Source organism: Dermacentor albipictus, chromosome 3 (genome assembly GCF_038994185.2).
Source record: "Dermacentor albipictus isolate Rhodes 1998 colony chromosome 3, USDA_Dalb.pri_finalv2, whole genome shotgun sequence".
In the NCBI taxonomy this organism is placed as follows: Eukaryota; Metazoa; Arthropoda; class Arachnida; order Ixodida; family Ixodidae; genus Dermacentor; species Dermacentor albipictus.
Genome location: NC_091823.1, coordinates 139,952,712 through 140,005,546, shown reverse-complemented (window position 1 = coordinate 140,005,546; position 52,835 = coordinate 139,952,712). Strand labels below are relative to the sequence as shown.

The window sequence follows — 52,835 nt, the reverse complement described above, 5'->3', positions numbered from 1 at the left end:
AAAAGCTGGGCCGGAAAAGTGGGAACCTCTAGGGCGCCGCCCTGTTGCTACTGGTCAATGTGGCCAGCGCAATTACTATTGAAAGAGCTGAGAACAAGTACAGTTCACCTTATGCTTTGTCATCTAAAAACGCATACCTGATGGCTTTATGAAGGTGGTACGTTAATATTAAGTTTACAGAAAGCGATCGCTAAGTCCGTGACTTATGTAAATCACGATGTACGCATTCATGCAATAAAGGATGACGCGAATTTCGGTTTCGAATCTGTTTTTTTGGATGCGTAGTAGTTTCGTTTAGGTTTGACAAGCGATCGCGCGTCGACATCGGACGCTATGGCACACTCGTGCCTCATGTGCCACCGAAGCCCTGAAGTGGTCTGGCATATACCTTCACATGTAAGTAAACGAATGTATCTCCTTGTTGAGAATATCACGCGAGTAGGCAGCTCTTGTAGTACATCACAATCGTTTGAGAAGCTTCACAGTGGAGCATTTTTCTGCATGCGGAGCGGTGTTTTTATTTGCAGGTTTCCCTTCAGTAGGAAATTGCTGGACAGGTGGACCAGCGCACCGGAATTGTACTGGCGAAGCCACAAGCAACTCAAAGAATCTGTTTAATTGTTGCACATTGAACAATCATGCTTCTACAAAGGCCACAGCAGAAAAACAGCCTGATGCCGAGTATTTCTGTGCCACGAAGTAATCAAGAGGCGAGTGCCTAATGCGGACGAAATCGAGTGCATCGAGACTTAGAACGATAGAAAGCCGAGCAAGTTCGTAAGGATCCATTATGCAAAAAAGAGGTGATGCGTGCAGACAGGACACAAGAGTAGAGAAGTTGGCGGCGCTCGTGTTGTTTGCTTGTAAATACTCTACTCTTGTGTCCTGTCTGCACGCCTCACCTCCGTTTTGCATAACGAGTGCATCAGCCCACATATTAATAGCGTAGGTGTTTTGTTAACTGTGCAATATTTTCAACACTTCCTTGCATGCCATTTCATGTGGAATATCTTTTCCGGTCACAAATTTGTGCAGCGAATCTATTTGCATGATCGACTCCGGGCCTGTGGTACCGTTCACTTGCACATAATGCTGAGTCATTTACATGTATCCATAAACTGCAGATGTGCACATCAGATCCCTGCGAGCATTTTCAAAATTCAATTATTTTCGACAACAGGCACATATGCAATACTGACATAATCCCGAATACCACTAAGCAGCTGGGACACATTTTTGTTGACCATACTCGCAGGTAAAGTAAGTACATCATGTGGACAGCTCCAGCTCATTTTCCTTAAGTCAGTGTGTACAAGGGTTATACAAAAATATTTTTTTTCTCGCGCACCGATTATTTTGCTGTATAAGCAAGAGAACCCACCACGTTAGTGTAACGTATCTTGTGCATCACACTAATATGTGCTTTCATTTACCAAGTGAGATGAGTTACCTTTATGGCTCATTCAGTCATATCACACTGCAAGCTGCATTCATCAATCTTCAATTGGATTTTGCAAATGTTTAATGAAACATGTTTCCCTTTTATGCAGATATGCAATGGCAAGCCCTTCCACGTGTTCCAAAAGTAAAATTTAAGCTCTAAATTAAAGAAGATATTTCTAGTCAGAAACAAACAAAAATGGTGACTGCAGAGTATCAGAAGCCCAAGGTACAGAAATTATTAGAAGTGTCGAATGATTTTAAGGAAAGAGTCGTATTTGAAAATGCAAGACTCTTTAGTGGAGGTCAAGCAAGTCAATATAGGTAGAATACTCTGCAAAATTATGCGAGTGAGGGGATGTCAAACAATGGGTCAGGAAATGCATTGTTTTTCTGCAAAACAAAAGCTGATTGCCATTACATAAGTCACTTTAGCATCATGATAAATTCAGATATAAACCAAAAACAAGACACGCATTAATAAAAAAACATTTAATGATATTCCACCAGAACTTTTTGTTGGGCTAGTTGGTGCATATTACTGAAGTACTATAGCGCCAAACAGACAACAAAAGAAGAAGAGACACGGACATAAGCGCTCGTCCGGGTCTCTTCTTCTTGTGTCGTCTGTTTGGCTCTATAGTACTTCAGCCATTTAATGATGCTCTCTCCACACTGGGATAAATAAAAACAAACACATCACATCCAATGTGGACATATCAGATGCCTTGTGAAACACTAAAGGAACAATTCAGTTTCGAGCTATGGCACTTGCCGCATAGATGTGGGGGGGGCCTTGCACCAATAGTGAAAGTTACCACTGCATTTAGAAATTGAAAGCATTCATGCAGACAAGGATGATTCTTTATATTTTTGGCTACCACTTCAAATGCCTCCACCAAGTGTTACAATGCTGCACGCAGCCATACTAAGGATCTCGCAGCAACACCTGCAGGTAAAAAGCAGCAGTCAAAGTGCTGGTGTGTTCTGGACACTATGTTTGAAAACATTTAGGCAAGAAGAGTGCAAGAAGCAGACATAACAACTGCATTTATTTCCATAATTCCCCATTTAAATGGCCTTTTCTTTTTGCTTAGACAATGCCTACGCCTAGCCACAGCAGCTCCCTCATACAGACTCTGCAAGCCAAGAGGCCGTGGAGACAAATGCAGGTAAGAGGCAATAAGCAATAGCACTGGTATCGACATTCATCTAATTTCTTTTTATTTCGTTTAGGCAGCCAGCACACCTCGAACAGCCACCTTGACTGTGGGTGTGTCACCCTAGTCGCCAAGGAAACATTTGAGGGAAAGTGACAGGCAATGTGAGCAGCCACTTCTCCATGTAAACAATACTCTTTCTCTCGGGTGACTCCTACGCCTCGCCACGCCAGCACACTTGTGCACAAAGATGCCGCAGAGGCACGTGCAGGTCAGAGGCAAGAAGCAGTGGCACTGGTGTCTACATTTACCCAATTCCTTTTTCTTACACTGAGGCAGCCAGCACACCTCGAACAGCCACCTTGACTGTGGGTGTGTTAGTAGATTCCTGTTGTACATATGCTCATAATAAACTTCAGTAAACTTGAACTTCATAATAAACTTGAAGGCAAATGGGACATTGATGCATTGTATTTTATGCGAAGCATATTACGAGAGCTCAACCCAGCTCCTCAGGCGCGGCGGTGTCGCCATGAAACCACGTGACACCGTGACGTCACGACAGAAGAGAAGTGGCTTTGGCTCAACTCTTGCAAGACGGGCTGGGTGGGAATCGAACCAGGGTCTCCGGAGTGTGGGATGGAGACGCTACCACTGAGCCACGAGTACGATGCTTCAAAGCGGTACAAAAGCGCCTCTAGTGAATGCGGTGTTGCCTTAGAAACGAGCTGTTTCTAAGGCGTGCGTCTCTTGCTCAGGCGCACATTTCGTTGCCGCACCGAACGCTGCTTTGCTCGACGCTCACCGCGTCCAATGCGGGGCGCGTAGTCGCTGCCCTGTAGCCCATTGTCTTACACCCCTTGGCGGGTCGACGGGAACGCTGTCGCGTTCCACTCTTGAAGGCGAAGCAGTAATGCATGAGTTGTTTCTTCGTCTAGCCGAACCAAATATAGCCAAGCAACAGCAGTTCACCAGGCTAAACAGTGGTTCAACAACTAAAATAAAGGCTACTGTGGTATAAACTTTTTTAAAACAGGGTTGAAGTGCCTCAGACAGGCTGGCCAACGTTTCGTTAGGTGGACCTATCTTCGTCAAAGGCGGCCTCGTCATCCTCGGCGTGTTAGTTTTAAAGGGTTAGTGTAGTGACGTCACGTGCGGGTGTTGTCGCTGGCGGCTGGTTTTAAAGAGAGAGATTACAAGAGGGAACAGGCGTTCTCGTCCGACGTCTGTGAGCCTCATTCTCAAGACGAAGGGACAAGAGTGTGAGAGTGGGCGCGCGGGGAGGAAAGAAAGGAAATAGAAGCGGACAAAAGGGGGGAAAAAGGAGAAAAAAAAAGCATGGGGAGCCAGGGCCGTGCCAAGACACAACAAAGGGGGGGGGGGGTGAAAGAAAAAGAAAGAGAAAAATGAAATCTTTAAGAAATACGGGGGCTTGGGAGCGTGTTGGGGATGCGAAGGGTTAGGAGGTATTCTGGGGAGTCGTTGGCGGCATGTTTTTGAGGCATTAGAACGGCCGGTCAAGCAATAGGTCGAGTAATTTTGAAATAGTTAAGGTGGCGACGCGGAGTCTGCGGTGCAATGTGCGGGGTGACTGAAAGGCAGCGGCATGGTCTTTCAAGGGGCACTGCCCCACGCGCTTAACGTAGGTGTCGTTACGGCTAAAGCCCCTACATCCACGCGCCACCGCCGACCAAGCTAAGTACCGCCAACCTACCCTCCTCCTCCACGCTCCTCTCCCGCTCACCCCCTCAGCTTCCGGCGTCAAGCGGAATTTACGTAGCTTCAGCTTCCTGTTCCGAGTGGAAGTGACGCTATGTTTTTAGCGTTGTTTACTTTCGCGTCTACGGAGAGGCTTTAATTGCACCAGCTGCGGTTGAAACTGTTAATGCGATTCCATCCAAGAACCACCGCCTATTGTAATCGGCTATCTGGTCGTGTTCGCTGCTTCGCGTCAACCTGCGACGGGTTGTGCCTCGAGAGACAACGTACAGTGGAATGCAGTGCCTGGGTGCTTGGAGACCGCTCCCGTTTTTCGTGCATTTGGAAAACAGCGACCGCAAACTACTACTTCAGCGGAATACAACAACTTGTCCCCTTTGAATTCTTCTTGTTTTGAAGCATACATCCCCTTCAGCCAGCACGTATGGAGGGACTTTAGCGAAGGAGTTCGCGACGCCAATTTGTACGGCAGACGCATAGAGTTTATGCTGTTGATTCTGAGGTTGAACTTGTCTCGTACGGCAGATCGAAGGTAACGAACGTCCCAAGTGCGTGCACTGTGTGAAGAACTGCAATGACGTGAAGCTATGAAATATAACAAGTTCAAATTTGCGTCGAAGGCATTCAGTGACACGGTGAAAGCAAGTGTGCTTTTCTTGTGCGATATGCGCGGAGGTGTGCAGTGAATTGGTGCGTGCGCGCGTGTTGGAACGCGTGCAAAGGTGTACGGCGAATTGTGTTAGTGTTGTGACGCGAGCAGATGTGTACGGCGAATTATGTTCATGTGTTGTGCCCCAGCCCATGGCTCTCCGCACTTTGTCAGAGAAAGGGGACGACAGGCAAAGCGTGCGGGCGCAGCGTACGCAAACAAGCACGTAGATGCACACGAATGACGCTTGGTGGAATGGCTAGAGCGAGCTACTCAAATTAGCACCGGTTCCTAAGCACCGGCGTCTCACCATCGTCTGCAATCACAGTGGAAATTCTCGCAGCGCAACTCCGGGAAGCGTAAACGCCGGAACCGGAAATCTTAAAACCGGACATGCCGGAACCGGAAACGCCGGAAGCGGAAATGCCGGAACCGGATTTGGTGTGAGGGGAAAAGGCAGTTGGCGGTACTTAAGAGAGCGGCGGTGGCGCGCGGATGGAGGGGCTTTAGTTACGGCGGCATCCAGAAGGCGATACTCCGGGTTGAGGCGCCGAAAAAGGCATATTGACTTCGGAATGTGTTGTCGAGGGGGTTTCAAAAAAAAAGGGACTAAAAAAAAAAGGGGGGCAGGGGGAAGGGGGGGGGGGCGAAATCGGTATAGGAAACAGGAGGGTGGCGCGTGCAGAAGCGGGCGCGGGCAAGTGTACATGGAAGAAGGGGATCGTTCACTTGGTGTAGACGTAAAATCCTGAAAGAGTACATTTAAATTGAGTAGTAGGCATTCCTCCGAAATGAAAGAGTAGGTGAGGTTAAGAATTAAAGTTGGCTGGTGGCCTAATGTGTTTTGTGTATTGGTTGATGATATGAGAGTTTCAGATTTAAGTTACAGCTTTTAAAGATTCTAAGTTGCCGCGTGCCAAATTAATTCCTGTCGGGTGTAGGCAATTAAACTTGTGTATGAGGTATGATTCCGTGTACTTCCTTTCACGAGGGGAACGGGAATTTGTTTGTAGTATATAGAGCCTTGCTTTGTCAAACATATGTCCATGTTCATTAAAGTGGCTGGCTACTGCTTTGGGTAAATTGTGTTTTGTGTCCGCGCGGTGACCATTGAGTCTTGTATTGATTTGTTGTCCGGTCTCACCTATGTATTGTTTGCTACAAGCGGCGCATTCTAGACAGTAGACTACATTGCTTGATGTGCAGGTGAAAGCCGAAGTTACCTTGTGTGTGTAATTCGACGCTGTACTTTTTACTGTAGTAGTGGATTGAATGTGTTTGCATGTAGAGCACCTGGGGCGACCACAGGGATTGGTTCCCAACTTCTTTTTCTGTAGTTTGGCGTGCACAAGAACATCTTTAAAATTAGTGTTGCGTCTGTAGGCTACTCTGGGAGGGTCGGGGAAAATCTTCTTAAGTTTCTGGTTGCTGGTGAGAATCGGGTAGTATTTACTTAGGATGTTATTCACGTTTGGGAGTGCGTTTGAGAATTTAGTAGTAAGAAGAGGCGTTGTTGTTCTTGTGATCTTCGGGCGGGGCTTGAGGACCTCGGCTCGATCAAGTTTGGTTGCAGCGATGTAAGCTGTTTGAAGGTCACTGTTTGGGTGGTTCCTGTTTGATAGCGTTTCTTTAAGGTGATCGAGTCTATCTATGTAGTCTTGGTTTTCAACGCAAATGCGACGTAGTCGTGTGGCTTGGCCTTTAAAGATGCCTTGTTTGCAATGTCTGGGATGGTGGCTGGTATATTCTAGGTACTGTTGTTTGTCGAAAGGTTTCTTATACAGCGTTGTCTTTAGTTCACCATTGTCAATGTATATTGTTGTGTCCAGAAAGTTTATGCGCTCAGTTGAGGATTCTGATGTGAATTTTATTGTTGGGTGAACAGAATTTAGAAAGGATATATATTTATCTAGACTGTCTTGGCCATGTTCCCAGATTATGAGTATGTCGTCTATGTATCGTAGGTATGTGTGGGGCTTGGTAGTGTAGCGCGATAGGAAATCTGTTTCTAGAATCCCCATAAATATGTTCGCGTAGGTTGGTGCAAAAGGCGTACCCATGCTTGTACCATGTATTTGTAGGTAGTAACTCTCTTCAAATTCGAAGTAGTTATGTGTGAGAACTAATTCAAGGAGAGACAGGTAAACTTCAGTAGAGTGTTGTGCACTGTGTTTAGACAGCGTTTCTTTTATCGAAGATAAACCATCAGGGATTGGAATGTTGGTGTACAGCGCCGTGACGTCTAGTGTTGCGAGAATTGTGTTGTGGGGTAGTGTGCCTTTAGTATTAATGTCTTCTATAATTCTCAGCAGGTGGGGCGTATCTTGTACAAATGACGGAAGTGTTTTCGGCAAGTTACCAAGGTAGTGGTTAAGGAATGTGGAGATGCTCTCTGTCGGGGTGTTGTTGTTTGATACTATCGGACGGCCTGGGATACTAGCAGTGTATAGTTCAGCGGATGGAATTTTATGAATTTTCGGGAGGAGGTAAAAACGTCCGGCAGTTTTGTTGCTTGGTTTAAGAAATTTGTATTCTGATGGTGTTATCAATTCATCAGCCAAAAGTGATTTCAGCCTGTTGGTAATTGTCACTGTATAGGACAATGTCGGATCGTTATCTAGTTTGCGGTAATGTTCCGGGTTGTTTAGTTGTCTGTAAGCCTCGTGCTTGTATTTTTCTATTGGCCAAATAACTATACTTCCACCCTTATCTGCTTCCTTAATAACAATGTCATTCCGGCAGCTCAGATTTGAAATGATATGACTCTCCGACGCAGTTATGTTTTTAGGTCGCTTAGATGTCTTGGATTGGCTTATAATTTCTTTAGTGATAGTTTTAAGGTATATGTCAAGTTCTATGGCTTGTTCTGGTTCGGGAGTCCAAGTGGATTGGGCTCTAAGTGGTGTCGTCCCGGTGTCTGGTGTGTCTGCAAAAAAGTGTCGGATACGCATTCGTCGGGAGAATTCTGAGTTCGGGAGAATTATGAATTCGAGCTTCACAAGGACCTCTCAGAATTCTCCCGACGAATGCGTATACGACACTTTTTTGCAGACACACCAGACACCGGGACGACACCACTTAGAGCCCAATCCACTTGGACTCCCGAACCAGAACAAGCCATAGAACTTGACATATACCTTAAAACTATCACTAAAGAAATTATAAGCCAATCCAAGACATCTAAGCGACCTAAAAACATAACTGCGTCGGAGAGTCATATCATTTCAAATCTGAGCTGCCGGAATGACATTGTTATTAAGGAAGCAGATAAGGGTGGAAGTATAGTTATTTGGCCAATAGAAAAATACAAGCACGAGGCTTACAGACAACTAAACAACCCGGAACATTACCGCAAACTAGATAACGATCCGACATTGTCCTATACAGTGACAATTACCAACAGGCTGAAATCACTTTTGGCTGATGAATTGATAACACCATCAGAATACAAATTTCTTAAACCAAGCAACAAAACTGCCGGACGTTTTTACCTCCTTCCGAAAATTCATAAAATTCCATCCGCTGAACTATACACTGCTAGTATCCCAGGCCGTCCGATAGTATCAAACAACAACACCCCGACAGAGAGCATCTCCACATTCCTTAACCACTACCTTGGTAACTTGCCGAAAACACTTCCGTCATTTGTACAAGATACGCCCCACCTGCTGAGAATTATAGAAGACATTAATACTAAAGGCACACTACCCCACAACACAATTCTCGCAACACTAGACGTCACGGCGCTGTACACCAACATTCCAATCCCTGATGGTTTATCTTCGATAAAAGAAACGCTGTCTAAACACAGTGCACAACACTCTACTGAAGTTTACCTGTCTCTCCTTGAATTAGTTCTCACACATAACTACTTCGAATTTGAAGAGAGTTACTACCTACAGATACATGGTACAAGCATGGGTACGCCTTTTGCACCAACCTACGCGAACATATTTATGGGGATTCTAGAAACAGATTTCCTATCGCGCTACACTACCAAGCCCCACACATACCTACGATACATAGACGACATACTCATAATCTGGGGACATGGCCAAGACAGTCTAGATAAATATATATCCTTTCTAAATTCTGTTCACCCAACAATAAAATTCACATCAGAATCCTCAACTGAGCGCATAAACTTTCTGGACACAACAATATACATTGAGAATGGTGAACTAAAGACAACGCTGTATAAGAAACCTTTCGACAAACAACAGTACCTAGAATATACCAGCCACCATCCCAGACATTGCAAACAAGGCATCTTTAAAGGCCAAGCCACACGACTACGTCGCATTTGCGTTGAAAACCAAGACTACATAGATAGACTCGATCACCTTAAAGAAACGCTATCAAACAGGAACCACCCAAACAGTGACCTTCAAACAGCTTACATCGCTGCAACCAAACTTGATCGAGCCGAGGTCCTCAAGCCCCGCCCGAAGATCACAAGAACAACAACGCCTCTTCTTACTACTAAATTCTCAAACGCACTCCCAAACGTGAATAACATCCTAAGTAAATACTACCCGATTCTCACCAGCAACCAGAAACTTAAGAAGATTTTCCCCGACCCTCCCAGAGTAGCCTACAGACGCAACACTAATTTTAAAGATGTTCTTGTGCACGCCAAACTACAGAAAAAGAAGTTGGGAACCAATCCCTGTGGTCGCCCCAGGTGCTCTACATGCAAACACATTCAATCCACTACTACAGTAAAAAGTACAGCGTCGAATTACACACACAAGGTAACTTCGGCTTTCACCTGCACATCAAGCAATGTAGTCTACTGTCTAGAATGCGCCGCTTGTAGCAAACAATACATAGGTGAGACCGGACAACAAATCAATACAAGACTCAATGGTCACCGCGCGGACACAAAACACAATTTACCCAAAGCAGTAGCCAGCCACTTTAATGAACATGGACATATGTTTGACAAAGCAAGGCTCTATATACTACAAACAAATTTCCGTTCCCCTCGTGAAAGGAAGTACACGGAATCATACCTCATACACAAGTTTAATTGCCTACACCCGACAGGAATTAATTTGGCACGCGGCAACTTAGAATCTTTAAAAGCTGTAACTTAAATCTGAAACTCTCATATCATCAACCAATACACAAAACACATTAGGCCACCAGCCAACTTTAATTCTTAACCTCACCTACTCTTTCATTTCGGAGGAATGCCTACTACTCAATTTAAATGTACTCTTTCAGGATTTTACGTCTACACCAAGTGAACGATCCCCTTCTTCCATGTACACTTGCCCGCGCCCGCTTCTGCACGCGCCACCCTCCTGTTTCCTATACCGATTTCGCCCCCCCCTTCCCCCTGCCCCCCCCTTTTTTTTAGTCCCTTTTTTTTGAAACCCCCTCGACAACACATTCCGAAGTCAATATGCCTTTTTCGGCGCCTCAACCCGGAGTATCGCCTTCTGGATGCCGCCGTAACGACACCTACGTTAAGCGCGTGGGGCAGTGCCCCTTGAAAGACCATGCCGCTGCCTTTCAGTCACCCCGCACATTGCACCGCAGACTCCGCGTCGCCACCTTAACTATTTCAAAATTACTCGACCTATTGCTTGACCGGCCGTTCTAATGCCTCAAAAACATGCCGCCAACGACTCCCCAGAATACCTCCTAACCCTTCGCATCCCCAACACGCTCCCAAGCCCCCGTATTTCTTAAAGATTTCATTTTTCTCTTTCTTTTTCTTTCACCCCCCCCTTTGTTGTGTCTTGGCACGGCCCTGGCTCCCCCTGCTTTTTTTTTCTCCTTTTTTCCCCCCTTTTGTCCGCTTCTATTTCCTTTCTTTCCTCCCCGCGTGCCTACTCTCACACTCTTGTCCCTTCGTCTTGAGAATGAGGCTCACAGACGTCGGACGAGAACGCCTGTTCCCTCTTGTAATCTCTCTCTTTAAAACCAGCCGCCAGCGACAACACCCGCACGTGACGTCACTACACTAACCCTTTAAAACTAACACGCCGAGGATGACGAGGCCGCCTTTGACGAAGATAGGTCCACCTATCGAAACGTTGGCCAGCCTGTCTGAGGCACTTCAACCCTGTTTTAAAAAAGTTTATACCACAGTGTGCCATTCCATCTGCCAGCCCCTTTCTTGTTTTTGAAAATAAAGGCTAGTATGCTTCGCATCCTGGGCTTAACCTTACCTAAGCCACAGCCATTTTTTGAACATTTATTGTACACATACAATATATGTTATACTTTCCAGTGCTACAGAGCATATTTTGAAGCTTCCCCCTATATTTTGATCCTTTAATTACGTATGTGTCGTGTGGCCCTCAATGCAGTTCATGTTGTAGCAGCTGCTTTGTCTGTGTATCGCACATTGGCTTAAGCTCGTGATATCCACATACTTCCCTCACATATACAAAATAAAGTTCTATGTAGTCCTCAGTGTTACGACAAAAAATGAAAGTAAACAATCCGATCGTGGAATTGTGTTTATTACAGTGATTCCTACGACAGTTACTGACAAGTTGACAACTTGAACTGGGCAATCGGTCCATAGCCTCCTCTATTTTTCAGAAATAAAGGATGCTATGATCCGTCATGGCAAGGAATTGTATGTATGCATAAAAAAAGGGGGTATGTGTGTGTTCGTAGTGGGGGTATACGATTAGGGCGGTACGAAGAAATGCAGCAACACCGTCATCTAGACCCATTCCGTTAAGGTACCGTAACAAAGCGTATTATGCATAAAGTTCATACAACCAACTCTGATATTACTACAGACGCCAGGCGACGCGAGCTATATTTGCCATGATGCATTCGCGACTGCATCGGATGCCCTCCACATTATTCTCGTTAATCGTGCTCACTGCGCCGAGGCAAAAGAAAGATCATGGGCGCAGGTGCCTTTAAAGCATCTCGACCTTGCGAGGCACGGCTGCGCGTGCCAGGGGAGCTGTCCGTGCGAACACTCCCTGGCACACACCTGCTTCGGCAGCACCAACCTGCGTACCGTTCTGCTTAGAGCTTTGATCCCCCCACTGTCCTCGGGTGCCCTGGAGTTCCTGCGCCGCCTGCTCTACTATCATCTCAGGTGCGCTCCTGAGACTTCCGTTTGTCGGTTACATGTGCCCTAAAGCTGGATCATTACTTATAATAAAAAACCCGATCTATCGTCACGACGATAGATCGCGAAAGCGGCTTTTGCAACATACCGCGCCCGTGCGAAGAGAATTACGGAACGCCAACGAGGAATCTGACCACAGCTTCGAGCTCGCAACGTCGTTGAGTGACACTCCTGCAGCAGGCGTGACCGCTGAAAACCGCATACCGCCGGAAACTTGAACAGGATCATCCCTCGGTTGCATAACTGCCAGCTGTACGGCCAACATGGACCACACCCACACCATCCCGCAACATAGAATAAAGAACCGACTTATAAAGCCCAAACACACGGCTGCACGTACACATCACACTACAAGCGAGACGCCATGCTGCTACGCTGCTACTGTTGCCGGATTAAAACTGACTACTGTCACCAAGTCTAGCAAGCGTCTCAGGAGCTGGCAACCTCGGCGCGTAGCAACATGGCGGCGCTCTTGCGGTTCCCGATTTTAATGCATGGGCCCTATGGGTAGCTTGTCCTCTAGAGTCAGTATAGTAACTCTATGCAAGCAGCCGCCGGAGAAGAACGCACCTCCTCCTTCACTTGAGCGCCCTACCTCGTGCGCAACAGGAGAGGCCACGCTTTTCGGCCAGCGGGCCTCGTTCGCGCACGCGAGATTGAACTGCGTTCGCCGGCTCACTCTCGCGCGCTATCACTGGTATTACATGCAGCATACGGCGCACGACGGCGGTTTTATCGCCCTCGGACTTCATGCGGAACCTCACGGTGACGGCGACGCTGATGACAGGAATGCGCCTAGAGTGTCCATATAATTGCTATCACATAAAAATATAGGTGATGTAGTACCTACATTTCTGCCTTGATTACTGGAATATTATGCGAAGCATACTAGCCGCACAACCACGCTCTTCCTTGCTGCGCCGCGCGCGGCCGCGTAGCTACCATATGACGTCATAACAGCTGCAAAGCGGACGCTTAAGAGGAAGCTTTAGCTCGGGCCCAACGCCGACGCGGCCTATTCAAACACATGTAAAAACGCAAAAACGTTTTTCTGAGATAACCCCTGAACCGATTTTAGTTAAATTTGTTGCATTTGAGAGAGAAAGTTAAATTCTAGTGACTGTTGGAAGCGGAATTTTGATTTAGGGCTTGAATTTAGTAAAAAGGATTTTCAAAAATTGAGACATATGAAAAAAATAGAAGCAAAAAGTTTACAAACTAATAGCTCTGCATCAAGAACAGATATTGCGATTCTGTAAACGGCATCCATTAGATCATTGAAAGCGGACAAATTTGATATGTCAGTTTACATCTTACGTGAATTTGTTACGTTGTTTACGAGGGTTCTGCAAAAGTTGTAATTACACATTACTCCATTTTTTGAGATTCATGTGTAACACACTAATTTTGTCCGCTTTAGACGTGTTATCAGGTACAATTCACAGAATTGCGATATCGTTTTTTCTTGCTGAGTTACAGAGTTGTAAACTTGATAGTTTCGTTTTCTGAAAATTTGCGATTTTTGCCAATCTTTAATAAAAAATTGAAGCCGTAAATCGAAAATTCGAAACCAACAGTCACTAGATTTTAAGTTTTTCTTTTAAATGCAACAAACCTCGTGGAATCCAGGGGAATGCCTCCTCGGTGAGGCAAAACACCTTTCTTTGGCGCAGTCACGCTTCAGTAGCGCAGAACGCCGTGTCCGCTCCAACCCAAAGATTTAACCAAATTACAAGCACATAAGCCGGGAGTAAAAAAAAAAGATGAAGTCACCATTGTCAATGTTCGAAGTGTTCAGTTACAAGCACATTATGGTGCCTGCAAGGAGCAGACGAAAGCAACACGTATTAGTGCTGCTACTGCACCCAGTGCCTGCCAGAAGCAGAAGAAATGAACAAACACTAGTGCTGCTATTGCTACTACTGTCATTGATAGTACCAACAGGTGTTGATTTCTTCTGCTTGTGGCAGGCACCGAGTAGTGCACTTGTAAATTTGTTAACCGTTTGTGTCGGGTATCCACATGCTCAACTCATGCTTTTACTTGGGATTCACCTCTGACGCCTGCTGTAGATTTCCTAAGTTTACAACTTACCTCTCGTCAGAGGAGTACTCAAAGTACTATTTCCATCTTCGTGCAGGTGACAGTGGCTACCCCTTGGAGCCGTGGCTCCTGACCCCAGTTCCTGGCCATCCTCCAGCGCAGACAGCCGAGGGGCAGTACAACACAGCACATGGCGCCATGCGTTCCGTAGTGGAGAGGTGCATTGGGCTCTTAAAGAGCCATTTCCGCTGTCTTCAGTGATATCGCACCCTCCTCTACGAGCCGGAACGTGCAGCCAACATTGTCAGGGCATGTGCTGTGTTGCACAACCTTCGCCTTTCTGAGGGTGACACAGAATCGGGCGATGATGACAGCGATGATGACAGCAGCAGCAGCAGAAGTAGTGAGCTCTGCGGCAATGACGACCCCATTCCGCGAGGTCTGCCCCGAAACACAGGGTCGAGAATAAATTATTTGAGAGGCCGGTCTGTCCGTGACTCTGTGATTGGCATGTTTGGCACAACCCGTGCGCAGCACATACATTACCTGAGGAGTGTTCGGCGGTAGCTGCGACGTCAACAGCAGCGTCAGCATCGCTAGGTGCATGCACACAGTTGTAGCATATGCCAAATAATTCTATTGTGCATTTCATGCTGTGAAATTGCAGACAGATTTCCCGTGCTAAGTTGTGGTTGATGTTTATGTAATGCAAAGCATTCATGACTTGTCAAGAAATGTAAAAGTTGTGTATTGAAGCGTTATGTAAGGCCTGCATTTATGCTAAGTGAAACAGTATGTTTAGTGGTGTCATATAAGATTGAAAGCAAGCTAAAAATAAGTGTATTTTCAAAGTGTCTGCCATAATTTGCTTGCTTCTGCTGTCGTCACCTAGATGCCCTGCGTGCCACGCATGTAGCCTGCAGTTGTCATAATTATTTCTACTCGTATCGGTGAGAGTTCTGTGTTCCCTTACGCATTGACGGACATAAGCGCCTATCTCCTCGCTTTCTACTCGTGCAGAGAAGCTCACAAAAGCCAAAATGTTCAGTGTACGTCACACCTTCCGCTCTATTGAACGTGCTGTTACACGTGCACCTTCTAGTTCCTCCACCATTTTGTCTCGGAACGACCGCAAAGTTCCTTTGTAGTGACGAAAATGCCGTCCAACTGGTCATCCGACATGTCAAACGCTGTGGCTACCGTGAAGTGTGTGCACGCATGAGCAGTTGATAAATTTCAACAAGGTGCCCTCAATTGTAAATAGCTGAACTCGGTGAATGGAATATTGCAGAGTGTGTAATTACATTTCCACAGTGCAAGCTAGCACTGCAAATATAGCAGCGCCATGCAAATAAAAGCAACAGAGGAACACTGCACCTTTCTGTATTATTTCACCCTTCAACATACAGACATTTTTTATGGTAACACTTGTTTATGTACACATCACGTGCGACAGTCTCTACATTGAATAAGTGCGAGAATAGTGAGTACTGCAGCACTAAAGACATATGCAACATATCACAGACAAGTTGCAATAAATATTGCATCACATTGTTCTTGCATCTGAAAGATTCACAGGTAACTGCATCATAAAATATTACAGGTAACGGCAGGCATCGTTTAAAGAAAGGTTTGTACGCTGCACAAATATGCAGAAATAGCAACTGGCTTAAACTGCACCAGAAAAAAAAAAAGGTGCAGGTGCTTAAATCGCGCATCAAGAGAATAATATTTATCACTGTGAAACGTGTAGGTACATAACTAGGTGTGAAAGGAACATTCTGTCATGGAGTTCCATACTAGAAAAGAAAGCCATAAAATCTTTCTTTGATATTGAGTAAGAGAAACTGCATAAATATTGCACATGAGGGGTATACGTACAATGAATCAGAACCATGAAAGAACACTGAATGACAACAAAACGTGGTAATGAAAAACAAGAAAAGAAGACATTAAGCCCCGTATGTCACGACAAAAATAAATAGCAACCATGAAAGATCAGTGAATGGCAACAAAACGTGACAATGAAAAACAAGAAAAGAAGACATTAAGCCCCGTATGTCACGACAAAAAAAAAATATCGACCATGAAAGATCACTAAATGGAAACAAAATGTTATAACGACAAACAAGAAAAGAAGACATTCCAGCCCTGAATGCCAAAAAAACATGTATAATATGTACATAAATATGTAGAAAAATACGCATTACAAATGAGATGAAGGCGCATAGGCAAGGAATTTTCATAACTTTTTCTTTTTGCTGTGCATATTCAGAGGTTCCATTCGACATTACATTAAGGCGCGAAACTGCCACCATTTGATGACACAGGATTAAATTGTAGAACATTTGCAGTGTTGCTTCGTGCTTAACTTGACATGACAACAACTAGGCACCTCATAATTGCAATGCCGCAGTCAGACTAATGTACCACTAGGATTGCTGGCACTTGTGCAGGTGAGCGTGACAGTGTGGGCACTCTTATTGCTGAAGTACAACTTCAAGCAAAAAAATCATGCTGCAACGGCTATGCTACTTGTGGTTGCATGAAAGGGTGACTTGAGCAATTATTTCTTGCAAACTAGCAACATCTGGCATTCATATCATCATTACTACAACAGCAAAATTTAAGCTAATAAAAAATGGTGTAAAATTCCTTGCCTATGCTAGTACTTCACTTATTTAAATATGTGGGTCCTGAGAGGAGGGAGGGACTTGGCTGCCACCATGGGCGGTGCAGCCAGCAGCAGCTGCAGGAGACGCTGGTTTGTCTCCTGTGAGCGCCGTTCCACTGCCAGCCACTGCTGATAAACGTCGCGCACGCTGCCAACCACCTCCCTCAGCTGTTGTAGTCCCGCCATGCGGACAGCATGTTACTGCCGCAGGACCTCCATATGGACGGTATGCTGCTGGCGCAGGACGTCCATATGGGCCTCGTGGTGCTGTTAGCGAATAAAATGTGTAATTAGTTTAATTATAGAAGCTCAGTAACAAGGCCTTGGTGTATTGCATTCATCCGCATTTGCAGGCTATTGTCACTGTATATTGAAACACTGAATATATCTTTCTGGCCCATGAAATTTGTGCAGTCCCATTCCATTAAGATGTCTTACATGGTTATACCGGCTTCCCTGAACTTAATGCCACTTCTTTCTATTTGCCACATAATTGCGTAAATATTGACAAATATTATTCCACGCAAATGTGTACAAGATATGATCACCATAGCACTGCATGCATACATTATGCTTGTTTACTGATTAATTTTTGGAGGTCATATGCTCGTCAATTTCATACGCAGAAAAATATACGTCTGTGGCCTTACACATACCCGCTGGTTTTGTTCCAGCATTTGTCGGCGGAAGCGGGCCTCCTCCTGTGCCCTGGCTTCCGCCGACTGACCCTGCCGAACGTATTCGGCAGTAGCCATCTGGACGGCGCCCGAGGTCCTGCTGCCTCGACTGCCAAAGGGGGGGGGGGAGTGCCTGCGACTCTCGTGGGGTAGGCTGGAGGGTCTGCTGGGAGGGTGGCTGCTGGAGGGTAGGCGGTTTCTCTTCATGCAAGACAAAAACAAAACTGCTCATCCACTGTTATCCGACCCACACAGCTTGATTGTCCAAACCAGTCACTTCGAAATGTCATTGTAGCTGCATAGCTACAATTATGATACACAAGGCAGTCGCATAGTTGCAGCAAAAGATGCCACAGAAAGTTGCTGGTTAGAGTAACCTATAAGAAGCACAAGGAATCTCTATTACAACATCATGTCATTTGTAGGCTTGTATTTCTGCTCTATGAATAAAAGCTAATGCTGGACACAAAGGTAGTAACAGTACAGTGGGCTACTTCATAGCAAGGTCATACAGCAACTGCAAACAATGCTACAACAAAAGCTGGATCGTGTAAGGCCACTTAGCCCAGCAACAGCTGCAGGACCCGACACCACAAACGCAGTTGTTGCTGGTGCACTGCGGGAGGGCCCTGCAGTATCCTCCGAATTTGTGTTCTGCAGTCATAGTAATGTTCAGACATCGCGAGCAGTGTGTGCAATGCGCATCATTTACACAAGTTGCTGCTCAGAGTACATAACCTATATTGCAACTTGCAGAAAAAACGAAAAAAAATATGGCTGAAGAGATTTTGCAATATTGTATTACAATGTAATGCTGAAAATTTGTGAGACTACAGCAGCACAAACAACACTTTTTAAACCCAATGTACGCGCCTCGCTATCGGCGAAGAACTGGGGTGGGGGAAACAAGGAGGCCGCCTGTCCTCCCAAGAGTGTCCAGGACGCGGCCGCCCACTCCACCTACTCTGCCGCCTCCAGTGGCCCTGCAAACACAACAACGACAACAACTACCTGAAACGACGTTACTGTCAGCATCATTAGAAAGCTCACCTCTTCTCGCTCGCAGCCCTGGTCGCTTCTTTCTTGGCCTTATGAGCCATTTTGGCCCAGTGGTTCCGTAAACGGCTCGTTGATTTCACCGCTGGGCCCTGTCCGTTTAAGACTGCCGCCACCTCTTCCCATAGCTCGTTCTTTCGAGCAGCAGTCATACGTGGCGAAAACTCTGTAGAAGCTCTCGCCAGGTATGGGTGCTGCTCGATGAACTGCACCAAAATATCGGTTTGTTCTTTCGAAACTCTGGGCCCTTTTGCTGGCGCCATTTTCGACTTTCAAACTTGGGAATTTCAGCCGGCCCGCAACACAGTAAGAAATTTACAGGCAAACATTCTGTCTAAGCTAAGCGCCTGCATAAAGTGCTCACTACGAATTGATTATTTTTTGCCTTTTTATACCACTAATATAAAAAAGGTAAAGTCGCTACTCACATTTACTGTTGTAGCAGCTTTTTTCTCGGAGTGTAACCGTCAGTGCAGAGGTGCCAGGCCCAGGAAGTATTACCGTTGCTGCGATCACATTGACGAGGCTATTGTTCTTTATGCAAAATCGAAGTGAGGCGTGCAGACAGGACACAAGGTAATGAATCCTTACCAACTAGCTCAGCTTTCTGTCGTTCTAAGCTATTGTTCTGTCGTGGCGGTGCTGTATTGAAAGGTGCTGAGTGCCTTGACAGTTCTCGATCCACTATGTTGCAAAGTTTGCCCTCGAGTGTTACGGTTAATTCTTGTTGGCCTTTCGTAAAGAAGAAATTATCACACGTCAGACATGATGCACCAAAAACCACACGACAACGTAAGCACTACACGAGCAATATTTACTCACCTCACTCTGCTGTATCTCACGGCTCCTGCAAGCAGCGCAGATTCTTCTCAGATGCAAGTATACCACTGTGGGCCGCAATTAGTTGCGCTGCGTTACGGACACGCTAGCGGCTGTAAGCTGTTGGGTAAACAGAGGCTGCCATTTTGCGTGCGCTCAACGGCATGGCTTGGATGCATATCCGACCAATATGTGGCTATGGCTTCAAAAATAGGAGTACTTGCGTTTGCATTTGTTTAAGCTGCTGCAGCTTTTACGTTGTAAGGTTACAAAATGGATTTGCTTTGCGCAGCATGGAAGTCCGCTTTTAATAAGTGTTGTTTTACAAGACAAATTTGCTATACAGTCCAGGAAAAAGAGAAGAGAACACGAAAAAAACATCCGGCCAATGAAGGGAGCTTCTGATTGGACTATCCAAAAAACATCGCGCGTACGCAACCACCATTTCCAAAATCGGTGACGTCAGGCGAAAAGGCATTGGCATAAAGAAAGGCATTCCTACGAAACAGCACCCATGTTTGACCTTTTGCTATAAGCGGCTACTGCAAACATAGCCAGACCTTCCTGTTGACCTTGTCAAGGTGAGGTTTAGCATGCCTTCGCATTCGTCGAGCAGGCCGGACGTCATCAGCACGCAGTGTCCTGCGAACGCATTTCTTAGATTTCTTAGAAGGCATCGGAAGGAGGAACAACATGGTTTTCACAACTTGCTTTGGCAATACTTGATTTACAAACTCACGCTTTCATTCGGTGTATATACCGCATGCAAAATAGTCAAGCGCCATTTGCAGGTATTAGGCGAATGATAGGCGCGATAGAAAAAGGAAACGATTAAAAGGAAGTGACGTCAGCCGAATGAACGGCTGCGCTTACGCTAGCGAAAATGTAAGGGGAAAGGAGAAGAAATGGCCGAGGGTGAACGTTGACAAAAGATGATCGCCTGAACAGCCATCTTTACCTGTCGGTCCGTTTTACGCTGCAACAAGGTGACCAGTCTTCAGAGAGCTCTAGGGGGAGATCAAATTCCTAACTTCTTGCCTCTGATATGTTTAGCACCGTCGTCTTAAGTATCTAAAAAAAGCTAAAATTTTAGTACGCTACTGAGAAATGCACACGTAGACAGAGGTCTTCCGATGGCGACGACCGAACGTACGTAGTGCCGCAAATTTGTGCGTCTTGGGTTTTCTAGCCGTTTGTTTGTCATAGGGTTTTTGCAAGTGCAGGCAAGAATGCCCTGAGAATTGAACTTAGGCATCCTTTCTGGTTTGATTATTTTTGACGCCTTTTCATCTAGGGCCTCCTCAGTCGATATATACGGCCTAACTTACCTCATTTCAAGCGTTCTAACATTTCGTGCATTATGAAAAGCCATTGAATGCATACAACTATTTAGGCGATGTTCATGTTCGTTCATTGTTCACCGACATCGATGAACCGGTCACTATCGTAGCGGTTAGATTTACTAAACGAAGAGCTGGACGACTACCTTCGTGTTGGTTTACACTTCTAATGAACAAGAAAGATTAATCCAAAGAAGTGATACGGGTAGATGTTATTTAATATGTTCTTTGTACACGCACTCACATCCCTTCGTCACGCATTCCTTAGGCCAAGCCATTGTTTAGGCCTTGGCAGCAGCGTGAGCCGGGTAAAATTCGGCGGCCTTCTGAGCGTCATCGTCTCCGAGGATGGGGGTGTCCTTGTCCTGAAAGAGGCGCTGGTTGAGGTAGTAGAAGTCCTTGGCGCTGTTGCACGGGATGGCCTCGTCGAGGAAGGCGCAGGTGAAGGAGGCCTGGTTGAAGACGGTCTGGTTGCCGCAGGCGAAGGCGTGGTGCTCGAACTCGACGGTGCCGTTCTCCTTGGTCACGCCGCGGCACACGTGGAACACCTGGCAGTTGGTCTCCAGGTCGGCGTAGTAGCCGTCACGCGTGCACTGGAAGGACGACTGCAGGGCGCGGCCCAGCAACAGCTCGCTGCCGTCGGGAAGCGGGGCCGCCTGGCGGCGAGCCTGCGTTCCGCAGGGAAGCACAACGTATTTACATCCTACTTTGGTTGCAGGTGACGTCCATTTCTTCACGTTGACGCCGCCCATACCGTTTGACTTGAATTGGCGTGATTGCCTGCAACCTAAATTTAACGATGCATGCTTCCATTTTTCTTTCGTACCTGTTTGAACTTTTCTTTTATCCAGTTATTCATGCAGCAATTCAGACTCGCGTTCCATGTTGCTGTTTAGAGGCAAAGGCGGCTAGGGATCTATATTTTTAGAATCCAACGCGATCATGATTTTTCATTCAGGGCTTCAATAAGGGCACTCTAAAATTGAAATCAAGGTTGCAATGGTTACTCTGTAAGTTGTAATTCGAGAGATGCCGTACGGAGTCAGTGGGCTACAATGTACAGAACATGGAGAAACGTGAGTAGCGAAAAGAATCGACTGAGCTCTTTCATCTGACAGGAGCAACGTCACTTCTTGCGTGCACTGCGAAGTGCCACAAATGTGCGCGTTGCCCGCGATCGCCGAGCTCCTGACTCAAGCATGGTACGCCTCAACACAGTGGCCTGCGCAAAAGCGTTGTTAAATGTGGCAAAATTTAGATTTTGAAGTCAGGGGTTTTACGAAAAAGCGTCTGGTCGGGAGGAGGCATGATAGGTAGTTGAAAACGGGACAAGGACCAAAATATGAAAAAAAAAGTATTGAGAGACGTTTCGGCTCCCGCATGAGAGCAGAAAGATATCTTATGTTACATTTTATGGTAGGCATCCCATTTTAAAGACTTCCCATTTGAAAGAGCATTTGCGCACGTCTCCTTTTCACGTTCAATTTCTGTCCGGTTAGGATTCCCGAAATATTAGCGAATACGGCTGCGCAGTGGCAAACAGCACTTTCGAAGAAAGATGTTCGGGAATTCGGCACCTCAGCCTCAGTGCTCGCAATGTAGCTTCCATTATTATTAATGGATAATGCATGCATTTTACGACAAACAGAACTACGTAGATAAGAGAAACGTTGCTCTTGAACCGCTTTCACCTCTGTGCTACTGAGCGACACAGAGATGGGCGGAGGAGAAGGCGGCGTTTTTGTAGGGCTGTAGTTGGCCTTAAAATTTTGCGACGGTTCTTTTATTGCAAATGCAGTTTCCTGCATGTTTCCTGCAAGGAATTCTCGTCGGCTTGTGTCAATACGGCAATGGTGTTGAACTGCCAAGCTGGCCAGAATAACAGGTTCCATTTGGGCCTAATGTACTGCAGCGCTAGTTTATCTCCAAAGTTCGCTTTCATCTTTTATGCATGCAAAAGAATGTTAGTTGTTTCCTTGATAAGTGATGAACAGTAAATGAATGCAGCAATAAAGTGCAAACATTTTCAAACAATAAGATTCTGCCCTTAAGAATTTTCCCGATGTGTGTCAACAAAATTTAGATCTTGTGGTTCTGATTTGCCTATGTACATAGCCTATTGATATCAGCGACGTGGAATCATAGCGGCGTTGCGTAAAACACACTCGCATCTTCAAATACCAGACACGAATATGAACAGTACATACCCGTGGAACAGCAGCGACCAGAGCGGCTGGAAAGATAATGAGTTAGAATTTAGTCATTGTATTACACAGGAACCACACAAAAAAAGTGATAAATAGCTGGAATTCATCGGCATGCACATTACGAAATGCATTCTCCACTGGTTCATTGTACACTCTAGACAGTTATATTGTATACTACATACTGATATATAATTATTGCGGTCAAATCGATTTATTGCACAATATTTCAGTGACAACTCACTCCAGTAAACAATGAATCAGTAAAACAACCTTCACCTAGCTAAGTGAAACCTGAATTGAAGTATTGTAAAAGCTTTCGCTGTCTTGGCACGGACTCTGCGTCAAGGAAATTTGCTCGTCTGTAAGCGGCGCGTACATGGCCGGCCAGCGTGAGTCTTGCTGTATTCTCAACGCTGTTGACACACGCTGTAGTCAGCGATAGGCCACGAGAGACGATTAATGACGTTGTCGTCTCGCTTCTTTTCGACTGCGTATTCTCGCTTGACGTAGGGTGACCACTAATAATAGCTAGCAGTGAAGGCCAAATGAATAGTCAGAAGCCCGAGCAGTGACCACCGGATGCATGGCCAAATTTCTCTGGAACCAGAGCCCGCAGTAGAACAGTAGAACCACACACCTAAGCGCACTGGTATCCCGTGGTAGACAAGTATCCTGGTAGACAAGTAGATCTAGGGCTATATCAAATACTGGCGGGCAGGTAGTGCATGGTCGCCTATGCTCGCAGTGCGCAGTTATGTCATGCCTAAATTCAGATTGCAGCAACGGGTCTTCCAGTCAGCTGAAGACTTGTTCGGTGCCAAGCAGAACATTTCAGCTGTCAGAACGCTATCGACTTATGCTGCTCATGCTGGGCAGTGTGCTGCGCCTCGATTGCGCTCAAGCTTGCCGTAGCATATAATTGTTATTTGCCCGTCTTCGGAGATGTATTCGTCTCAAGAAACCAAGACTCGCGATCAGCTTGCCTATGTTATTGTTTTTATACCTTCCTAACGCTGCATGCTAAAGAGTATGATGAAACTTACCCAGAAGGAGGACAGCGGCAGCCTTCATGATGCTGGTCCGCGGCGACATGAAAAAAAAAGTACAAGCACACCATTGATCAGGAATACTCACTCTCGCTTCCTCCATACACTTTTAGCAAGTGACCAAGAGCACTGGTAATAACATAAGCTAGGATTTAAAAAAAATCGCTGGCTCGAGAGCATGAAAACAAGCGCATATGCTGGAAAATACTAGTGGGGCGAGGTTTTCCGGTATACCGCTTGGAAACCTTACTGTGATGATGCGGAGTTAGGTATGCATTGATCGAGGCAACATGCGAAGGAACTGTGGACACTCCCAGTTTCTTGAGTAAAAAGAACGTTCCCAAAAATATATGCAGGCGGAAAAGAAATCACACCTTTGCGTTCAGTGCTGTGGTTGTGCCGTAGTACGGCTCACTAACAGTTAAAGAGAGAAGGCGACGCTTGAAATTCGTAGGATATGCCATCAGTAGTGCCACAGGTATTTGATCAGCTGGTGAATTCAGTCAGCGGCGCGGGACCATATGATTGAATGAAGCTAGAATCGAATGAGGCGACCGACGTTTGTGCTACCACTGAGCCATATCTACGAGCCAAAAAACCCTCGGCAGCTGCGTTTTTCTATTTGGTTACGTTGTCAGGGCTGCTCTTTTTAATGTTCTTTCTCGTTTCCTGCTTTCTTTTTGCTGTTCTACATTTCCTCGTACGATACCAGGCTCCTGCTTTTGCCTTGGACGCGAAACATGCGGGCTATATGATAAAAATGAAGATGGTCGTATGCAAAATAATTCTTACAAGATGTTCAGCCTATGTTGCCTAGAAAAGGCTTGACCTATGTTTAAATAAGCAAATTGCAAGGGCAGCTTCATTCTTTACTTTTTGTGGCTTAGCAATGGAATTTGCTGCTCTTGAAATAGAAGTATCCGGCATTTGGAGAAGCATAGTCGACAAAAAATCAAGGCCAGGTTCCTGGTCTATATATCGGCGCTTAATGCTATTTCATGCATTGTTCTTATCGCAGAATTCATTTATGCTTCCACGGGCCCACAATACCTAAATTATGCAAGAATTCCGACAACACGTGCTGGCGACTTCAGAATGCATTTTCCGAAATTTTGCTTCGGACTGCGTGGTTAGCGATTTGGGGAAACCGACCTTCATGTCCGTTTGGCATTCGTTGCCTCCGTAGGCACCGGTTGCTCGTTTCTAGTATTTCTGCGTATAGTATCCGTTATAACATAGTCTGATGTGGCTTTGGAAAAGAATCCTCCATTCTTTTTATAGTTTTGAGGTTTAGAGATATCTTACTAAAGATAAATGCAGTTGTGTTTTACAAAATTTTGGGCTGGAACCTAATAGAGTTTTGTCTTCTGTCGATTAGATGATCTAAAAATTGGCAGTCAGAAATTCAACCCCTGTTTTCCCATCAAGCTGTCACCTTTCAATCGCACATGGACTTTTGCTTCATGCGTAGCGATAATAAAGGTGAACTAAGGATTGCGACTCAGCATATTGAAGGTAACCGGACTATTTCAGTGTGGTTTAACAACATGTAAACCGGTGCCCGCTTCACTGCCCAAGTCACAAATAGCTTACAAGAAGAACGGTACTTTTAACATTCAGTTTTGCATCACGAAGCATCTCGTTGTCAGGGGTCGGGGAACACTTCCAGTCGAAGCTCGCGTGCCAAAATTTTGATCCCGACCACGTGAAGTTGGAAATAAAAGATCAAGAACAGCGGCCTCGTGGACACGTTCTATTTTACTTCACTGACCGGTACGGAAATATAGTGGGGTACTCTAGGCACCCCAATAACTTACGTCGCTTTACGAGGGTCCGCGAGAAGCTGCACTAAATACCCCGTCCTCCCTTCCCAAATAGACAATTATAGTATAAAAGATTGAGGGCCACCACAAACCGAACAAATCCACCACTACCAGGTGCCACAGTGGTGTTCGAAGTTTACAACGACGAACGACAATTGTATTCCAAGACGACGTCCCCAGAACAGCGCGCGCACTTTCGCACCTCTTTCAAGCTGGGTTCAGCGGGCACAGGCTGCTGTTAAAATCCCACTTCAGCGGACGACTCACCTGGTGATCGCGTTTCCGAAAGAACTCGCCAACGGAGTCCTAAGTGTGCAGTTGCTACTTATACCTGTCAGTTCACCCTCTCCTAGACTGCACTCTTTCTTTTTTTAACATCCAGTCTATGGTATCATTTTGAAGCCGTTAACCTCGTCCAGACTGTCCACCTTCCTTTCGCGGCATCATCTTGCACTGCACGATATGCGAGAATCCGTGTGCCACACATACCAACTGACCGATTAAGGAAAATCGAGGGTCATACGAAAGGCTGCAAGTGAAAGGAGCTGAGAGGACAAATTCATGGTCGAAAGAAAGCGATTGCGAAAGCAGCCTCACAAATATAAAGAAAAACTCTCAAGTAGCATCTCATAGTTGCCGACACGCTCTTCGGCAATTATACCGCGGCGTGCCGCATTACTTCGCGTGGTGCTACATTAATACATGTATCGAGACGTGTACAGCGCACCGGCCAAGTGTGGTCGCAACAAATCGTATCTTCTTTTCTGTTTTGTTTTTTTCTGACGTAAGCGATAATCCCGTTTCAGGAGGAACAAGTTGTCTGCTTGCAGTTGCGTGTGGTGCTTTAGTGTTGACACTCGAGGAGCAGTGTAGGCAAGTAGGCGCTTTGTAGAAACTGCTGCTTCGTGAAGCGACAGAACGAGGCGTTGCGTTAGATTTATCTGATCAGCTACTGTTCTCTTCAATTCATTTGAGAGCACAAGTGGCGCGTGTTCGCAAATCTTTATTTGTAATGGTTACGCAAAGCCTTGTCTGCAGCGTCCTTTGTAAGCTTACGGATTGGGACGATTACATTGTTAAGTGCTCCGCTGCAGATTCAGGTGCAGAAACAAGGTGTACTGTTACGGACATGGAAATCTGAAACCTTCAGCTAGAGAAAGACTACAGATCCAGCGCTGACTTTTTTTATCTATGGGACGCGAAGTTCTTATGAAGCGGTTGTAATAAAATGCTATAAATGGGCCCATTTCGTTTTTTTGTTTTTTGTCGTAAAGAAACTGGCGCCAGCATGTGCTCTCGCTCACCCGGACTGTGCAAAGCGACAAACATTATATTGCCTTGTATTAGCTCGCATATTCTTGTTTATTTCAAATGTGCAGGCCGCTTCTGGGCCCATCGCCCCTTTGTTGGTATGTGCCATTGTGTGACAATCATCACTAACATCGCCAGCAGGCGGATGCTCTTCATGCCCGATCCCTGTTGCGGGTGCCTTCTACAGAATGGGAATGATGATCATCATGAACATGCGGCGATGATCTCAAAGAGCTCGATGGTGGCGCGATATGTACCACCCGCTTCCAGGTCCTTCCCCCGCCGTGGTTATGCGGCATACTATGGAAATAATTATCATATTCAACACGCCGACACGCTTCTTGGCCGATGCCTCATTGCGGGTACATATCGTGGTATGAAAATGATAACGATCAAGACGCGGTGATCTTTTCAAGGAGGTAGGTGGCGTTGTCAAGATATGCACAATGCATTTCTTGGAAAATCTCCGCCAAACAGATCGTCAAGTCATTTCAATGCTGCGTTCCCTCATAGATGCCATTCGAGTGATTCTGTCGAACCTTGGAACCACGTCTGCTGAAAATGCACAGAAAGTACTGGACGCCTTAAGCCCAGTGCTTAAGTCTCTCGAATAGAGACATGGTCAACCATTGCCCATCCTTTCGAGAAGAAGTCAAGGAAGCGTCAATCATCCAGTGAAACGAAAGAGGACTAAAGTCACGCCTTTCAGACTTTCGTCAGTGTATATATACTAATTTGTTCCCAATTATTGTAATATGTGGGCCTAACGTGTCAAAACCAATCTGTTTATCGGGATGCAAAGCTGTTAAATCCGCAACAACTGAGGCATGCAGGAAAGTCGTTGTTTTTATTCGTCGAGAACTGACCTATGTTCGCCAGCCGATTCAGCCTCATGATAACAATCAATATGTTTGCCTAACAATGAAAAAGGGCAAACTCATCTTTACACTTGTAGGCGTTCATATATCGCCTTCAAGTAATTTTCATCCCAAAAGATTAACGAACATATTGTCGCTGTGCCCTGCTCCATATGTCATCATTAGTGATCTTTATGCGCACCATATGGCATGGAGAAGCACAAGGACAAATACAAGAGGGCAAAGACTTGCAAACTTCACCTGCAGCCATGGCCTTTCACTTCTTAATGACGGCAACCCAACGTTTACACGGGGCGTGAATTATGGCAGCCGTCTTGACCTAGCTTTCGCCTCCAGCAGTTTCACAAGATGCGTTAAATGGTTTTCGGATATTGAGACACACGGGAGTGATCATATTCCCACGTACCTTGTCATCAAATGGATGTCCAGGTCCTTCCCACGGAAAACCATTCGATTAATTGACTGGACTAATTTTGCTTCCACCATAGAAGATGCTTGTCAAGAGCGCTTGTCCTCTGGATTAGAGGAAACAATCAAGTATGCAATGCGAGACGACACGCGCATGGTCACGGAATTGGATATAGAGTTGGAGCGACTTCTTGCACTCCGTCGTCGAGCGGAGCGGCGTTACCGGCTTACAAAATCCATCGAAGACCTTAGGACAGCCAGACGACTACAAAAGAAAATTCAGCATCGCATGGATAGATTGGCATTTCGACGTTGGACAACGTTTTGCCAGACACTAGACCCCGAAAGCCACTTTCCCACATCTGGAGAACCATACGTGGTCTACGTTCTCTCCCTGAACAACGCTTCTCTTTCAAAGCGCTGGCGCTCTTCCAGGGGCGACCAGAGGCGGATGTTGCAGAAGACTTTTGTGCAAGGATCGCTGGCCAAGCAACTGGTCCAGTCTTTCCAGCCCCCATTCACATCCCTGTTTCTCATGACTGCCGCATGGATCTTCCTTTCATAATGGAGGAACTAGAAGCGGCTCTTGCTCTATGCAGGCGTTCTTTATCCCCTGGACTGGTGTTGCGACTTTGAAGTGGTCCCGTAGCGCTCGTCATTCGTTTCGTGACACAGCTTTGCCAGCTGTCTAGTCGGTAGCGAAGACTCCGAGTCAGGCGTCAGTGAGAATACCAAAAGGGACTTTATACACTATATACATGCCATTATACAGGACAAGATCGGATAGGCACGGGAGCTGAGAGCTAACAACAAACGCGACTGTTCCCGCACGGCGACGTCCGGCGAGACTCCAACGCGTAACACATCTAACTCCACTCAAGAGCGGCACTCGCCTCACGGTGGTTTGGTGGACCCTGTTCTCCATGCGCCGGCGTTGGGGATCATAAAGCCCCGAGAAACGATGATCACTCAAACGGTCCAATACAAAACCTGCACTCGACGGTCGTCCGAGAGGCCCAACCAGCGACCGCGCTGGCCACCTGCTTCAAGTTTGCCGCGCGCGGGGACCTCCAGGGGAAAAGAAATAAGGCGCCGGGATGTCAAGCACTTTGTTGCACGTGTGGGCATGTCGCTCGCCGATGCTCCTCCACAGGACGCCGCTGCCGGGCGCCGCAGCATCTTGACTTGTCAAGGGAGCGTTAGGGCGCTGTGCCTTTCGGCGCAGCCCCGGGTTTGTCCAAAGGGCGTTCGCAGGATAAATTCTGCGTCTTGTAGATTCGGAATCCGGGCTGGTTGTACGGGCACTACACCAGATGGAATATCCTACCATGCCTTGAACAACCTGAGTGATGGCTCACGGAGAGAACTGTTACATCTGTACATCTATACAACGTATCTTGGCAAGATTGCATGGTACCCGAAGAATGGAAGACAAGCGGCTTGGACCCTCTCCTGAAGCAAGGCAAATCCCCACTTGAACTCACCTCATGCCGCCCAATAGCGCTGGCCAGCTGTGTGGGAAAGCTAAGGGAAGATAATGGATAATGAAAGATAATGATCCTTGCTAGCTTGAAGTGGTACCAGGAACACTACAAGATGTTACCAAATTGCATGGCTGGTTTTCGTCGAGATCGATCATCACTAGACAGTGTTGCTGATCTCGCTACGTATGTCGAGCATCAAAAGTCACGGAAAAGATTATCTGCAGTTTTTGTTCTTGCATGTCAAGGGGGTATACGACAACGTATCCTCGATGCTCTTGAGATGGTTGGCTTGGGTGGTCGAGTTTTCCAATGGATTTCTCATTACCTTTTTATGAGATCTTTCTTTGTGCGTACCGGCGATGGTAAAACCGCACGACACTTCACCTTCCGAGGTGTTCCTCAAGGCAATGTATTAAGCCCTACCTTATTTAACCTCACACTCGTTGGTTTCGACATCATCTGCCAGCAGCGATCAAGATATCAATGTACGCAGACGACATATGTATATGGACTTCAGATATGACACGTCTGAAGTCCATATGGGAAAAAGCTGCTACTCTGACAGCTATATACCTCTGCAACCAAGGTATTGAAATCTCGTCAGAAAAATGGGCACTGATGGCATTCACTCGCAGACCAATGACACCCTACGCCATCTCAATAAATGGCCAGATAATTTCTTATGAGAAGGCTCACATATTTCTCGGCATAATCATTGATAGAGATCTCAGATGGAGCCCGCACGTGACCTACTTTAAACAGCGTCTGACAGCACTCACCCAGCTTTTCAAGTTTCTAGGCGGAAAGACTTGGGGAATATCAGTGCATGCAATGCTGGAATGGTACAGGGCCCTTTTTCTGGGTTTCTTGAGGTACAGTTTGCCCGCACTGACCAACACTTGCCAGACAAATCTTCGTGCTCTACAGGCTATTCAAGCTCGGGCTCTCAGGGTTTGTCTTGGTTTGCCAAAATGCAGATCGACAGTAGCGACTATTGCGATCGCCCGGGACCAACCCATTCAAACACACATTGCGGTGGAGGTGTTGAGAGTGCACATTAGGCACGTTGTCCGTGCCCGTTCCCACCATCAGGCAACACTACCGTCAGAAAGGCCGCAGGCATCATTTTGTGCTACGATATCTACTACGGTGAAGCCTGATGGAACTGTCTTCCATCAGGCTTCACCCCCGAACCTAAGCCTTCGATTCCTCCATAGTGTTTGGGTCGAGCTGCAGTGCAGCTCACCGTACCAGGAATCAGGAAAGAATCTGAGCTGTCATTACCTGCTATTAAACAACTAAGTCTGCTCCTTTTGCATGAGAGGTACGCCGACCACGTACATATTTATACCGATGGATCGGCAACTCTCCAGTGCTCCTCTGCAGCCGTGGTTTTTCCAGTGAAAGCCATCACAATCAGTTTCAAGACAAGTCACTCAAGGACACCGATGGTTGCTGAACGTGCAGCTCTTGCCGCTGCACTTCGTCTAGTCAGCCAAGAACAACCTCGAAGATGGTCAATATTCAGTGACTCGAAGGCAGCACTGCAGTCTTTGCTATCAGCTCTGCGGCGTGGACCACACGAACAACTTGTGTTCGAAATGAGAGAATTAATCCATATCTTGACTGAGAAAGCATACCAGGTGACGTTTCAGGGGCTTCCAAGTCACTGCGGTGTCACAGGGAACGAACACGCCGATAACGCTGCTCGGTCGGCTCTTCAAGGCGACGAAGAGAAGCCGATACCATTATGAAGGACAGAAGCCGCTAGAAAACTTCGAATGCTTAGCTGTGATATCACGTTCTCTTTGTGGAACGCAGGAAATTTTTACAACAACCGGCTGCACAACCTAGACTCTTCTCTACGCCTTTACATTCCAGCTAGACTCTGCCTCCGCGAAGTTACCCTGCTTTGTCGAATATGGCTAGGGGTGGCGTTCACCAAGTCTTTTGCTTTCTGAATCGGATGGGCCGACGAGGGCTCGTGTGGCGACATTGGTAACGAGGAGACTCTTCAGCCCCTTATTTGTAACTGCCTTCGCTATAATTTACAGAGACGATTGCTAGCAACCGCGATAGCGCACTTTGACTGAAGACCTCACACTGAGAAACTTATTTTAAGATGCCGTCATCACAAGTCATCGCAGCAGAGGGCGACGAAGGCACTGTTGCAATTTTTAAGGGCAACAGAATTGGACAAGCGGCTGTAGCCTGAACAGATGTTGATAGTGCTGCAAGTGTTACTGTGCTGTGCGGTGACAGTGACCAATTGTGATTGTGTGTCTATGCTCCTTTCTTTCTTTATGTCTACTTTGTTATCACTTTACCCCCTTCCCTCTTTCCCCAGCGTAGGGTAGCAAACTGGACCTTCCCCTTTGGTTAACCTCCCTGCCTTTCCCCTTTCCCCCCTCTCTCTCTCTTGGCCAACTTCCTGCTTCGGGCATGTGCGCTTGTACCACCCGCTTCTTAAGTAGGTGCCATTCTATCAATATCATCATCATCATTACCAAGACGTATGTCCGCGTCTTGGCCGATATTTCGCTGTGGGTATATGTCATATTAGGAAATCATTACCTTTATCAACCCAAGGCTACGAACTAAATGAGCTAGTTCGTGGTATGATGTCTTCCGCCCTGTTGTTGGTCAATTGCTCGCTGTAGGTTTAAACCATAATGTATACCTTTGTAGAACCATGGACCATGAAAATGTAGAACCATCAAACATATAAGTGGCAGGCGCCATCAAATAATTGTGATACACTGTCATCATTCTCACGCATTTCAAGCCTAGTAGGCTTGAAATCACTATGCCTACGCTAGCCTTCCTACATGAGGCCGATGGTGCTGCTCAACACAGCGATCACTGCGGTTGGTGAACCAGCATGATACACATATAAGCTCTGTGCATCGGCATTGTCTTTTTGCCCTGTAAAGCCATAATATATGAGAGCGATTGCATAATAAGAAAGCGATGGCTATTTTTGAGGGCAAAATTTCTGTAATACATTTTAGTGCGTCGTAGAGAATGAAACGAATACAACCGGAAAAAAAATTCGGTTATCATCCTTTTTCTCGAAAAATAAAGAAAAAAAACGGGCTAACGCCACAGTACGAGCTCGCATAGTCACGCCGGAGAGCGTTTATAGATCTATAAACATTGATGCCGCATGCTTGGAACATATGCTGTATAGAACAAAGTTATATGTACTCCGTAGCACCTACCACTGCTTAGGATGCTCGCACAGTGCGTAAACGGTCGCTTTGCTGGACAAGTATAGCTCCCACTGCAAGGTAGGCTGTTATTACTGTAACCAAACTACTTTATTCAGGGGTGGAAACCTCCTGCGCAGAACCAAGTAGTCACGCAATGCAATCTGCAGCTAACACTTTGAGCGCTTGTCAAGGTATGACAGCACAGCTCAGGATTATCATTGCAGAACATTTCCCACGCTGTTACGATCATCGCGTATGTTTCATTGCTCCTAAACCGCAGCATAATACTAGAGGATAATACGGAAATTAGGTCACGTTAGTAAATGAAACTATGTGAAATGCACGATTGATCTCCGAAGCTGATTGTAGGCTCAAACTTGCGCGCTGCATGCTCCGTCCGCCTCAACGCCAGCAGAAAGTCCGGTCATACCGGCTTAATCCATTTCAGTACGTATCACAAAACCGTTTTCAACGTAGAAGACGCCACGTAATATTAATCAGACCGCACGAGCGCGCAAACAAATGCCAGAAACTACCGGCGAGCGTATATCTGCCATGAAAGACGGAGCGCTCGCCTGAGCCAGCATTCCGACAGCCCGTAGATGGCGCCACTGCGTAGCAATATGGCTGCGCCCATGAAAAAACGGGGTTGGACATTATCATCGCAATCAACACGTGAACACTCTACTTGGTTGATACCCTGTTGTGGGCATGTGTTACATAGTGAAAAATTACAATAACTATCCACACGAGCTAGTTGGTGGTATGATATTGCCTACTCCTTCGCCAATGCCCCGCTGTGGGCAGGTGCCCATGGTATGGTAAATGATCATGATGACACTTGGCGACAATCTTATAGAGCCAGTTGGTGTCGGCCTTGGAAACGCATTCGTGTGGTTGTGGCCTGCAGTGCTTCCTTTTGCCTCCCTCTTTCCTCTCTTTCACGGATTGCATCATCCTTCTAGTCTATGCAGATTATGGCTGCTAAATGACTTGAAAGTTGCCTCCATTGGAGCACATCCTCCGTACCGTTAGTGTACATGCGTGACACTTGAGGATTTACGGTAAAACTAAGCGAGAGAAGCAAAAGCAACGTGAGAATCGTGATGGTCACGTTGTTTTAACATTGGCAGTGCTTGCACAGGTGGCTAAAGTTGCGCTTTGAGTGCGAATACAGCGCTAGAGGCTGAGATTCTGCTCTGACGTGGTGTGGAGCGGAGTGGTCTCCGCGAGCGTGTTCAGTTCAAATTCTGCTTGTGAACAATGAACAATATTGAGACTTGAAATGCCCTCCTAATAAGAGGCAATGAGCATTATCTAGGGCGGCTTGAAAACAGTCAGGACTGAGCGTCAACGCACTTATTACCGAACACATATCAGCGCATAAACATTCGTTACCAACGTAGAAGTCTGTTTAAATCATGTTCACATTTGGTCGTTCTCGCTTTAGCTAAAATTTGTTGTCATGTTCACCACAAGCCACTTTCGTGAGCCGGTAGCAACAGAGGACCACTCAATTAAAAATTCGTTATTATTCTGCTGATAGATGAGATAGATTTTTTGTCTTCGTGCGTGGCTCTGCGCAAAAAAAAAAACGAAGCAAAAACCCATCTGCCTTCTCAGACAGAACCTTGCGTGGGCCGGAGGTGTTGCGAATCTCGTTGCTTTTGTTACTACAGGTTGCTAATTCTTGCAGTTTCACAGAAAAAAAAAAGTTCACTTTTCTTAAGTGCGCTGGCAGTAGTTTCTTTCGGAGTGTTTTGTATGACATAAGCTTGCTGTAGGAGTGTGAAAATGCTGGTTTGTTAAGCAAGCAATGTCGCCATACTGTCGCATTATTTTGCTTTCGTAAGTTGAACTGAATTAGAACGATTTGTGCATGCAAAATGGCCTAAACATATAAATTGCGTTTAGGTGCGCTCAGTTGCATAAGTTATGGGACCATTACCTCAAGGTAATGCGACAAATATACAGTTGCAATACTCAGGTTTATCTTCTATATTGCGCGAATTTTGATTATTTGTTTGTGCATACCTTTTTCTTTATTTTCAGGCTGACTACTTGTCTTGTTCCACGAGCAAAAGGTTTAATTCTTAGAGATGCTCTGCAAAATGCGATATTATGGACGTACGTGCGTCTTCATGAGAAATTTTTAGCCCGAACTAAACGCGACGACTCGACGCAAATAAATATCTCATGGTCGGAAGCCGTAACTGGAAAAAGAAAGGTATACCCAAAGCTCACAACGGAAATTATCGTAAGTGTGCGAAGCTCGTGCTCGTCGGTAAGACTAGCCTACTGCCGTTTGTTGCGCGTCATTTTTACCTAGCGGCTTGGACGCCGGGCTCATGCATTCTCTACGGGCACGTCACTTTTATCTCCGCACAAATGACCTCTACACGTAGTATGGCCACAGTGTGCGCCTATCCCGCGACACCACTGACGCACGCGTAGCACCGTCATCTACTGCCATCGAGACTGTGGTCACAGCGCGATTTCGACGATGAGAGGGCAGGAGCCCCCGCCTATAGGTGACCCTGGGACCTTGAATTGCCGCTAAATGTACTTTGGAGCGCCAGGAACACTTACAGCATGCCTTCGCACCCGTATCTGACTCCTAGGTAATACGCTTCTCACCTGTTGCCCGGTTTCCGCTATAATGAGAAAATTAAGAAGGCCGCGTTGGAACGTGAAACTTGCTTTGCACTGTTCCTGACGTATAACTTCTATGAGGGCGAGTCAGAAAGTTCTTGACCCTATTTTGTTGAGCCAAACTATGGCTGTAAATGGGAAGTCAACATATCCATTCCCAGAGACGTGCCCTTCTGGGACAGTCCCTGCCTTATCTGCCGTTAGCTCCGTGGCACGGTGCAGCTGTTCGTTGTTGAAGATGGTGGTTGCGCTTCCCACGTCCATGGCCTACGAACAACCAAGTGTGATTCGCTTTGTATGGAGCAAGGGACGAACGCCCATCGAAACGCACGGGGAAATGCAGCTCACGTATGGGGAAAGGTGTCTCGCTTTGAGAAGTCTGAGGTGGTGGTGTTGTGAGTTTGCAAAAGGGCCGATGAAGCCAAGCCAGCAGTACGACGGTGGTTCTACAGCCAGCCGGATGAATTGTACCGCGGGGGCATCTCACATTTAGTGCTGCGATGGGACAGATGTCTGAACCGGTGTGGGGACTAAGTGACAAAATAGTGTAAGGCACGTAGAATAGTACGTTAAACTCGTAATTCCCTGTATGTACCTTATTTCGGGTAATAAAAAAATAGGGGCAAGTCTTTCTGATTCGCCTTCGTACATTAGGCAACCTTTAGTGAGTCAGGGCACGCAAAGTAGTCTTTTTGAGTACCACTTTAGCTCTTGGTAGAAAAGCGAGTAGTATAAATGGTCCAAATTTTTGTTCGGCTCATGTGGTCACGCCGACTCATGGAAGCATAGTCGTTTCTGCAGTGATGATCTGTTTCTGCAATGACGATCAGGGCAAGCCGGGTACTATAGAGATAACAATGTTGTTATGCAAAATGTAGCGGAAAGAGAAGTTAGACCGGACTACTATGAGCGCCTGTTTTACAAGGAAGAACGGGTAATGTGTACAACACAAAACGTTATTTCAATTTGCAATGCCTAATGAATATCTTCAAGATCACACTAAAAAAATTGAACACGAAGGGTCAGGTTACAGTGGCTAGTTGGGGAAGTGCGACGAGCGGCCCGCAGCGCCTACATTGAAGCCACCGGCAAGGAGCCGCGAGGGCGCGTGCGCTGACGTCTCCCGGTGTGAGTCGCGCAGGCACTGCTGTTTCAGTGACGCCACGCGTCCTGATATTTGGGAAGTAGCGATCGTTTCTTTTTCTTCTGCAGCAATTTCAAAGCGTAGAAGAGCGCACGCACAAGCCTCTCGTCGGCTGAAAGCCGAGCTGTCACTTTGCACTCGAACTATTGAGAAACTGAAGAGGCAAAGTGCAGAACTTGAAGATGGCGTCCTATCAGACCGGTTGGAAGCCTTTACACCAAAGGAAATACTTACTGTTATGCAATGCTTTCAAGCCGCTCGCCACAAATCAACGAAAGGTATGCAGTACAATCCGGATTGGTTGCTGGATTGTGTAATAATGCGAATGGAAAGCCCGAGGCTCTACGAGCACGTCCGGAGGGAAGGCATACTCATCCTCTCATGCAAAAGCTGTTTGAAGGTGCACGTGCGCAAATACAAGAGTGGGTTTGGCTTCGATCCTGCTATTATCACAGGGATTGCAAGAAAAACAAAATCCTTGGAGGAATCGAAACACCATGGCGGCCTGATTGTGGACGAAATGAATAGGTCAGAGTTCGTGAATGTTGGCGCAGGAAGGAAAGTGGAAGGCCTGGTGGACTTGGGAAAATTCATACTGGAAAGCGACAAACATCTTCCCTGCGATCATGGTGTCGTGATCATGTTTCAGCCTCTCAATGGCTCCTGGCGTGATTTACTCGCAGTTTTTGCTTCAAGAGGAAAGGAAAGGTTGCGCTTTCGTACAAGATCTCACTAGAAAACGTGTTGTTCGCAGAAAAGGCTGGGCTGAAGGTGGATTATATCATGGCGGATGGAGCTTCATGGAACCGTTCAATGTGGTGCCTTTTTCGGATGTTTTGCTCCTCGACGTCCACAAAGCCATCTGCACCACATCCTGTTGACACTGGAAGACGCCTCTTCTTCATTTCGGATTTTCCGCGCGTGCTAAAATGTGTTCGAAGTGGCCTTCTTAAAGCAAGTTATAGAACACCGGACAAACACCCTAGTCTGGTTCGATTACGGCACATTTTCTCCTCGCAATATCCGAGTGCTCTTAGCAAATTATGTCAAGAAAGTAGAGCGACGCTCTCACACATGTTGTCGGAGTGTCGTGTTACATCAGCTACAATGGCAGTAGCTCCGGAGGCTGTTGCGTCGAAGTGCGCCGCCGCTCTGCGCAGCTCCAATCTCATGACGCAAGAGTGGGCCGTACAGCAGGCCCGTGAGGCGGCGACGAGGTAAGGCCTTGAAGTCCCCTCATGGAACAACTGACCCTGGGTCGTCAAACTTTGCTGGATTTAAAATAAAGTTGTTTCCATCCATTTGGTTTAAAAGACATATACTATTGTCATATTGCGCCACCGTAAAGCATTTTGTGCAACAGTTCTTTTCGAACTTGGGTGACACGGCAGAACAAAACAAATCTTCACATTATGTAAGAGTGTCGTAATATAGTTGCTTCAGTAGAATTAACTGAACTAATTGAATACGCATTACACTGATATCAATCTATTAAGATATCAACATATCTCAATCGAGCTTCAGTGAGTACGAGCAGCCAGAAAACGAAGAAGAGTTTACGCATAATGATCACCTTGCCGCTTGGTAGAAGAACGTCGTAAAGTGAACCGATTTGACTTGAGATAATGGTGAGCTGTAGTTGCTTCTTAAAAGACGCTCCCAATTTAGGGTCGTGACATCTGTTCACCCGCTACCGAAGAAAAGTGCTAATGGCACCATTTTACGGACATCCTTCTGAAAAGTGAGTCGAAATTCAAATGCTTGAACTAATGACGTAACAGAGACTAAATGGGCGTTTGCGGAAGCTTTAGCGCCTAATGCAATTTTAACTGCATAGTAAAATCTATAGAGGCAGACTGCAGAGGTGACATCCTTAGATCTCGTGCCACGTCGGTTGTGATTGGAGAACTGTCATCAGATGTTCACTACATGTAAAGAGATTTCTACTGAGGTGCGTATGGCCTTTTCAAGACCAATAAAGCACGTGTTAAAGTCAGCTTGCGTGTGTGTGTATGAAGTTGGCTATTTGTGCTTCGTAATCATATACACTGATTGATAGTGAAATATGCCGCGGTAAATACCGCCACCAGCACCAGCACTTTGTGGCGGGAGATATGAATTTTGAAAAAGGCATCCGGAGCCCTCAGATACAATTTTCTCGTCAACTAAGCTTTTTCTTTGCACGAAACAAGCGTTGCGAAGTTTCTGGAAAGGTACTTAAACAGTCCACGTCCACTTAGTGTCCCTTTAAGAATGAGTACCCTGCCCCCTCCCATGCCCCCACCGCCATTCGCGGAATTTCAACCAATCTTTAAATCTAACAGATTGGCAGGTATGACATGTATTTCGATAGTAATTGTAAGTACAGTTTTGTTCAGCGTGGTCCAAGAAGCCTGACTGCGTTGACAGTACTCCTGCAGTCCAATTTAATTATAAACCTGTATTTGCCAGGGATAACATTCACCCTCAAAATTCGCCAATTCTCATTACTCCTATCCTCATTATTTTGGTGAGAGCAATCATGGAGGCATTTAATATTAGAATGAAAGAGAGTGCTTGTATAAGCAATACCTCGGTTGTTTTGCGTAGCAAAGAAAAGCAGTTTTTAGAAATGACGCGGTAATCTGTATACTCTGTATTCTGTACGGTCTTTGATATGACGCATTTGTTGGCTTGATGGCAAATGTGCTTGCGCGGTAATGTTCTGCTGTGTATTTAGGTGGGCAACATCTTCGCAATAAAAATCATTTCCGAGTAGCACTTGTCCTGTGCGTCGGTGTTTTCTCTTGTCCCGTCTTGAAACTGTGCTTATCAGTACTCATTTATTAGCATCAATATATTCTTCTCGAAAGATTTTATGTGCAGATAAGAAGAGCTTTCGATTGACAGATCGAAAGTTCTCCGAAACGAAATCAAAGATTTGCGCGATTCTAGAACGGCAATGAAACCAGCCCGTGGTGCAGCCACACGCACAGGAAGGAATGTGGGGCATTGTCAGCTGTGAGCTTGTTTGTCATGAGGTGTACGTGCTGTGGTACACAAGAAAGGCGAAGACGATAATGACGACGATGAAGGTTCGAGATTGATCGTGTAATTGCAACCGTAAACGAAAAAAAAAGAAAAAAGAAAGATGAATTTCCGGAAATCCTCAAGGCAGACGCAAGGACGAAAAAGCAGAAGTAGAAGGCTGCCATTCCGGTTCTGCGCTTTGCGGTCCTGGCGGCGCCTTGCACGCGTCATCGTAGACGGTTGACGGTTTGGTTTGGTGTTCTACGCACGCTCTCTCCAGGTCTCGTGTTGCGGGTTATTGGTTAAGTATCGAGCAGTAAATTTTCTTTAGCTTTGTTTAGTATTTTCCTCCTATAATCTGGTTACTGCCATAGGGAGTTCTTAATGTCTCTTTCTTCTCCCGGCCAGTGGTATTTCCTCTGGACGGCTTACCTTCCCACTAGTGATATCTCTATATAGGCTTTCTTGCGTAGTGGTATTCACAGCGCTCCAGCTGCCCTAGTGCCGACCAGTGGGGGATTCATCCGCGTGAAGAATCTAACGACAATTCAAGAAGAGCGGCGGTGAGCTGCCTCGCACTTTCAGAGCATAACCGATGTCCGACAATTCGGCAGAGGGGGCATTCCACATATGTTGTTTGCCATACCAGACATGTCTTTCCGATCTTCTAAACTGTGGTATGTTGGCAAATCAAACGGTGGGCCCTTTTATTCCTGCTCATCTAGCTTCCGTCAAAGGGCTAGTTCGGAGAGTCGACGCGAGTCTGTGAGCTTCTGAAGTGCTGCAGGTATCTTAAACGGCAGGGGTAATATCAGTCTACCGATGTTCTCGAGTTTCAGAGAATCAAAGAATCCCCACAGAGTTAGTCATTGTCACTTTTACAGGCACAAGTAGGCCCTCAGAGTTCAAGGCATGACTTTTATTATACAGGGTTGAAGCACTTTCTCCTCGCCCACTGCTATGTTGGTGATATGGCGATAGCAATAAGGAATGTAGATCGGATGAATGCATTTGCGGAGAAGGCTGCAATGCGAAGACGGTCTCCTCTCAGAGTGAGCGCTGCTGCTGTCCACAGGGTTCCCACCCTGTGGACTGTTCAAAATGCCCTGCGAGAGACCAAGAGCTCCAAATTCTAGAAGTTACAGAACTGAAGCTATGTTCGCGTCGAGAGGCTAGGGCTATTGTATTAGAGAAATCATGTTGGTACGCTGAAGCTGCTGCACGTCACTCAAAAGCTACGGATGTATTTCTTGGTGATGTTGTAGCTGCTCATGCAGAAAAACCTATGGCAAAAGCCCTTGACAGTCTTGACCTTTTTGATACCATTGGGGAAGTTTTCACTTTTCAGATGTCGCAACTTTTGCAGGTTGCTGCGTGATAAAGTGGTGTTTTTGAGGTTATAGCTTCTCATGAGAACATAGACCAAGGCCTATCGGCAGAGGCCTTGCACTGCAGTGTAGGCGACACAGAACTTTCCGCATCTCATGTCGATCGCCAGGGTGATAACATTCGCGAGTCTGGTTCAGAAAACATTGGGAGCATCGATTTGGATGCTCTTACGTGTAAACGTCGCGCTTCTTCGTACTAGCATAGAACTACTAGCCTTCATAATGTAAAGGCCAAAAAGAGTAAAAATGACGACCTATCGAAGGATGAATTCCCAGAAGATAGTATTTTACAGACGCCAGTAAATACTGCCGGTATATCCTCAACACAGGGAGCTTAAACGTGCTGCAGTGGAACTATCGTTCCATTTTGCTGCAGCCACTAATTTGTCGTATCTTTGTGAAGGACTTTCCATTGATTTGATTATTTTGCAAGAAACATGATTATCTACAGAAAAGAGACTTCGTTTAAAGAATTATTGTAGTTTTCTCTGGATCACCCTTCTGGTAGAGGGGGTTTTGAATTTTTCAACTCATCGAAAATTTGTCATAGAGCTAAGATTAGTCGGCAGTTATCTTGTGCAGAAAGTGAGATGCTAGCATTGGACGTAATGCCGCCTGGTCGTGCCCCATTTTCAATAGTCACTGCTTAGTTTCCTGCTGGAATTATAAATACAGGTTCTCTTGATGCCTGGTTGCAGCATGCAGGCAGAATATAATCGTAGCTGGGGATTTCAATTCTTACCATGTATCACGGGGATATCGGTCCGATCCTTGTGGCAAAGGACTGTTGGATTTAACTTCATCAAATGACCTTAATTGTGTAAATTCGAGAACGCGCACTTATGTATCGGGGAAATCGCGCTCGGTGCTAGAGCTGACTTTTTCCAGTTCGGGTTGTGTCATTTTGTCCTGGTCTGCCATCGCCTTGGGCACTAACAGCGACCACCTTCCCGTAATTTTCGAAATCACGTGCCAAATTATTTTGGAATAAGCATGCCCGCACCTATAATAATTATGGGAAATTTCAAGATTCATTGCGATCAATTTAAATAAACAGGGAGGACTAAGCGATGAAGTAAAGACACGAAGTTTGTGTCACGTGATAAGTGACAGTTATACAATATACAGATTCAGTATGCAGTCAAACAAAGGTGGTACTTATTCCCCTTGGTGGAATGCTGACTGTGAACGCGAATATAGAAGAAGAAAAGCAGCGAGGAAAAAGTTACTGTATATCCAGTGTCAACGTAATTGGAATGACTAAAATTTGTTATAGTTACTTTCAGGCAGACAGTTGACAAGCGAAAGAAAATGATAAGGCAAAACATTACGCTGCGTATCACAGTCAAGTAATAAAAAAAAACGCTATTTAGGTCTCTACGGTCTAAAAGATTGTTTCAGCACCAACTAATGCAAAATCTGTTAGTTTAACTTCTACTGAATTGGTGCAGTCACTGGCGGAGATTGCTAAAGGCTTAGAGAGTCGATTTACATCTAAACTATCTTATGCCGGCGCCTGAACAAGCCGATAAATTCACAGCAGTTACATTAGAAGAATTAGTGGAAGTGGTAAAGTCACTGACAGCTTCAGCTGCACGTCCTGATGACATAACTACAGCAATGATAAAAATACTCTTCGCATTGTCTCCCGAGGATTTGCTTAAATTTATAAATTTTTCAATTCGGAATGCATCGATTTATCCAGATTGGAATGTTGCCAAAGTAATTCCGCTGCTTAAAAAGAAGGGCGAGTGATACACAATAGATAAGATTAGTCCTATTCCGCTGACATCAAATCTTGTAAAGTTTATCCAGAGAGTATTGAATGGTAATATATATAAAGGTGCAGAGCCGACAGCCTTATATTAAGTGACTTTTAAATGGAATTCAGGCCTAGGTGCTCAATTTGGTGTGCTCATGGTGACTTGGGGAGTCGAATTCAACTCGCTCACCGCAACAACCAATACGCGGCCTTAGTGAAATTAGACACTGACGGTATTTATTCTCAATGTTACAAACATACAAGGAGTGTTCCTCAAGGCGCAGTACTCTCCCCCATTTTGTTTAATATTTTTCTAAGGCATATTCATACACACTGTGATGTGCAGGTATACGTATACGCTAACGATATCGCGTTTTTTTCGGCATCAAGCCATATACAGAGCCATTATAAAGCATTAGAGCCGTATTTGAATAAGATTTAAATGTGGACTAAGGAAATACAAATGTCGCTATATGTCAACAAAAGTGCCATCATAGTTTCCCCTTTAACTTTTCCCGTCCAGATAACGTTAACGTTTCATCAGGAGGTAATTCCACAGGTACAATCATTAAAATATCTGGGAATGATTTATACAGAAAAGCTTAAGTGGTCAAGACACATAAAACATATCGCATGTAAAGGAGCGCAGGCTGTTGGTTCATCACCAAGAGTCCGCAACAGAAATCTTTCTCTAGGTCCTGTAGGTCCAACAGAAATCTTTTTTTTGTAGGTCCTTATTATAAGTACGCCCTCTCGTTTTTTAAGACGCGAATCATTACGTCTATGTATTGGCCTTCCGAAATTTGTAGCGAATAATATTTTTTATCATGAAACTCACTTGCCTTCTCTTCAAACTTGATTTCGGATAATGACAGTCCAGAAATTACTGATTACCCATGCTTCTCCCCAGAGACGCTCCTCCTATGTGTTCATTTGAGAGCCGACTGCATTGTTTGTGAATGGATGGTCTTAACTGCATCGTCTCCAGGTAATTTTGGTGCAGAAGCTATTAGAACCATTGGAAGTATCAATTCGTGATGTGGTTTTTTTGAATTTACCGGCTTTATTCCCACAGCTCTAGAATTTTTATTCCAATAGATCTGGTTTGGCACCTTCCCTTCACTGCTTTTATTGCTACGAACCTGAAACTATGGAACATTTCCTTATAGAGCGTCGTGGGTTCGACGTGCACAGAAAGCGACTTCTAGAAGGTCCCCTTCGCCAACTTGGATTGCGCATTACGCTCCCTGTCATATTGTCTCTTGGGGCGTCGGCACTAGGGCGCTGCAATGGGAACGTATTTGGTGCCATACTTAATTTCGTAAGTGAAACAGAGGCTGCCGTGTTAACTTAATTGTTTTCTTTTCCTCAATATGAACACAAAAATTTAACTTCCAATTTTAAAATAAAACAGCCTGAAAACGGATAATAATGATTGGCATTCATTTCATATCACTTCTAAATTACAAAATTCTATTTAAGTATTCTGCCCTTCTAACCTACTGCGCCGCCCGATCCATGACCGATCCCCCGTAGTAGGTTGAGCCATATCCATAGGCAGCAAACCAAACCTCATGGCGAGAGCATTGAATGCTAGAACGACGCCAGTGTGAGGGAATAAGCCGAGAGAAGGATGCAACAGCGGCGGAAGAAGCAGTTGTAGGACGATGAGTCCAGGCTCCTGCCTATGCCTGGTTCTCCTGAGCCTACAGATCAACCATTGCCGCTCGTGCGCGTCTGCGGGGCGTCAAGCGCAGCACACAGACCACAGCCTTTGTGATCCGGGACTTGCCTCCAAGCCTACGTTCCCGAGCCGTCGTGACACCTCGTTTCAACGCTCGGCTCCAGCTGGATGCTTCAGCAGCAGACCTCGCGAAGCCGACACCATTCTGGCCGTGACCTCCTTCGACACCCCACACCGAATATTATGGTGAAGTGCAAGCGTCAGTGACCTATATCTGTAGTGTTAAGATTAGATGGAGACTCCATATATAGAAATGATTCATAGTAATGCTTGTATCAAGTTAAATGTTGTTGAACGATATAAACATGTCTGTGTTTATGCGACAGAGTAGAAGCTTCGTATTTTCTTTCCTAAATCACTCTGTATTGGCCACGTTCCCGAACCTACTACGGTCAAAAAATGTACACCACGACACTGCTGCACAACAATGTGTCACTCATTTTTCTCCCCTTGTCAATATTTGTTGTGTATCTCAACTGTATCCTGGCTGGATACATTTTCCCTGGCGTTCATTTCCAAACGCTATTTCGATACTCGTCCGTATACGTTGCTTTTACTCAATGGTGAATGTGCTTTTTGAGCTTTGATGGAAACCTCGGGATTGGTGTTGAAATTAATTTTTGTTTACTAGCTTCAAGACTACTTCCAGTGACGTGGTTTTACACATGTGAAATGTAAGAGCCTCGTTGGTAGTGAAAGATGCTTGTCGTCTTGCTATAAGCGGCTACTGCAAACACAGCCACCTCTTCCTGTTGACCTTGTCAAGGCCAGGTTGAATATGCCTTCGCATTCGTCGAGCAGCACGGACGTCATCAGCACGCAGCATCCTGCGAGTGCATTTGTTAGCTTTGCCGCGTAGGCGAAACCCAAGGCATCGGAAGGAAGACCAACATGGCTTTCACTACTTGCTTTGGCAAGACTTGATTTACCAACTAACGCCTTCGTTCGGTGTATATGTCGCACGTAAAAATAGGAAACTGCGATTTACAGATAATAGGCAAAAGAGAGGAGCGAGACAGAAAGGAAACGATTGGAAGGAAGTGACGTCAACTGAATGAACTGCTGTGCTTACATTAGAAAAATGTAAGGGGAAAGGAGGAGAAATGGCAGAGAGTGAACGGCGACAAAAGATGTGAATTGTCATCGCTTGAACAGCGATCTTTTTCTGTCGGTCTGTATCACGCTGCAGCGACATGAGCAGTCTTCCGAGTGCTCTAGGGGAGAGATTAAATTTCTAGCTTTCGGCCTGCAGCATGTTTAGCAACGTCGTTTTATGTGCCTAATAAAGAAAAAGAAGTTGAAATTTTAAAACGCTACTGAAAAATACACACGTAGACAGAGGTTTCGTGATGACAACGCCCGAACGTATGTAGTGTCATGTATAAGAGGCATGGGAGACAAAAAGAAGAGAAGAGGATGATGTGCGCCGACCAGTCCGAACGGCACGAGCCCTCGAGGCGTGTGACCCTAGGTGTTATCGGGGGAGGAGCGGCACCAAGCTGGGATGATCGACGTGGCTCTGGGCCTAGAAGGTTGGAGCGCCAGCTTCCCTCTGGCGACGAGAGCCATGGAGGTTCCGACAGTACCGTGACGCTGGCGACTGGGTGTGGCCGTCGACTGGGCGACGTTGAATCGAGGCTCCTTGGACCTGCTGCAGCCTCCCACGGCAGTTCCGGGCACTCAAGGAATTGGATCCCCCTTCTTCGGCAGACCAGCACGGATGGTAGTCCCCGGGGCGTCCCGCCGGCACTCGGAGAGGTAGCGGCGGAGCCCGGTGTTAGGCCTAACCAGGCAGCCTGGAGTGCCACGTCACCAACATAGTTCGGGACACCGGCATCCGAGACGAAGGAGTTGGCCGGCCGATGCCAAGGAAGCAAAACTTGCGGAGTCGACGGGAGCGCCGACGGTGACCAAGAGCTGACGCACATCGGACTTGGAGATATGTGCCACGACTGAACTTTGTAAGAGCGTTCCTTCTTGTAGGCGTTCAGCCATAGGCCAGGTTTGCCAGACTTTCGCGCGGAACGCGCTACGGACGAACGTAGGAGAGGATAAGGACATACTTAGCCCAAGCAAGTGTGGAGTTTTATCTTTGTCAGTTGAGTTCTGAGTTCCATTTTGAGTGTCTTTATTTTGCGTTTCTTATTCGTAAAGTCTGTTTGCTGAGCACGCCTGCGTCTCCCGACTCCATCTCTCCCAACATCCAAACGGCCCCGAGATCAGTGTGACACGTAGCGCCATAAATTCGTGCGTCTTGTGTTTTTTGGCCGCATGCAACCAAGCAAGTGTGCCATGAGAATTGAAGTAAACCAACCTTTTTTGTTTGGTTATTTTTGACGCCTTTTCATCTAGGATGGTCTATATACGGTCTAACTTACCTCATTTTAAGCCTTCTCACACATTTCGTGCATCATGAAAAGCCACCGAAATCATACATCTATTTAGGCGATGTTCATGTTCGTTCACTGTTCACCGACGTCAATGAACCGATCACTATCGCAGCGGTTAGATTGCTTTACTAAACCGAAAGCTGGACGAACACCTTCATGTTGGTTTAAACTTCTAAAGAAAAAAAAAAGATGACTCCGAAGAAGTTATATTGGTCGATATTATTTAATAGGTTCTTTGTACACGCACTCACAGTCATTCATCACGCACTCCTTCGCACATGCCGTTGTTTAGGCCTTGGCAGCAGCACGGGCCGGGTAGAATTCGGCGGCCTTCTGAGCTTCTTCGTCTCCGAGGATGGGGGTGTCCTTGTCCTGGAAGAGGCGCTCGTTGAGGTAGTAGAAGTCCTTGGCGCTGTTGCACGGGATGGCCTCGTCGAGGAAGGCGCAGGTGAAGGAGGCCTGGTTGAAGACGGTCTGGTTGCCGCAGGCGAAGGCGTGGTGCTCGAACTCGACGTTGCCGTTCTCCTTGGTCACGCCGCGGCACACGTGGAACACCTGGCAGTTGGTCTCCAGGTCGGCGTAGTAGCCGTCACGCGTGCACTGGAAGGACGACTGCAGGGCGCGGCCCAGCAGCAGCTCGCTGCCGTCGGGAAGGGGGGCCGCCTGGCGGCGAGCCTGCGTTCCAGAGGGGAGCACAGCATATTGACATCCTACTTTGGTTGCGGGTGACGTCCATTTCTTCACGTTGACGCCGCCCATACCTCTATACCTCTTGACTTGAATTGGCGTGATTGTCTGCAACCTAAATCTAACGATATATGCTTTCATTTTGCTTTCGTACCTTTCTGAAGTTTTTTTTTTATCGAGTTACTCACGCAGGAATTCCGATTGGCCTCCCATGTTGCTGTTTAGAGGCAAAGACGGCTAGGGGTCTATATTTTTAGAATCCAACGCGATCATGATTGTTCATCCAGGGCTTCAATAAGAGCACTATAATATTGAAATCGAGTTTGCAAGGGTTACTCTGTGCCTTGTAATTCGAGAGATGCCGTATGCAGTCAGTGGACTACAATGTATAAAGAGCATGAAGATAGGGTGAGTTGCGAAAAGAAAAAAAAAACTGAGCTCTTTCATCGGACAGAAGATGCGTCACTTCTTGCGTGTACTGCGAAGTGCCACAAATGTGCGCGTTGCCCGCTATCACCGAGTTCCTGACTCCAGCATGGTAGGCATGGTAGCATGGTAGGCCTAAACAGAAAGGCCTGCGCAAAAGCGTTGTTAATGTTGCAAAATATATAGTTTGAAGTCAGGGGTTTCACAATCAGGGGAACACGCCTGGTCACGAGGAGGCATGATAACTTGTTGAAAACTGGATACGAACCATAAAAAGAAAAAGAAAAATTGAGAGACGTTTCGGCTCCTGCACGGCAGCAGAAAGATCTTTTATTTTACGTTTTACAGTAGGCATCCCAATTTAACGTCTTAAAGTCGGGCGTTTGTGCACGTCTCTTTTTCACGTTGCGCGTGAGCTGAAATTTCTGCCAGGTTAGGATTCTCGACATATTAGCGAATACGGCTGCGCAGTGGCAAAAGCCACTGCGCAGCCCTTTTGAGGAAAGATGTTTGGGGGTTCGCTACCTCAGCCTCAATAGGCGCAATGTAGCTTGCGTTATTATTAATGGATCGTTGATGCATTTTATGACAAACAGAACTCCGTAAATAAGACAAACGTTGCTCTTGAACCTCTTTAATCTCCGTGCTACTGAGCGACACAGAGATGGGCGGATGAGAATGGTGCGTTTTTTGTAGCGCTGTAGTTGGCCTTATAATCTTGCAATGGTTCTATTGCAAATGCAGTTTCTTGCATATTTTCTTAGTTCCGCCTTCCCGAGGGACTTCTCTTCAGCCTGCTGTAACACGTCTTCAGCAAATATCCAACAACCCAAGGCTTGCAATGCTGTTCAACAGTCGCACTGGCCAGAATAACAGGTTTCATTTAAGCCCGATGTACGGCAGCGCTAGTTCTCTTTCATCTTTTATGGATGCAAAAGATTGTTTCCTTCATATGTGATGAACAGTAAATGAATGCAGCATTAAACTGTCATTATTTGCAAGAATTAAAATTCTGCTCTTTCGAATATTCCCGATATCTGTCCGCAAAATTATGATCTTGTGGTATTGATCTGCGTACGCGCATATCTTATTGATAGCAGCGACAAAAACTCATAGCGGCGTTGCCTAAAACGTACTCGCATCTTCAAATACCAGACACGAACATGAACAGTACGTACCCGTGGAGCAGCAGCGACCAGAGCGGCTGTAAAGATAATGAGTTATAATTTAGTCATTGTGTTACTCAGGAACCACGAGAAAAACTAAATGTGATAAACAGCTGGAATTTGTCAGCACGCACATTACGAAATTCATTCTCCACTGGTTCATTGTACACTCTAGACAGTTATATTGTATACTACATACTGATATATAATTATTGCGGTCAAATCGATTTATTGCACAATACTTCAGTGACAACTCACTCCAGTAAACAATGAATCAGTAAAACAACCTTCACCTAGCTAAGTGAAACCTGAATTGAAGTATTGTAAAAGCTTTCGCTGTCTTGGCACGGACTCTGCGTCAAGGAAATTCGCTCGTCTGTAAGCGGCGCGTACATGGCCGGCCAGCGTGAGTCTTGCTGCATTCTCAACGCTGTTGACACACGCTGTAGTCAGCGATAGGCCACGAGAGACGATTAGTGACGTCGTCGTCTCGCTTCTTTTCGACTGCGTATTCTCGCTCGACGAAGGGTGAACACTAATGATAACTAGCAGTGAGGGCCAAATGAATAGTCAGAAGCACGAGCAGTGACCACCGGATGCATGACAAAACTTTGTCTCGAACCAGAGACCACGGTAGAACGCTGCAACCACACACCTAAGCGCACTGGTATCCCGTGCGTTAGACAAGTATGCCCAGGATTATATCAAATATTGGCAGGCAGATACTGCATGACCACCTTTGCTCGCAGTGCGCAGTTATGTCATGCCTAAATTCAGATTGCAGCAACGGGTCTTCCAGTCAGCTGAAGACTTGTTCGGTGCCAGGCAGAACATTTCAGCTGTCAGAACGCTATCGACTTATACTGCTCATGTTGGGCAGTGTGCCACACCTCGATTGCGCTCCCACTTGCCGTAGCCTTAATTCATTTTTGCCCGTATTCGGAGATGTGCTCGTCTCAAGAAGCCAAGACATAAGCGATCAGCTCGATCAGCGATGTTATCGCTTTTATACCTGCTTAAGGCTGTATACTGAAGAGTATAATGAAACTTACCCAGAAGGAGGACTGCGGCAGCCTTCATGATGCTGGTTCGACGCAACGTGAAAAAAAAAGAATAAGCACACCATTGATCAGGAATACTCACTCTCGCTTCCTCCACACACTTTAGGAAGTGACCAAGCACACCGGTAATAACATAAAATAGGATATAAAAAAAGTCGCTGGCTCGAGGGTGTGCAAACAAGCGCATATATGCTGGAAATTACTAGTCAGGCGAGGTTTTCTTGTATACCGCATGGAAAACTGATTGTCATGATGCGGAGTTAGGCAGGCGTAGATCGAGACAACATGCGAAGAAACTGTGGACACTCCCAGTTTCTTAAGTAAAATGATCGTTGCCAAAAGTTAATGCAGGCGGAAAACAAAATCATACCGGTGCGTTTAGTGCCCTGACTGTGCCACAGCATGGCTCACTAACAGTTAAAACAAAAGGCGGTGACGCTTGAAATTCGTAGGATATGCCATTTGTTGTGGCACAGGTGTTCGACCAGCTAGTGAATTTAGTCAGCGGCGCGGGACGATATGATTGAATGAAGCTGGAATCGAATGAGTCGACTGACGTTTGTGCTACCGCTGAGACATATCTACGAGCCTAAAAACCCCCGGCAGCTGAATTTTACTACATGGTTACGCTGTCAGGGCTGCCCTTTTTAATATTCTTTCTCGTTTCCTGCTTTCTTTTTGCTGTTCTGCATTTCCTCGTACGATACCAGGCTCCTGCTTTTACCATGGACGCGAAACATGCAGGACATATGATAAAAATGAAGATAGCCGTGTGTAAAATAATTCTTAGAAGATGTTCAGCCTATGTTTCCTACAAAATGTTTGGCCAGTGTTCAAATAAACGAATTGCAAGGGCAGCTGCAGTCTAATCTTTGTGGCTAAGCAATGGAAATCGCTGCTCAGGAAATAAAAGTATCCAGTCGTTGGAGAAGCATAGTAAAAAATTCGAGGCCAGGTTCCTGGGTGATATATGGGCGCTTGTTAATGCTATTTCATGCAGTGTTTTTAGCGCAGAATTCATTTATGCTTCCACGGGCCAACAATACCCGAATTATGCAAGAAATACGACAACACGTGCTCGCGACTTCAGAATGCATGTTCCGAAATTTTCCTTCGGACTGCGTGGTTAGCGATTTGGGAAAACCGACCTTCATGTCCGTTTCACATTCGTTGCCTCCGTATGCACCGATTGCTCGTTTCCAGTGTTTCTGCGTATAGTATCCGTTATTACATAGTCTGATGTGGCTTTGGAAAAGAATCCTCCATTTTTTTTTATAGTTTTGAGGTTTAGAGATGTTTTACTTAAGATAAATGGAGTTGTGTTTTACAAAATTTTGGGCTGGAGCCTAACAGAGTTTTATCTTCTGTCGATCAGATGCTTTAAAAATTCGCAGTCAGAAATTCGACCCCCGTTTTCCCATCAAGCTATCACCTTTCAATCGCGCATGGACTTTTGCGTCACGCTTAGCGATATTAAAAGTGAAATAAAGATTGCTACTCAGCCTATTGAAGGTAACCGGACTATTTCGGTGTGCTTTAACAGCACGTAAACTGGTGCCCGCTTCATTGCCCAAGTAACAAATAGCTCACTACAAGAACGATGCTTTAACATTCAGTTTTGCATCACGAAGTATCTCGTTGTCAGGGGTCGGGGAACATTTCCGGTCGAAGCTCGCGTGCCAAAATTGTGATCCTGACCACTTGAGGAAACTTTTTCGAAGTAAAAGATCAAGAACAGCGGCCGCGTGAACACGTTTTATTTTACTTTACTAACTGGTACGGAAATATAGTTGGGTAATCTAGACACCCCGATAACTTACGTCGCTTTACTAGGGTCCGCAGGAAGCTGCACTAAGTGCCCCCCCTCCCCCTTCCCAAACAAACAATTATAGGATAAGAGGTTACCCTCCACGGTTAAGATAAGAGTAACTCCACGGTTACCCGATGCCGCAGTGGTGTTCGAAGTTTACAACGACGAACGACAATTGTATTCCAAGACGACGTCCTCAGAACAGCGCGCGCACTTTCGCTCCTCTTTCAAGCGGGGTTCCGCGGGCAGAGGCTGCTGTTGAAATCCCACTTCAGCGGTCGACTCACCTGGTGATCGCGTTTCCGAAAGAACTCGCCAACGGAGTCCCAAGTGTGCGGTTGCTACTTATACCTGTCAGTTCACCCTCTCCTACACTGCACTCTTTCTTTTTTTTAACATCCAGTCTGTGGTGTCAATTTGAAGCCGTTATCCTCGTCCAGCCCGTCCACCTTCTTTCCGCGGCATCTTCCTGCAGTGCGCCATATGCGAGAATCCGTGTGCCACACATACTAACTGACCGATTAAGGAAATGCGAGGGT

General features: G+C 46.0%; 2 protein-coding genes across 2 annotated transcripts; both read right to left on the bottom strand.

Annotated features, from left to right (window-relative positions):
* Positions 1-20,969: 20,969 nt before the first annotated feature.
* LOC135917719 (U-scoloptoxin(01)-Cw1a-like) lies at positions 20,970-23,974 on the bottom strand. The gene is made up of 3 exons (XM_065451286.1): positions 23,939-23,974; positions 22,896-22,921; positions 20,970-21,356 (listed from the first exon to the last, which is right to left on the bottom strand). Exons 1-3 carry the CDS (start codon positions 23,964-23,966, stop codon positions 20,970-20,972), a joined length of 441 nt encoding a protein of 146 aa, XP_065307358.1. The 5' UTR covers positions 23,967-23,974.
* Positions 23,975-47,330: 23,356 nt separating this feature from the next.
* On the bottom strand, positions 47,331-52,607 carry LOC135917727 (U-scoloptoxin(01)-Cw1a-like). The gene is made up of 4 exons (XM_065451299.1): positions 52,584-52,607; positions 50,478-50,509; positions 49,438-49,463; positions 47,331-47,821 (listed from the first exon to the last, which is right to left on the bottom strand). The coding sequence occupies exons 2-4, from the start codon at positions 50,503-50,505 to the stop codon at positions 47,435-47,437; spliced, it is 441 nt and encodes a 146-aa protein (XP_065307371.1). The 5' UTR covers positions 50,506-50,509; positions 52,584-52,607; the 3' UTR covers positions 47,331-47,434.
* Between the last annotated feature and the right edge of the window lie 228 nt (positions 52,608-52,835).

Bases quoted from the DNA above. Each gene is read 5' to 3' on its own strand.
- LOC135917719 (XM_065451286.1), bottom strand. From the start codon at position 23,966: ATGAAGGCTGCCGCTGTCCTCCTTCTGG. The intron at 22,922-23,938 runs GTAAGTTTCATC...TTATCTTTCCAG, and splicing joins TGCCGCTGTCCTCCTTCTGG to CCGCTCTGGTCGCTGCTGTT. The intron at 21,357-22,895 runs GTATGTACTGTT...TGCGGAACGCAG, and splicing joins TGGTCGCTGCTGTTCCACGG to GCTCGCCGCCAGGCGGCCCC.
- LOC135917727 (XM_065451299.1), bottom strand. From the start codon at position 50,505: ATGAAGGCTGCCGCAGTCCTCCTTCTGG. The intron at 49,464-50,477 runs GTAAGTTTCATT...TTATCTTTACAG, and splicing joins TGCCGCAGTCCTCCTTCTGG to CCGCTCTGGTCGCTGCTGCT. The intron at 47,822-49,437 runs GTACGTACTGTT...TCTGGAACGCAG, and splicing joins TGGTCGCTGCTGCTCCACGG to GCTCGCCGCCAGGCGGCCCC.